The sequence below is a fragment of the Centroberyx affinis genome, unplaced genomic scaffold (genome assembly GCF_046629955.1).
Source record: "Centroberyx affinis isolate AG114_WGS23_722 - 3 ecotype Tasmania unplaced genomic scaffold, CSIRO-AGI_Caff_v1 ptg003816l_1, whole genome shotgun sequence".
NCBI classification, from domain to species: domain Eukaryota; kingdom Metazoa; phylum Chordata; class Actinopteri; order Beryciformes; family Berycidae; genus Centroberyx; species Centroberyx affinis.
Window position 1 is genome coordinate 1 of NW_027281678.1, and position 52,623 is coordinate 52,623.

The 52,623-nt window shown below is 39.2% G+C and overlaps 2 protein-coding genes across 3 annotated transcripts; both read left to right on the plus strand.

Moving 5' to 3' along the window:
- The first annotated feature begins 250 nt into the window (after nt 1-250).
- On the plus strand, nt 251-4,637 carry LOC139662494 (LIM/homeobox protein Lhx2-like). The gene is made up of 5 exons (XM_071541183.1): nt 251-370; nt 1,080-1,276; nt 2,156-2,523; nt 3,925-4,127; nt 4,365-4,637. The coding sequence occupies exons 1-5, from the start codon at nt 251-253 to the stop codon at nt 4,635-4,637; spliced, it is 1,161 nt and encodes a 386-aa protein (XP_071397284.1).
- Nucleotides 4,638-10,974: 6,337 nt separating this feature from the next.
- nek6 (NIMA-related kinase 6) lies at nt 10,975-45,804 on the plus strand. Of its 2 annotated transcripts, none has more exons than XM_071541187.1 (11): nt 10,975-11,106; nt 29,959-30,009; nt 31,320-31,415; nt 33,835-33,975; nt 34,305-34,367; nt 35,176-35,286; nt 36,695-36,803; nt 38,573-38,680; nt 39,497-39,591; nt 42,497-42,610; nt 44,160-45,804. In XM_071541187.1, the coding sequence occupies exons 3-11, from the start codon at nt 31,338-31,340 to the stop codon at nt 44,268-44,270; spliced, it is 930 nt and encodes a 309-aa protein (XP_071397288.1). In that variant the 5' UTR covers nt 10,975-11,106; nt 29,959-30,009; nt 31,320-31,337; the 3' UTR covers nt 44,271-45,804. The 2 variants fall into 2 exon arrangements, with proteins under 2 accessions (XP_071397288.1, XP_071397289.1); XM_071541188.1 differs by lacking the exon at nt 10,975-11,106 and adding an exon at nt 13,804-13,872.
- The last annotated feature ends 6,819 nt before the right edge of the window (nt 45,805-52,623 follow it).

Here is a 52,623-nt window from a genome sequence, read left to right on the forward strand (position 1 = left end):
TATATGTATTTATTTTTATTTTATTTTTTTAATGATTTGTACAAATCTACCTCATTGAGATGTTAGTTTTAAAAGGTGGTAAATTCTATCCCACAAATATGAAGGTGTATACATTTAGCGTTTGCATGGGTTTACCCTCCACTACTACATCCATATCTTATTAGTAATATGATGGATTATTGAATTTAACAGGCCAGGTTTTGGCTATATGGATGTGAATGTTTTGGTTTGCAGATTTACACTCTTAAAAATGCTTTTCCATGGCGTCCCTGGAGGAGAGCTGCAAAAGCTTATTAAAGAGGTGTATCAGAGTACCAGAGGCAACTCCACCACCGTCAGCTCTGCAGTAGATATGGATGATGCACAGATGGTCAGATATGTTTCTTGTAAAAATAAATATGTTGGCCTTTGAAGCAGCATTCTTTGATAAATCTGTTGGATTGATATGTCTTATTTAGTAGGCTAAAGGAACACTTAACTGGGTATTTTAACTAAACTTGACATCTCCTTTTCTGAGGCTATAAGTAATTTAGCACAGTGGTTCTAAACGTGGGGTCCGGGGACCACCAAGGGTCCTTGAGGCAGTTCCAGGGGGTCCCCAGCAAATTGATGAAGTGTTAAACTTCACCATTACTTCACTTAGACACACAGTTATTTTTGTCATCGTTTCACTGTTATCTCTCTACCTACAACACACATAGTCATGGAATTCTAAAATCATATCTAAAAAAGTATTATCAGCTTTGGGTCTGAGAGACAAAATCTCATCAAATTGGGGTCCATGCGGCCCTAGTGTGGACTAAATAAGTCAGTAGAATTTGTAGAATCAGTATTTGTAGATTTTTTTTTTTTTTTTTTTTTTTAGAGTAGAAGGGGAAGAAGATTGTTATGTGTGAGATAATATCATGTTAGTTTAGTACGGGCCAGAGAGTGAGTTTTGAAAGCCAGAAATATATGAACCTGGCCAAGTCATTGAGTTGAGTCTCTATCAACCCCCACAGATAAACTGTATTTATGGCCATTTTGTGCTATGTGACAGTGAAAATCTTAGTAATGCACCTTTAAACCTTCATCATCAGAGTATGGAATCCATAGGCAGCGACAATGTGTGTGCAGGCTGCAAGGAGAAGATAGCAGATCGCTACTACCTGCTGGCGGTGGACAAGCATTGGCATATGGACTGTCTCAAGTGCTGCGAGTGCAAACTCAATCTTGAATCTGAGGTGACCTGCTTCTGTAAAGATGGGAGAATCTATTGCAAAGAAGATTACTACAGGTTGGCCTAATACTACTTAAAGAGTAACTAATCCCCACCTAAATCTGTGGTGAAGCCTGACACTTAATGGTGAAGAGTAGGGTACTGAACTGGTCATCTGCTAGTGGCTGGTCTTTGGTGCCAGGTGATGTCACCACCTGTTGTACTCTATAGAAGGTGACATCATCTGGCACAAAGATTAGCCAATAGCAGATGACCAGTTCAGCATCCTACTTTTCACCATTAGGTGTCAGGCTACACCACAGATTTGGGTGGGACAAGGCCTAGCTATAAACTATGTAATTCTAACTAGAAAGAGTCACATATCCCATGGGCCTGCATTAGCTATTTATTATATTATATATTTATTCATACTATAATGTCACACTGATATTATTGCAAAGGGGAGGTTAAGGTTGTTGACAGTGTTTGCATTCTTTTTTCATGTAATATCTGGAGGCAATAACTCATCTACAGCAGTGGTCATGGTCCATGGAGGCCCAAGAGCAGGTTTTCATTCCAACCAAACACTACAGCAGATGATTTCACTGATGACTCTAGTTGAAGGTGCTAATCAGTGAAAAAAGCTGCCATACTGTTTGGTTGGAATTAAAGCCTGTATAGTCCCCATGGCGCATAATTAAGAAACACTAATCTATAGCACTAGAATTTAGATATTTGTTTAGCTGATAGGAACCAAACTGTTTTTTGAAATGCAGAACAGACTGTTGGCATTTGGGTGGTAAAGACTCTGAGGGGCCGATAACTTAATTGGTTCATTTTATCGGCCAAGTCAGCCTTTATGTTATTGAACGCAGAAATGTCTGATACCAAACTCACAATGATCCCATGATGAAGCAAAATTTTCTGTATTTGTGTCATATGTTGTCTCTCAAGTAGGAGGTTTTCGCTTCAGAGATGTGCCATGTGCAATCTGGGAATCTCAGCATCAGAGATGGTCATGCGGGTGAGGGACTTCGTCTACCACTTGAACTGTTTCACCTGCACCTCCTGCAACAAAAGGCTCGCAACTGGAGATCACTTTGCCGTGAGGGACAGCCTTGTGTACTGCCAGCTCCATTTGGAGACTGTTATGCAAGGGCGTTACGCATATCATGGAGATCTACCCTTGGGCAAAGGACTTAGTATGGCAGCAGGGAAGTTGCTTCGACTGTCCTGCTCTAACAGCATAGGGATGGTGCAGAAAGGGAGACCAAAGAATAGAAAAAGCCCCAGTCCTGGAGCAGGTCTTGTGGCTTATAATGCTGGTAAGATGAGTTTTGTGTCTGCCATAGCCTAATCCACACAAGAAATAGGAGACTCACATGCTAGTAGAATATTGTAATTGCTGGTTAAATACAATGCTTACTATAAAAAAGGATTCACGTAAAGCTGCACTGTGTAGTTTTGTTTAAAAATGACTCAATCATTTGTACAATCCAGCAAGGTAACTAAACAATAACTTCCTTTGGTGAACCAACAGTAAACCTAGAAGATACTTCTTTATATTGTACGTGTAACCTGTCCTTGATGTAAAATGCTACCACTAAAGGCCTCAAGGGGTCACCAAAGTCATCAAAGTTTCAAATTCTACTGGTTGTCCACAGTCCACTCAGCAGTTCAATACTCTTAATTGTGGAATGCAGGTTTAACAGGAATTGAGAACAGTGTATGACTCCCTCTCATGCCATCATAGGATACATAAACTCCCATCTTAGTCCCAAGGTAGATTTCCATCCTTTGGTATGGTTACAAATCACAAAAGAATGGGCACCAGTTGGTGCCAAAGGCATGAAACTCTATTTTATGCCTAAGATAGGAGTCCTAATATGTTGCATTGTTTATCAGAAGTGAGTAGCCATTCAACATCTACAGCTTCTTGTATAATTGTTTGTACATACGTTTATTGTTTATTGGTTTTTTTCAAGCCAGTAGTGTCAGCTGGGTTAGGGTTATGGTTAGGGTTAGGTGCATTATTTTGGTTTATAAATTGCTGATTGGGCCGTTTCAAGCCAGCGGAGTCAGCTGTCCCATTAGCGTTTTACTGTTAAGATTTATGGACAGGTTGGAAATTACAGGGTGAGATGTTATGTGCTAAGTGTCAGGCTAAGAGTGTCAGTGTAATTTGGGTATGGAGGGGCGTTGCTCTGAGGTGCTGGAATACTGTTTAGCCTTCTGGAGATGTCGTTGGCCTAGTTCAGTGGACCATCTGTTATGGGAGGTGCCCACTTGAGGACACCTGATCAATGACATGCCTATTCTCACCCACCCACCTTTCATTTAACATCTCTGCCAAGTTTCTACACAGGTGTTTGCCCTGTATAGCACAAGGAATGGTTAAATCAGATTATTTATATTGGTAAATATAGCAGGTGAAGTAACTAAATAAAATTAGCTGACCATATCTGATGGCGAGGCTGACCAAACATTGTCAAGTCAACTACATGCATTTATTTAAGTGAGCCCCATCAGCTGGTGCTATGGCTGTCAGTCTTATTGCAGTTCATTACATTAAGTCACAAAGCAACATAGAGAATGATGTAAGACATTAAAAATGACAAAAGTAAGAGAAAAAAAATAGTGGTACTTCTTTTTTATGAGTGCGCTTGCTGCTGTTCAGTGTTGAGCAGAATGTATTTTTGACGGATAATGCATTGTGTCTCCTCTAGCAGTGAGCTGTAACGAGAATGGGGACTACATGGACGGGGACTCGCGCTACTCGTCCAAACAGAAGTCCAAGCGAATGCGTACCTCCTTCAAGCACCACCAGCTGAGGACCATGAAGTCATACTTTGCCATCAACCACAACCCTGGTGTCAAGGACCTCAAGCAGCTGGCGCAGAAGACTGGCCTCACCAAGAGGGTACTGCAGGTGACAATTTCAAATAACTCATCTAAGCACAACATATTAGCCTATTTTACTCTCTTACCTTTGCATTTGATGAAATCACATGACACAATACCATTTATTTTCCCAAGGTTTTCACAAGAGACAGAACAACGGGCCAGAATGCCATGACCAACAATATCAAAGGCAGTCAAGAACAATGAGGACTGATACAGAGTTATTACTTTTGACTGAATGGTCATTTAATCTGCTTTTTCCCAGGTGTGGTTTCAGAATGCCCGCGCCAAGTTTCGGCGAAACCTCCTGCATCAGGAAAGCACAGGGTTGGACCAAGGGCTAGACTTCGCCAACGTCGCTTTACCAGGAGCTTCACCTTCCAGACCCCCATCTGAACTCTCCAATGCTTCCCTGAGCCCGTCAAGCACCACCCTAACAGACCTGATCAGTCCTTCCATACCCACAGTTAACTCCATATTGATGATTGTTCCAGGGAACTTGGACCGGCTGTATGAGCCTGCAAACTGGGAGACTTAGCAACACTCTGGACACTAGGGGGCACAATCTACATCCAGGTTGGTTGACAGTAGATTAGTGAAATTTGGCAGGGCCTCGGGGCTAAAACAATACGTCAATTCTGGGTCCTCAAATTTTCTATGACACTTTATCTCTAACGAAGTCAAATGTCAGCATGGCAGCAAATAGTGCATGTACAGTACACACACCCACAAGCATGGCATGGATACACCCACACACGGGGAGATGGATGACAAACATAACAGCTCGTTGAGACTCTTTTGCCCCATTCCATCAAAACACCCTCCCCTCTGGGCATGCGGATGGTGGTGTATTATTCCACCGCACGATGAAGAGTGTGTGCGCACTTGCAGAGAGAAGTATCACAGCACATTTTGCTCAACAGCGCTGTCATTTCCATTATTCCCTGCTGCCGTTCGAGGTGGATCGGTGTCTGGCACCCGCGGGCGATGGAGCAGTCTGCGGATGTAATTATCACTATGACAACTCCCTTTACCCTATATAACCCAGCGCTACATGCGCCACACAATGCCAGTGGATTATGAAAAAATATCTGTCAAATGGGATATGAGGTGTGTCCGCTCTCCCCCCTCAGGCCTTTCAGGGAACATCAGGGCTCCGGCGCATTGATGTGACGTTTGGACTGAGCTTAATGGGTCGCCAAGAGCAAGCCACTGTGGGTAACTACTCCAGGAGGGTACAGGGGGTGGAGAGAGACATGGGGAGGTGGGTATTATTGTGGTAGGATACTTGCCCTACGACTCTCTCATGCTTTACTCCTAACTTTTTTGCTACGCGATTGTAGGAGGCGGAATGGGATGGTCCGAGCCCCTCAACTCATCAGGTCCAATATGAAATATGAAAATAAATATAATCCAGGAGAGAAACAAAGTCAAAAAGAAGGATGACAGCATTTAAATGAACTATTCACCTAGTTTAAAGCTGCTTTAGGCAATGTGTATGCTTTAGAACAGTGGTTCTCAACGTGGGGTCCGGGGACCACCAGGGGTCCTTGAGGGCATTCCAGGGGGTCCCCAGCAAATTGATGAATTGTTAAACTTAATTATTTTGTCATTTTAGCATGACTGTTTTGATCATAGTTTCACTGTTGATCATAGTTTCTGTTGTTATCTCTCTATTGTCTTACATCTCAAAAATCATATCTGGCAATAAAAATATTCTCAGATTTGGGACCGAGAGACAAAATCTCATCAAATGGGGGTCTGTGGCCCTAATGTGGACTAAATTAGGGGTCCTTATATGAAAAAGGTTGACAACCACTGCTTTAGAAAATGCTGCTAGGTCCCACAAAATGTGCGGTCATAGCTGATTGAATGAATATCTGATTGCCTGCAACTTGACTCTATGACATCATTTGACTTGTTTATGCATAGTAATTCAAGGCACAGTGACAATTAATAGAATAGAAATAAAAAATGTGTTTGACTGTGAGCTTCATTTCTTGAGATATGAATAACTGCATAAATTGCTGGTGTAAAAAAAAGTCTAAACATGAAATAGTTTAGTGGAGATTGGTCAGCAAATGATAAATTGTGTATTGTTTAAAAATGAAAATGAGAATTACCAAAATTTACACAGAAGGCCAATTGCATTCCTTGAGGCAATGTAGAGCACACTTATATTTGTTATTTTACTTGACTTCTATGCAGGGTGTAGTGACAGCAGTTGGTCAAAAGGTGGAGTAGGAGTTCTGCCTTGCCCAAATTGGGACACGTGACCGTTTATCATAGCACCTTCAAATGGAATAGCAATATTTCAGTGGATGTTGTTTTACATGGGACTGGACTTGTCAGGCAATATTTTTGATATGGCCTGATATATATAGATATATATACATATGCGCTAATATGCTGTCTCTATAACATTCTTTGCTCAATACAGAACAGGATGAGCAGGACTTAGTATATTCACTTAGTATAGGTCTGGCAAGGCAAAAATATTGAGATGAATCATTCTGTAAGTGAGATATTAAATCTCTCTATATATAAAGATATATAACAGTGGACAGGAGTGGATACAACCTGGATATAAACCGAATAGAAACTTCAAGGTCTTGCTAAAAGGTTTGAACTGTTTGAGTAATATTGAAAATCATAGACAGCTTGTAGTCTCATGCACAGAGCATTTGTTCAGGGAATGTATTCTGTTTGGCTTCAAAGACATTCACAAAGCTAACTTGTGGTATATGATGTACTAACTTAACCTCTCCAGTACTGCTGTATTGGCATCACAATTTTTTGCGCCATCATGGACCATGAACTCAGTGTACTTAAGGATACAGAGAGTAGAGAGACACAAAATACATTGTGTGCAAATTTCAATCAGACAAAAGCATTCAAACAAATGCTAGACAAAACCATGCAGTGTAAAAAAAAAAAAAAAAAAAAGTAAAAGGCAGCATAACACAATAGAAAAGACATGGTGGCAAAAATTGCATAAAATAGGAAGGACATTATGCAGTAAGAAGAAAAAAGAGGAATGTGCAAAAGCATCTCACAAAAACAGATCATAAACACAATCAACAAGACTTGAGATAAGAAATGGGTGTGAGATAAAAATAAATGCAATGGGATAGATTCAATTCAATTCAATTCAATTCAAACTTTATTGTCTTGAAAGGGAAATTTGGTTTGCAAACAGGAATGATAAGAACATTATTGGTAACAGTAAAGGAACCTCAAATCTTTAATAATATTTATAATATTATCATCACTTATCCAAACAAATATCATTTCATTGAGGACATACAATCAAGGGTTGATCCTGAATGAGGTTTCTTTCATATCTGTGGTGTGTACAACATGATTGTAGCTTGTCTGGCGATGACCTCTGCTGGTCTGCAGGGTGAACAACACCACAAGCCAAAAACAAGTAAATTTGAGGGTAAGACATCATTATTACAATTACATCAATAAAGACTACTACATAAAAATAGGATATATATTCTAGTGTTAGTATTAGTATTTAGTATGTATTTAAAACCCCTATTACAATGGTTAAGATGCTGAAAATGTCAAAATTACAAGGATAAAGACATATGAGAAAAGAATATGTGTAAAGAAATAATAATTACTTAAATGTAAATTTGTTGTACATATATATTTTTACTGTAAAGATATTGTAATCCCCACAAGCGTACACTAGCTTACACAACTAAAACTACTGTATTTAATTTGTACTACTAATTGAATGTTGGCACTTTCTTGTTGGCGTTCCTTTGGAGTGGAACAAGTGCAAAGAAAGGATATTATCAACCTCCCATTAGATTTATTTGTATGTGGCCCAGCAAACAGATTAGCAGGGCATTCATTTTTCTTGTAGAATCGCATAGTAGCAGTACTGATGTTTATTAGGTACGAGATCAAATTAGTTGGTGACAAATGAATTTCCATTTGTAAGATTTACAAGCCATGAAGTGTTTTCCTCATTCTCTTTCTGCATCATAGTGTCATCATAGGACCAGCAGTCCACTCTGTTTGTGAACTTATGGGCCACAAAGAGAGGGCTTACAGTATATAGTATACCAGTCATACTCCAGGGTAGACCTCTTTCTCCTGTACAAAAAATAGCTCCCTCCTGAAATTTGGTGGGTGTGAGTAAAAGTTACAGGGATGTATTTCCTCCTACACAGGGGAACAAGACAAGGTGGGTCTTTCAGGAATAGGTAGAGGTGGCCAGATTCACAAGCGCTTCCTGTATGCAGATGACCTTATACTGTATCTATCTGACCCTGACACCTCTATTCCTAGGACGTTAAGTATTATTTATGACTCCAGGGATATATCAGGATATAAAATTATCCTAAGAGTATGCTATTTCCAGTGAACTACCAGGCCTGGCTGCTTCACATATGAAACATATCCATCCAAAGAGACTTGAGACATCTTTACTTATCTAGAGGTTACGGTTACTCATAAGTATGGGGATCTGTTTAGACACAACTGTAAGCCTGTACTAGAGAGGGCCAAGCTGGATCATAACCATTGGTCAACATCCCCCCATCACTGGCAGGGAGGATAAATTCTATCAAGATGACAATTATGCAAGACAGTCCCTGTCTTTATCCCAAGATCATTCTTCAAGGAATTAGATAAATGCAATAGTACAGTACCATCATTTGGAATAACAGTGTACCACAGATAAGGAACGCATTTTCAGAATGTTGCAGAGGATGGAGGCTTAGCACTTCCAAATTTAATCTCTTACACTACGCTGCCAACATTCTTAAATTATCTTATTGGCCCTCTATATATCATGAAAGAAATGGACCAACATAGGGCATATGGGCATACATAGAGCAACACTAGTGCCGGGCCAAAAAGAACAAACAAATCTTTTTGAACAAATTATTCTCAAGCTTGAAACATACCAAGTCTGTAGTGGTATGTACTGGTTCCTCCCACTTCGAGTTTCCATCAAAGCTCATTGAAGTCCGGCTAGTTACCTTTCTCCCCACCCGCTCTATTTCAAGCCTATGCACTGAGACAAATGGCTTCTGTAAATTATCGAAGTACATGCTACAGTGAGCCACAGTACCACTGTCAACATCGCCACGTACCTTTACAAACAAAGACATCGCACTATCAAACCCGCTTTTTGAGGAAGTAGTACATTGTTGAGCGAACCGTTCATTTGGGTTTTCGAGTTTCACTTTCAAATCACTATCTGCAAGCTGTCCGAGATGAGCAGCATCTCGAGTGTTCGATACTACTGCCGTGTCAAGTCGAGTTTGAGTATTCAGTATACTTTGTTCCAAAGTCTAGGCTGAAAACTGAGGGTGATCCGGCCTTTTCCATTAGGACTCCCAGGCTTAGCGTACCCGAGGGTCTCAGGTTAGCACCTTTACGTACGTACTGAAACTCGAGAACCCGAATGAATGGCTCACTCAACAATGTACTACTCTCTCTTTAAGGAATTAGTACATTGTTAAGCCGTTCATTCAGGTTTCAGTACGTACATAAAGGTGCTTACCTGAGACCCTCGGGTAAGCTAAGCCTAATGGCAAAGGCTGGATCACCCTCAGGTTTCAGCCTAGACTTTTGAACAACGAGGAGGGCCTGGTCCGAGCATCTCAGACACTCTCAGGGCACTGGCTCATAGGGAGTTAAAAGATCAGAAATGTATGCAGGGGCCAGACCCATAAGTGCCTTAAAAGTAGTCAGCATAATTATAAAGCTACTCAGCTACTTTTTTTTTCGTATGTTTTGTACATACAAAAAAATAACTACTCTCACTGCAATTGCAATTTCTGGGGTGAAGCTCTATTTTGCTCAATCTGACGCTTTAGCATTTTATCACTTTAAGCCAGATGGCTCATCCCTCTCAAATGGAGGTCCAATACACATAATCCGTTGGAGAAGTTATGGCTCAGTGGCAACTGGAAAAGCAACATGTGCAATTGACTTGTTTATCGTCATAGTTTATCACCTCTGACAATTAAGTCCAGATTTATCAACATGATTAAGTCTCTCCAAAGCTAGAAATTTCTCTTGAGACAAATCCTGGAAGAGCCTTGGACATAATTCTGACTTCGACAGTTTTATATTAAATCTTTTCGAGAACTGCAAACAATTCTACAAAAGAGATGGACTACATCCTAACCTCAGACCAGATGCTGGCATCTAACATTGAATATCTAGCCAGTGGCATGGACTGTCAAACTCAGTATCAAACTGTTTTTGGCCTATTTTTGTAATTCCTGTTAATGTCACTTCAAGGTGTGTTAAACGTTTTGACTGTGAAAATCAGGCCACATGTTAATAACCTTGCCTGTGTCTCAAACTCTTGTCTAAAACAGGTCAATTCAGTTTGACATATTTAATGCATTGGTCTGTATTAAATGAATGAATGTTTACTTGTCAAGATCTCATTAGTTCTGATAACAGAACTTTTCATGATTACCCTGGCTTTGAATGCAGCATAATTTGATTAAATTCCTCATTAGTTTTCCTCACCTTCAGGATCGAGATATTAATTCTCTCACTGTCTATCATTAATATAATATAATATAATATAATATAATATAATATAATATAATATAATGGCTCTGTCCTATTTTTCAGCTGAAGTGGGTTGACTTCAGGCACGTGACGTTTGACCTAATTTTCAACAAGGAAAAACTTCTCCCAACCTCACCTCTACTATACAATGTAGGTCTTCAACTTGAGCAGTTTCCCTCCTCTCCTCTCATTCAGTAATTGTCAGAAACCCAGTTAAATCAGTAGAGAGCAGCCTGCGTGGCATAGAGCAGCGCGAGAAACCAGAGCGAGCGCGAGCGAGAGAGACAGAGAGAGCGCGAGCGAGAGAGAGAGAGAGAGAGAGAGAGAGAAAGAGAGAGACGGGGAGGGGGTCTGTCGATGTGGGGAGTTGCACAACAACACGGACTAATGTAACTTGTCGAAACTTTGCATAGCTCCAAAGTTAGCAGGACATTACTCTTCTAAAGCAGGTAAGCTAAAACTCGCAGATGATAACCGCCCGGGCCTCTACGCATTCCCGTCGCCGGCGCTTTGAAAAAACACCGCTCGCAAGCCAAATTTATGCAAAAACAACTCTGTTGACATGCTAGAGAGGTTGTGTCGCACGAAATCGCCTCACGGACTGACTTACTGTCTGTTTACTCATTTTGGGAAAGCTGCGAAACTCACTTAGCGTACATCTAGCCTACTATTCTATGACCGAGCGTATGGAGATTATGTTGATGTGCAGCTTCGGACGGGAACAACGTTGCATTGATTCTACGCTGGTTTAACATGTTTACTCGCTGTTTTCAACAAAGAGCCAAATAGATGTAGCCTGGGCTAAGTTAGGCCCAGACAACTGCTGCCAAATTCAGAAAACTAATATAGAAGCTTAACAAAAAAAATATATATATATATAAAAAATAGACTTGGCCAGTCTTTGCTTTATTTTAAATATTAGATATGGTGTAGCCACTGCCAAGTTAATGTAGTGGTGGGCTGCCTGTCATGTCAGTCTTTGCAGTAATGTGCCTAAACTGCTGTTTATCTAAACTAAGTCAAGCCATTGAGATATTTATTTCCTCTCACTGATGACTTCTTTCATAACAGGAAACCATTGCAGTGCTAACTTTTGCAGTGTCTGGGTTATTGGGTCACTTTTTGATTCAGTGGAAATGGAGTAATAGGGTGCTGAATAGGCTACATTGTGAAATAAAAAAACAACAACACTTTTTTTTTTTAAACTCGGATTACTCTTTTATTGCTTTGCTTAACACACTTGAGCGTGTTTTATCACATGCAATGTGGAACAATATTCAGAGTAAAAGTCTAAGTAGCTAATGTGGCTTTATTGTACCACTGTTAGCAATGTTACAGGACCCCCCCCCCCCACCATCCCCCTTCAAGCAGCATGTTAACATGATAAGTTTTGTTGTGCGAGACACGCAGGGTGAAATATGAGCCCGATGTGTGTCATTGTGGTCTTCGGTTGATCTGTCACAGATGTGTGTGTGTGTGTGTGTGTGTGTGTGTGTGTATAAATGAACATTGCCTGCATATCGAGGTCAAATGGGAGCAGGGGGTGAATACTGACTGTTGGGAGAGGGAGGAGGAGGAGGAGGAGGAGGAGGGGGGGTGCAGGGTGGTTTGCTGGAGGTTGCGAGGATGCCTGGGCGTACAAGGTCGAATAACTCGCTAAAATTAGTCACGTGTCAGCTGTGACGGGGAGCCAGTGTCCCGTATTGACGGGGCGAGCTGACGAGCATCCGCCCAGAACGCTGCCATATCTTCACAAGCCCCCACTGAATGTCTCTGCTGCTCCGCTTTGTTCTGTGCCATTCCAGCTATTTGAGGTTTTGGCATGGCAGGCTGCAGGGCACACTTGGAAAAGTTGCGTGCAATTCAGTTATATTTGGCCTGATTCTAGACCGCAGAGAGCTTGGATGCAGGTTTTAAACTGTGACTCTAAGTATGGATACTATTCTGACACGTAGGTCTCATAAGCTGTTGTTACAAATGTCGGTCATGCTAGCTAATAGGGCCGAACAATTCATCGAAATTTTATGGAAATCGCAATACGGCCTAATTTTCAAATCGCAGGAGGCGCAATATTTGTTAAAGGTGAAATGTGTCAAAATACAATTTTAAATGAAATATTGTGGTGCTGCAGAGATGTCCTGGCCTACACATCATATTCTACAGACTTAAGAAAACATCTTTGTTTGGTACAGATCCCTGCAAAAATCACACCGTAATCATTTTAACACGTTTTTCAATGAAAATGAGAATAATGATGTAAAAATGATCATTCCCTCTAATATCGCAAATCATATCGCAATTGCAGTATCAGTCAAAATAATTGTGTCATTTACATATGTATGTATATATACTTTTTTATATATATATATATGCATATTTGTACATAGTAGATAAATGTTTAGGTTTACCTGTGTTCATCTTGTTGTCCTTGTTTTTAGCTTTATTCTGTGTAAGTACATTGAGAGCAACGAAAAACCGGAGTCAAATTCCTTGTATGTGTACATACTTGGCCAATAAAGCTGATTCCAAATCTTTTATGCAAAACACAGAGAGCTCGTCTGATTGGTTGAGGCCTACCGGGAGCGGTGAGATGTTGGAGAGCTGACCACAGAGGCAGAGGCGATCACAGAGGCTTGATCCTCTCTCAGACCATATGAATTACCGATAGATGAAAAAGGTGTTATGAAATTTTCACCCAAATGATACAAAAATGAAGTTGCCTAGCGCAGCTTTAAGTTCCAGACACAATGTACATATCCTTTACATATAGGCCTCTCGGTGTCGTTGGAACAAAACCGATCTGAAAGCATATGAAAGGAAGTTGAAGGACCAAAAGATGACTAAACTTAACTAGAGGTCTGTTTAGTGGCTAGGACAAGGAACTGAGTTATGCTTGAATAGATTTGATGCAAAGGCTCTACAATCCAATGAGACGAATGTTGCCCTGATAGAGGCCGCATGGGTTTGTAAAGCAAACTGATTGCATGAATGGTCTGCCTGGGTACGTGCAGTGCGTGGTGTATGTGCAAAAAGCAGGCACAGGATGTAGGCATGCAACCTTATTTGTTCCTCTGAGCTCAATGGAGGAAGGAGGAAGACTGCAAGTCACCAGCAAAGTCATAAAATAGGCTGGTCACAGGGTAGAAGCTATTTGTAATCGGACTGTAGTCTTCATAGAATCGAAGCTTTCACAGCTGGCCAAGAGACAGTTCAAGGTAGACTAAGTTGATTTATTTTGTTAATAGATATAGCTGAGAATTTTGGCAAGCTATGGTGCCTTTATAATGAGGATAAAATGTGCTGCAATTTGGATAGCTGCAGGAAACCAAAGAGAGGACACCAGTTATAAATTATTACAGTGGGAAACCAATTTGTAGCAAGTTGTTCAAGTTGAAATATTATTGTGTTCATTCTAATACAATCTAGGGACCCATAGTCTTGGGTAGGCTACAGATTATTGGATTGACAGATGGAAGAAGGGCTGGGCAATAATTCAATATAACCCTTTATCGGCTTTCAATAGAATCATACGGAGCTATCGGGATTCACAATTCTGTTGTCCAAATTAATGATATAAAGCAAATACTTCTACTACTCATAAAATGAGGTCTGAAACAAATTCTGGCATATTATTTGAATTTTATAGAGTTTTATCACACTTTATATTACCATGCATTTCAATGCGATGTACGTCAATTTGATTATTTAGCATGTGATTTTACATGTGTGAGCAGCTATTGGCATATATCTATATCAAAATATGTTTTTATGATTATTGCGATGTTAGTTTTGTCCATATCGCCCAGCTCTACATGAAAGCTATTGGTAGACTAGTAGGGATAGTCTAGTCTAGGGATAGCTGATATCATGGCCATTGCAGATGGTTTGTGGGCTGTAATGGCTCAGCATGGGTAGGTTAAGTAAGAGGATGCAGGAGAATTACTGCAATGCAATGCAAAAAAAAAAAGCATCATATCTGATGTGTATAGTTTCTGTCCATAAAATAAATGTGTTTGGTTTTTTTTTGAATGATCACACATGACTATGTACACATCTGCTATGTGTGCAAAGACAAGTCTGTTATTCTAAGACACAGAAATGAGGGAGAGAGACAGACAGAGAGTCAGTGATGAATGCATGTCTTTGTGCTGTTGGGTTTCTTACACATCCAGTTAAAATTATTACACATATGATAGCATCTGAAAACTAAGGGTCTGCAAGTACTGCATGTGTCAACTTGCAGGAAAGACATAGAAAGAGGGAAGAAGAGAAGCCACAGACCTAGAGGTGAGAGCGCAGCGAGTATAGTACCAAGAAGTTCTCAATATTGGTACCAAGAAATGTAATCTCTACCAAGAATTGGAGATTATTATACCAGCAGGAAGCACATGTGGAAAAAATGCAAATCTTTTCTATCAGTGTGTGACGCCATTAATTTAGTTGAAAAAGGGTTTAAAGTGAGGTGGTGCTGGTATTTGAACTGGCTGTAGCGTCTCCATTTCTTATACCAACTTTTCTAATGTGTCCTTCAGAAACCTTCTAACTCCAGTGTGCTTTCCAGGTTTTATTCTGACATTGATGGAGATAATCATCAGGCCATCAAAGGGAGGGGAAAGGTAGCAGGGAAGGATTGGCCTCTCGCACATCAAGGTGATATATGGACGATATGGCAACCAACAGAAACCTGTACAAAAAGGCTGTTTGTCGAGATGAATGATAAACTAAAATGGGCTAAAAAGTAAAACCATGCAAATAGAGAAGCATCTTTATAGTACAGGCAAAAGATTCAACATTGATGAAGAGGCAATTCTAACAATATCACAGAAGCCGGTCTAAACTTTAAGAAGATGGTTTATAACACAAACCTTACAGAGAACCAGGTTCAGGGGTTAACACAGCATGTGATGAGAAGTTTAGACTCTTCAGAGAGGTCAATGCTACCACGCAAGCTAAAGTTGTCTACAGTACCATAACAGACCATGACCATACCAGAAAAATTAGTAATAATCATAGCTGCTGCAATGCCAGCTCTTTTGACGGTTGCTGTAGCACCACCATCAGGACTATTGACCCCCAAAGCCAGTTGAGTAAGTTTGGCATGGGACTTGACCTATGTGCAAAGTTTTGTTTATTTTCATGCATGGGAAGGCAGATTTCCTCGGAAGACGAAGAAGAAGAAGAAGAAATTGGGAAAAACAACAGAGCTGCCCGGCCCCTAATGATTAGCACATATTGTGGATTTGTTAGGAAATGGCAAGGATTCACTGTATAGGAAGGTTACCTCTGTCTAGTCTAACAGGAATTCCAGTGCACAAAAGAAATGCTGGAGTCAATGCTATCAGAGGCATGAGAGAAAAACTTAAAATTATAATGCCTGCTGTACCAAGGGGGCGGAAATGAATGAAAGATAAAGTTCAGCAAGCATAATTGGCTCTTAGACATAGGGACATTGTAGGGCAAATGCAACAGGGTTGTGGAGGCCTTGGTCTTGGCACAAGCAAAACTTCTTGGAACAAAGCAACACCCTTAGAAAATAGGAAATGGGTAATGGAGCAACTGCATCACCAGGAAGAAACGGCAAGATGTGCCAAAGCAGGGACAATGGTTGAACTGGGAAAGGGTAGAAAAGAGGAAGCATAGTTGGAAAGACCTTTAAAATGTGGATCAATGCGAGCAACCTATAACGTGCTGCCATCATCCCAAAATGAAGACCAAACAGGTCCTCATAAACAGCTTGTGATGGCTTTGTACATGAAGGTGAATAAGTCGGTTACGGTAGCTAGGGGAAGCGAGGGATTGGGAAGTGTGAGCAGACATAAACCACCAACTGCCAGCAATAGTCAGTATCAATCTAGTACCTAACCTGGTTTTGTGGTCCAATACTCAATTTACTTCATAGAACTCCCTGTACCATGGGAAGATGTGTTAGAAAGGAAAGGAAGAGGCTTAGTTACACTGAGCTAGCAGCCAAGGACAGGGCTCCAGACTGTGACCATTTGGTCGCATTTTGCGATCATTTTTCTTGGCAGTGTCACCAAAAAATATAACTGGTTGCACCAGTGCAAGTAGTATAATGTGCCAGATAACTAGTAACCATTGTAAACTTGCCTTTAGGAAAATCCTATGGTGCATTCAAATTCACTTTTGTTTGTGAATGTTTGCAAAAGTTTGCAAAATCGTTTCTGTTTGGAATGTGCTCATCGCAAACACAACAGTCAGGCTAGTTAAGATATGACCTGTACATGCTCTCTTCTCCCGTTACTATAGTAACCCAGACACGTTCAGACCAAGTGACAAGCACAATTTTTCAACAGTGTTGTGGCGAAGTAGCTAGCTAACTGCAACCAATGTTGCTAGTTTCCTTAAGACAGTCATCAATCCTATATATCATGAATACATGCACTGCTCTATTCTGACATAGCCAAATGGAGCCAGTAGGATCAACCTCAGATGAGGGGAGACGGGCCACAGAGTTCAGGTGACTAGATGATGAAAAAAAGTTAACAAAGCTAAAATAATTGTATTCCTGGTTTTCCTTAAGACAAAGGCAAAGCCGTTGTTGGTGACATTATATAAAAACTATAGTCATCTCCTAATAATCAGTAATATTCAAAAGAAAGTCTCAATGTGGTGCATTAATTTATAGCAGTAATAAGGACCACCCCTCCAGCCAATCAGAATCAAGTACTCATCCAGGCCATTGTATATTAATGAGTAACTAAACCCCAAACCCAAATCTGTGGTGAAGCCTTACACCTTATGGTGAAAAGTAGGGTACTGAACTGGCCATATGCTATTGGCTGATCTTTGTGCCAGGTGATGTCACCACCTGTAGAGGGCGAGTAGTTACTCTTTAAATATTAATGGCCTGGATGAATACAAAGAAAAAAAGGGGCGTCCTAGTGGCTCAGCGGTTTAAGGCGTGTACCATGTAATTGCGACGTCCTGGGTTCGAAACTGACCCAGGACCTTTGTCGCATGTCATCCCCCCAGCCCAACCGTGTTTATTTGAACCTGAATATACGGACGAGGAACGCAGACCGATGGACAGAGCAGCGTCAACAGCAGCTGGGAATCTGGTGGTGTAATTGCGGGATATGTCAGGCAATGCCAACAGAAGAAGAGAGCCTTTACTGCACGAAATGGGATTTTGCTCACTCCACTGCTCAAGGAGTTGGATAAATTGTGTATTTCCAAGCTTCACAGACGCAGGCGGGTCCGGTAGATGTAGACCAGAAGCAGAAAAAAAGAACAGACCAGCAGAAAATGCTGCGTGTGGCTCCCGTTTGGCTCCAAAGCCGAACCTGCACCTGCTTCCGTTGGACGCATCAGCACCGAATAAAATGGCGAGTAGATAATGACAAAATGTTCATTTTTGGGTGAACTACTTCTTTAAGTGTTAAGTTACTACTAGAGGTGCCACGAGTCATGCCAAATAATGTAAAAAAAAAAATGCATGAAATTGGATATAGTGAGCAAAAAAACTTTGAGACAAATCAAAAGAATTTGAACTGAATCACATTTATTTGGATTGGTATCACTATGAGCCAGGTGTTCTATCTTTGGCACAGTGGTTTCCATAACTGTGACAAGATCTACCAATCTTGAAAGGAATGACTCTTTACTACCAGAATTAATCAAGCATGGAAAACCTCAGAAATGTCATATTAATCATCACCTTTAACCTTGAACTGTGAAGTATAAATTCTGTCTCTTTGTTCCATCATTATGCAAATTGGCATGTATACCTAAAATGATAAAAAATGTAAGTAATGGATTCCTTACCAGCTCACTTGCTGGGTGCATACAGTTCAAAATATTCCAAAAATCACATGGTGATTATTCAATATCTTGGAACCACAAGAATTTCTTATTGATCGGCACATTTTGTGACAAACACAAATGTGTGCTAGCCAGACAGGAGGGAATGGAAACATTCTCAAAGCGCTGAGAGTTCAGCAAAAGAAACCTTGATTGATTTAAGATGCTGATTGATGGTATCACATGTTTACAGTTTCAGTGATGCAAAACTACCATAAAATCTTTTGTAAATCATCGCTAGGATTGGAAGTCTTACTAGTAAAATGCAGACACCAATAACCATAAATTAGCGGAGTTGTGGGAGGTGTTGCGTCACATTTTGTGAAACCTGAATATATCTTCTCTTTCAACTCCCTAAACCTTCTTGTAGCTCTCTTAGCTGACATTCTCCAGGTTCTCTTTCATAGAGCCCAGGCCTTGGATAAATACTTTATACTGCACATGTTGTTTCAGTTCTTTAATCTGCTGAAATGCAGCTGTCACCTGGGACACTATATAATGCAAAATGAGTGACCCAAAAGCCTGATATAGCCATGCTGCCTGTATTTTTAGGTTATCTGGTCCATACTTAAGCTGATGTCTGTCCTGCACCTCTTTGGTAACTGGATACCCAGCAACTCACCCCCCCCCCCCCCCCCCCCCCCCCCAACCTCCCTGCTGCCTTCACTTAACTTTAGTTTCTCCTCCCTTTGCATGGCTCGTCCTACTCAGGTCCTGAGGGGTAGTGAATCCAGTGCTCTTTAAATGGAACATACCATTTCTGGAAGCTGCTGCCATTCAAATTCGGTGTGAAGGAATCCCATCGTCACTCACAACACTTATGTAAACTCTAGGTAGGACACTGGCCTTATGTATGATTGATGTAATTAGGGCCTAGTCAGAGCCCTGATGCCAGCGAGATACAATTTTGGCCAATGAACTCAGACGGATGAAACAAATGTGGTCTTTGACAAATGGATCAACAAGGTCTTGAATGTCTGGAGGAAGAGTTGGCCAGTTAAAATGTGCAAATTTGAGCCAGTGCTGTTTGTATTTTGGTGCTTTTGAAACCTATGCGTGTACATCTATAATTAGGGTTGGAAAGTTTGCTGATATATAAGGCCAATATTGTCCTTTTACTAAAAATCAGATCTGGTCCAGTCAGTGTGGTCCACCTCTGATATGATGGATATGATGCAGTTTGATTGATTACATATTTGATATAGAATTGATCAATACTACACTGGTTGTCTATAGGAAGACCTTAACATATATTGAGTCGAATGACACATTTTAATCTACACAAGTTCCTTGTCTTGGATTTTGATTCCACACAAGTATGCATGAATGCTTATTTTTATTAGAATTATTAATGGTGGTAGTAGTAGTAATAGTAAAAATGTTATTATCCTGGGTTTCAATGGAGCAAGGCTTTTTTTCGGACAAAAATAAAACTTAAGGTTGTTTTGCCATGATAACGGTCAAATTTATAGATATTGAATATTGGCACAAAATACGAAAACCCCTATCAGTTGAGCCCTAGCCAGAGTACCAGCTGATTTACCCCTTTATTGCTGATTTAACAAAGGGCAAAGATTTGATTAATATCATCATAAACACTACTGTGTGTTTGCTAGTTAGTTAGACTTGCTTTTACCAATGCATCAGGTGCATAAAAATGTTGACATGTGAATCCTCAGAAGAAAAAAATAACCGTCTATGATCTCTACACACCTGGTCCGTTCTGAGCTGGAGTGACATTGTAAGGTGGATCCTACACTGATAGCAATCACTGATTGATACGAGTGAAAGATTGCACAAAGAGACCAAAAGATGCGTGTCTTTTGTGAGACATTTAACATGCTTGTGGTTGTGAAGAACTGATACGTTTAAATCCTTGCCCAGGTAAATTAGGCCTCCAAATTTAAATGCAAGGCCAGTCAAGGCAGGTCTTTGAAAGGAAAAAAAAAAAAAGAAAAGTGCAGCAGAAGCATTTTCTCTGGTGGGGCCTTGGTAATTTGGAGAATCTCCCTCGTATATGCGCTCTTCCCTCAGAAATTTCCCGGGCATTCTTGAGAGGCTCAGCATTGTTTTTCATTGTGAACAAGGGAAGGGGAAACAGCTGCATGGGTCGGAGCTGACATGTCCCATAGTAATGTCACTAGCTCTTCATTGCTTTCAAACACTACTTTCTTTTAGCTGGAGATGAAATGGCACAAGTAACATCCCTGGAAAGCATCTCAGTGGGGCCTGGTTGTTGTCATTAGTGTTTCTTGGTCTGTTTCTGAATTTACTATTAACGCGCCAGATGGTTTGTTACACAGAACCGTCTGGGAAGTCGTCCTTGGAAACTGTTTGGAAAAGGGCAGGCACTTTCAAAAAATACTTGACAGGTGATTGGATGAACCATCTGTCTATCACCCTCTATCACGGGCTAAGTTCAACCAATCAGATCAACGAACCATATGACGTAGTAGGACAGCGCCAAAGAGGAAAGACAACGACAAACTATGTAGTTAGCATGTCGGTAGACGATTCTTGCCGTCTTTGTAAGGAAAATTTGTGCATAAAGGGCACTCTTACTCTGCAGTTCAGAAATAACTGATGTTATAGCAGCATCTACGCTAGCCTCTTTAGGAGCCGCCATTGTTGTGAACGAATAGTCGCTTCTCGCTGTCGTCACACCTAAACCACGCCCCTAGCTGCCCTCATAGGACGCTGATTGGTCCGCACCACTGTGGTTCGGCCACAAACGCATAACTTGAAGCCCAATCTCGGAACCCATCGTCTATCCGTCTGACGACAATTAGACTCTGGGGGCGCTGGCCAATATTTCAGGGTTTCCGGTGTAGCCGGCAGACATCCGGGCCAAGACTTCCTCTTCTGTGCGGCGGTCATTGTTTACAGTCCGATTAGCAACTGGAGACGCGAGAATGGAGTCGGAGTTGAGAGACGACGTCTACGACCGGATTGTTTCCCAAGTTTTTTAGGTCCAGACGACATTTCGGCTAATCTCTATGAACAGATATCTGCATATGAGACGTCGTCTCTCAACTCCAACTCCATTCTCGCTTGAAGCCTGGCAAGACGGATTCTCGCGTGATCGTGATCTCACGAATCCAGCTGCCTCGCAAGGTAATGAATTTATAGGCTGAAAAAAAATGGAGAAAGTTACAATTGTTACATACAAGCCTGCTAGACTGGAGAATATTTTGCATTTTAAGTGTCATACATGGAGTCTGGAGTCTTTTACCAAAGAGTCCAGGAAAGTACTTTGTCATAGGCTGTAGGGTTAAACAATCACAGGGCATGTTTCTTGATATGTTTACATATATATATATATGTTTCATTGATATAGTTCAAGCTCAAGCTGTGAGTGTAGTACAGTTGTGCACAATGATGGAAATCTCTTTGCTATACCCTCCTGTAAAGGCAGGTCTAGCTTGATAGATTTCTTAATACAAACGGGTGCAATACCACCATTCTAACTTGTACAACTCTTGTCTCTCCACATGTGCAGACTGGGTCATGGCACCAGGCCGAGTTGGCACTGCTAACTTTTTAACAGTTATTAGTACAGTTGGGTAAGGCAGAGGAGGTTAAGGTGGATGCAAGTTAGCACAGGTTGTACACGCTTGCTAAGCACTTAAGGCTGACTCATCAGAGATTTGGGGGGTGGGGGGTGGGGGGGGGAGAAGACAAGTTGAACGAAGAATAATGCTTTTCATGTTTGGTAAGGACAGGGAGCAAGTTTCAGCAAGCCCCTGCCTAGACTGCTTTAGATGCCATGTGTGGTCAAAACAAGTAATTAATACTTCAATACTGCGCAACGGTGACTCGAAGCTGAGTTGTTTCTTCAGCAAATTTGAATGTTGTGAATAATATGGCATTCCAAACAATGTTTTGACTTGTCTCTCTCCTTTAGTTCCTGTTTATTTGAATACAACTCTGCCATGCAACTGAGGGAGGAAGCAAACAAAGGCAGTACACGAGATGCTCATATTAGTATGGTAGTCACAATAAATATGGGTTATAGTTATTAACAGTGGTGGAAAGTAACTAAGTACATTTACTCAAGTACTGTACTTAAGTACAATTTTGAGGTATTTGTACTTTACTTGAGTATTTCCATTTTATGCTACTTTGTACTTATACTACATATTAGAGGGAAATATTGTACTTTTTACTCCATTACATTTATTTCACAGCTATGGTTACTAGTTACTTTTCAGATCAATATTTTATATTTAAAGCATTTGATCATTTTGATCATCAAAATAACTATGAAATAGCATTGTTATAGATTAGACTACCCAAAAGTATAGCTAAATTGTTAAGATTAGCTTCACATTGACAACTTTAAAATGCTGCTTACATGTACATGTATGTCAATAAATCAGTATTAATATTCCAATAATTTATGAAAAACATAACTCTCTAAATGGGGACAGTTTGCATAATGAGTACATTTACTTTGATACTCTAAGTACATTTTGCTGCCAATACTTATGTACTTTTACTTAAGTAAGATTTTGAATGCAGGACTTTTACTTGTAATGGAGTATCTTTACATTGTTGTATTGCTACTTTTACTGAAGTAAAAGATCTCAGTACTTCTTCCACCACTGGTTATTAATTAGGCCCTTTATTTAACAGTGTTTTACTGTGTGTGTATAACTAGTATACTATGCTGCACTAATAGTCTGTGTACAATATATTCAAAGTATTGTAATTGTGTGTACGTGTATTTGTGTGTCACCTGTCTGAACAGCATTTGCGGTGTCCTTTTCTGTGGTCTGTGTGTGTGTGTGTGTGTGTGTGCATGGGTTCTCAGTATGGCCTCAGTTTTAACCCCACCATGTCACGTAGTAAGCTGACCAAGAACAGGGACTGATTCTCCTTTCCAGTGAAAAACCAGAACAAGGTCTCTCACTAGCACCACGCCATGAGTCATCAAGAGCGCCAAGCAACGTTACACACTTCACCGGGCTACGCTGCCAGAAAAGAGGATGACAGTTCAGGGAAAATTCAGCTGTAACTGAGGCGGATACAATGGCACAACTGCTGGCATTTGATCTCTCTTTGTGTCTCTGCCTCCTGTGACTGTACAGTGCTGGCCCATATCCATCTTCTTTTCAGAGATATAGTTCAATGGGGCACTGAACAATACACCTGTTGTTTTCATGACAAAAGCCATCTTGTCCGAACCGACCACAGCCCTCTTTGCCTCCTTCATTGCAAAAATCAGCTTGTTTGTTTGCTTATATCCTTTTTTTCCTAAATGTGTTTGTAGTCCTTATTACTACTTTGTGCACGTTTGCTATCGTAGCGGCATAAACCGAGTTTTTTGGGAGATTGTCCCATTGGTCAACTAAGTGTCCCAAGTAGATCATTGGCTCCAGTGCTTCATGCTGCTATACAATAGTCAGCTCTCAAAAGTGAAAATGAGCACTTTTAGCAGAAAAAGTAGGCCCAGGAGAAAGTTCACAACGAAAAATAGTTTCTCTCTAGTCTAATGGTAGCTTAGTCAAACTGCACATTTTGACTGATATCTAGTAGTTAGCTCAGAGACAGTATTGTATAGAGGAGATAGGGCACTCTTAACAGTTTTGAATGGTAGTATTAGTATTGGGTATTCTTTCTAACACCACTACCCTAATTTAGCCTGGCATTGCCTTGATATGCCACTACTTTAAGGCTTCCTGTTCCCCCAATATTCCACCCTGGACCTACAGTATATGGGAGCGTATCTATGTTCCCATGGTCCTAAGTTCCCAGGGTCCTAAGTTCCCAAGGTCCTATGTTCCCAGGGTCCTATGTTCCCAGGGTCCTATGTTCCCAGGGTCCTAAGTTCCCAAGGTCCTATGTTCCCAGGGTCCTAAGTTCACAAGGTCCTATGTTCCCAGGGTCCTATGTTCCCCAGTTCAATATTCTGTTAACACACATTAACCCTCCTATTGTGTTCGGGTCAAATTTGACCCGTTTCAAGTTCAAATATTTCATAAATATTATCCAGTTGTTGTTTTTTTATTGGAACAAGGCTTCAAAACTGCTATATAAACACAACAAAACCAATGGTTATCATTTTATTTGATTTTGAAGGTCTCTAACCCTAACCCAAACCCTAGAACTGGGGAACATAGGATCCTGGGAACATAGGATCCTTTGTCATGTTCCCATTATGTGCCATATAAATCTGGGGAACATAGGACCCTGGGAACATAGGACCCTGGGAACATAGGAATGACTCCACCTATATTCGGGCTCTAGTTTTGGACCTGTACCTTAGTGTGTCAGATCATAAATGCACCTACATCTTAAAGTGGTTTAAAACGTTCAAATTTATTCAGGTGTGTTCTTTATATATATTTTTGATATATCCACTCATCTAAGTCACAAGCAGTGAAATGAGTGGAGACACAGAAGAGAAGCTCTTTTACATAGTTGCCTAGCCTGCTGCACAACTGCCTGCCCGCTGTCCCAGTTGCTGTTGCCGTTTCACAATTATCAATGGCCGGACTTCAAGTGGCTATATTGCGAGCAGTGAGGTCCGACATGCCAACTGTTTTTCGCTGTTGTCAAATGTTTGAAGTGAAACAGGCCATTGCATTCTCATATAAGGATCATGTGTTAGTCAGCCCCAAAACATGAGTCAGAGAGGGAGAGAGAAATAAGAGGTTTTGTCTTTCCGCCTCAGGGCTTTTTGGCACTCGTTCAGCAGAGGCAGACTAACAAGATCCATGTGGAAATGTTTCCTGGTAAATGGTGGCTGTGTGACTCTCTCTCTCTCTCCCTCTCTCTCTCTCTCTCTCTCCCTCTCTCTCTCTCTGTTTTGCTCTCATCTGGTCTGTAGAGATTGCCTGTGTTTACAGTGTGTTGGCAAAAATAGTATTTACATTCAGTGTGCTTGCACATGCTTCCCTGCACATACTCTTTGGCTCCGTTCACACTACTGCTGCGCATACCGGTATGTGATGTTTTTTTTTTTTGGGATGACTGTTGGTATCTATTCTAGGATGTGACCCATATCCCATATCAATATAAACTGACAGCGATGTAGAAAAGACACACATGTGCACAGTGACAATAACAAAAGACTTCACATCTGTTTTTGTACCTGCACTACAGGCTGGTTTTCTAGCAAACAGGTTAGTCTTCTAGCTAACAGACTGACTAGCCAGTGGTGGAATGTAACTAAGTACATTTACTCAAGTACTGTACCTAAGTACAATTTAGAGGTACTTGTACTTTACTTGAGTATTTTCATTTCATGCTACTTTAAACTTCTACTCCACTACATTTCAGAGGGAAATATTGTACTTTTTACTCCACTACATTTATTTGACAGCTTTAGTTACTAGTTACTTTGCAGATTTAGATTATTAACACAAATTATAAATCAACTAATAAATCATTTTATATTTTTATAGGTTATAGTATAAAGTAATTAAAATTAGCTCCACCTTTACCAGCTGCAACATTAAAGTATTGAACACATTAATACATCAATAATTATAGTCCAATAACATGATATATATGATTCTGAAATGGGCCATTCTGCATAATGACTACTTTTACTTTTGCTACTTTAAGTATATTTTGATGCTAATACTTTTGTACTTTGACTTAAGTAAGATTTTGAATGCAGGACTTTTACTTGTAACAAAGTATTTTTACACTGTGGTATTGCTACTTTTACTTAAGTCAAAGATCTGAATACTTCTTCCACCACTGCTTCTAGCTAACAGGCTGGTCTTCTAGCTAACAGACTTGTCTTCTAGCTAACAGGCTGGTCTTCTAGCTAACATGGAAGGGACTCCAATATTCATTTCACTCAACACACTCAAAACACATGTCATTAGTATGAACCTTGGAGTTTTAACTGAATTGAGGCTCCCTAAACAGCTGTTTTTCTTTTGATTGTCGTGTCTCGTTGTCCTCCATGCTAATGACGCTCAGCCAAGCTGCTGTGGCACCACAATGAAGTCAATTGTCTCAGGTGAATGATGTGAGATTTACTTTTTGTCATGGCAGTTCTTAGAAATTCCAATTTGAGTTTTCAAACCCAAGTTGCATTAAAGTTAGCCTAGATGCCTCGGGATCCAACTTTGTACCACATATCTATGTCATCCAGATCAGAATTGAAAAAATGTGACTCCATGCAGAAAACATCAGATTTGTGTTGGATGTGAGGGAAAAAATTATTGTAATTGGGACACTCAGCTGCAGCAGTGTAAATGTAGCCTTAGAGCAAGCAAATTTTTATACACGTTTGGGTGTGTCAGGGAAGGGGTGAGCCTGCTCTTGGCAAAGACTTAACATCACAAAAGAAAAAAACTCTGTAGGATTAAAGGTAGAATGACATTGAAGTGAAAAAGTAGGTTAGGGGGCCAGCTTGCTGCTCTTTAGTTTCCTGAGTTCTGTTGAAATTCATGTCCGCCAACGCCAAAACCACAGTTATAGCCACCACATAAAAATGCCAATGTCCTCAAAGCACATTCCACATTGTCTCTAAGTCTGGTGCCTTTCAGAAATGGAGAGAATGATGTATGGACCTTTCACAGTAAAACCTGACAAACTGCACTGTTTTTTGCAGAAGGACGGTTAAATGGGTGTGTGTGTGTAACAACAGGACAATCCCACTGCCCCATCACCCAAATGTCTGTAAAAACATCAACAGCATTTTGCGGCATTTTAGCTGTTTTGTATGCAAAATTTTCCAAAACAGCTTAAATGGGGAAGAGTTGAACAAAACATCAACAGCATTTTGTGGCATTTTAGCTGTTTTGTAAGCAAAATTTCCCAAAACAGCTTAAATGGGGACGAGTTGAACAAAACAACAACAGCATTTTGTGGCATTTTAGCTGTTTTGTACGCAAAATTTCCCAAAACAGCTTAAATGGGGAAGAGTTGAACAAAACATCAACAGCATTTTGTGGCATTTTAGCTGTTTTGTAAGCAAAATTTCCCAAAACAGCTTAAATGGGGACGAGTTGAACAAAACAACAACAGCATTTTGTGGCATTTTAGCTGTTTTGTACGCAAAATTTCCCAAAACAGCTTAAATGGGGAAGAGTTGAACAAAACATCAACAGCATTTTGTGGCATTTTAGCTGTTTTGTAAGCAAAATTTCCCAAAACAGCTTAAATGGGGAAGAGTTGAAAACAGATACCATTAGCCTACTCTTCAAGACCAACACTTGCTGTTTGTTATCACCGGGGACTGCTTCTATTCTGTTGGCCCTTAATTATCTGGAATCTGTGTGTGTGATGCTGTTGTATCATAGCAGACACAAGGTCTAAAATCCTGAGCATTATTTGTTCATTTTTGCTTTTTGCTCACTATATGTTTACTCGCAATATCTATTGCTCACTAATATGTAGCCTATATATGAAAAAAAATACACAAAAAATACAGTAATCCGTCAGAATTGTTATTGCTCAGACCCAAATTTGGGAACGAATAAGATGCAGAATCACTGTGTTCGCCAAGTACAATAATTGTAGAAGAATTTGCCTTGGTGACATCGGTGCAGACTCATGAAAAAATACAAGTAGATCCGGTCTCCCAAACAGGAACTATCTCTCCTAAATGGTGTCCCTCCTCTACGTTCTCTTCTATCAATAAAAATGCTATTTGCCGAAATTATGTTCTAAAACGTTGAACCCACAGTCAGTTGAAAATCACAGCAGCAGGATCTGTTCTTGAATCTGTTCACCAACGTGTTAAATGTCAGTTTTCAGTCTATTTTCTGGCCTCATTCAAATGAATGGGGAGTAAAAATCTATAAACTCGTCCAGCTGCATCTGATCTTGGTGATTAGTTTATATTCTGGTTTTCATGGTGGTCAAGCCAAATAACCCCCATGTTAAAACTAAGTGGAATATTGCTTTAAGTACTAGTGGCACATTTTTAGTGACTGGTACATTTTAGGGAATAAATTACTAAATGGGCTGCCATACACCTGACAGCGAAAATGATATAGCTGTACTGAGTAGGATGGAAATGCACAAAATAAGGCAGGCAAATACAATTGTGCACAAGTCCATTTTCTTGTGGTCGACTGTTCAGTGAGTGGTCTTTATGAATATTTAAATATACAGTGTGTGCTGAAATTTCCAAAAGCTATAGCAGATTATGGACAAAAAGCTCCACTTCCATCACTGTCTACGGTTTTGATTGGTTCATATCTTTACCCATCATGTTTATCCATCATGTGTTTTAATAAAAACATAACACTGCCAGTGAAAGCAGTTAGTGGAGGATGAGAACAAAACAACACCAGAGAGAGATGGAGGGGTTTTAAATGACACCAGACGCCCTCTAGTGGCTGCTGCACGCCATAGCTCTACATAGTTCACTACTGAAATTATTTTAATGACATACCTCAATATTTAAGAAATATGTTAACGGCCAAATTACAAATTTTAACGCTAATTCCTGCAAACAACCATTTAAAAAAAAAAATAGTCGCCTTGATCTGAAAGATTGGCGGCAATCCTTGCTGCCCTCTTCTTCAGCGTCCTCATCATCATCTTCATTTCTTCATTGCATTCCTTCAAGACAGCCAGTCATCCACTCAGCCATGTGGACGCTATGCTGCAGCGTGGGCTTGCAGAGCCAGACTGTGATGGATGATATTGGGAAAAGTTCAATAATTGAACAGTAGATTTAGATTTGATTGCAGCAAAATATTGAGATCGCTCAAAAAAACATTTTTACTGGGCCTTATTGATTAAGCAGAAGATTCTGTTCTAATCTCATTTATTGGTGTTGGTGATCCCTAGGAATTTGACTCAGCTGACATTTTGTACTAAAAGACTATTCAAGAATTTAGCCTTTATTTATTTTTTTTTTACTTTTATCGATCCATGGAAAGTTGACTAAGCAGTGTGCTCTTTTCCCTGCAACACCCTGCTTCACATTCATACAGATACCCACAGGAAGCGATGACTCACCCACAGGAAGTGATGACTCACCCACGGGAAGTGATGAATCAAAACTTAAGGGTGAAATGCAAGCTATCTCCTATACAGCAGTGAACGAGCGCTGGGTCCACATGAAGCTGGACTCACCGACGTTCTTCATCATCCCTCGTCTCTTTGGTATCATTTTGGTCTAAAGCATCAAATCAACAAATCTCTAAAGTACGAAATGAAGTACTGCTTGCGTAGTCCCGCGGTTCTAAAAAGGAACTAGTAAACTGAGAGTAATGTGTGTGTGTGTGTGTGTGTGTGTGTGTGTAAGGCTTATGTGAATGAAGATGGTTTGGTTCTTAAGTGAGAGCTTCACCACTTCTCCGGTCTGAAGCGGCTTCCTGGGGTTTAGGTTAACCAGAGATACTCTTGTGAGGCCAGCATTCGCTCAGACTTTGATACTCACTATTCAACTTCTAACACGAGGACCACTTTGAAGGTTTCCCTGTGACTATCACTCTCATTTCCTGGGTTATACGGTTGGTGTCGACACGAAACTGAATTTCATACTGTCTTTTTTCCAGAAGGAAGAGCAGAAGACCCGGGGCCCATAGGACAAAGCTGAGAGTTCTTCGGTGAGTCACGCACTTCTCACATCCTTCTTTGTGGTTTGGTGCCGCCTTGTTGTGTCTTGGTCTTTTAGTCATATGCGCAGGAAGTTTTCTTAAGAGTGCCTGAATTAAACGGCTCAATTCCTCTTCTTTCAAATTACACACCACGAGCCACATGCACACCGAAGCTTTTACAGTATTCTCTCTCAGAAATAGTCTGCATTACAGGGCCAACAAAGGGGGGCTGGTTTCATTTACAGTTGAAATGGTTTTGACCAGATTTAAAGGTCCCATTTGGTGTACAACAGGATTTCCCTTGCCTCTGTGATTATAAAGGAGTTGGATGGTCTATCTAAACATGGTGAAAGTATCAAAACTAAATCCAAACAATCCATATTAGAAAAGCGAGCCTCTAAACGAGCCGTTTGGACTTCCATAACTTTGTGGTGTCAGAAAGGTTCGCTCATTATCATTTTTGTAAGAAATAATAGACTAACAAAGTGTTTTTTTCAAAGCGGTTGAGCGGTTGTCATTGTTTGTTACCGGAGAGTTTTCCCTACCTGTAGCTGCCCGGCCACAGTGTCTCACGTTTCACTCTTGAAACGGTTAGCCAATCAGAACGGAGGGGTCGTTAATATTAATGAGCCTTAAAGACACAGCGACAGAAACAGCCTGTTCTTGGTAAGGCTCAAAGAGATGCTGGAAAATGAACGTGTAAAAATGTATTGAGAGTGTTTTTGGTTCATGACACCACACACACAGCTTTGAATGGACCTAAAGACATAAAATAAAAAACTGGAAAGTGGAGAATATGGACACCTTTAAGAGAAACATGTCGTGGAATATATCAGTCTGATATTCAGACTGAATGGCCATTTTGTTCCCACTCCATTATTCAGTCTGAGATTGTCTCCTTGTTAGCAGTTTTCTGTGTTGGGGGGGGGGGGGGTTGATTTTCACCAAACCAATCATTAGTGACTGATGTATTTGGCTGCTCTGACGTTATTTTCAGTTACACTGATGCTGGGCATATTTACGAACTTTACCAAGAATGTTGGCCGTTTTTGACAAAAATATCCTCTGTTAAAAATTGTTGCCCCACTACTGGCTTTGCTGTTTTGATTTGTTTGGAATTCATTGGATTCATTTGTGGTTTTTGGTACAAGGCCTGACAGTATGTGACAGTGATATGACTCTTACCTTGCTTTTTTTATCACTTTCGCTCTTGATTTGGGGTTTTTTTTCTATGCTTTGTAAAGTTCTTAGTAACTTTGTTTTCAAAAGTGCTATACAAATGAAGATTATTACTGTTATTATTATGGTCTATGTTACAGTGGTGAGCGGTGCGTGATATGGAGGCACAGGACAACCACCAGCCCACCCTAGACAACCACAACAAACTCTACAAGACACCTGGCCAAGAGGATCAGGTGGGGCATCTAACCTGCAGTGTGTGTGTGTTGTGTGTGTTCATGCATGTGAGTGTTCATATTCTTTATAGAGGGTTTAAGTAGCACATTTTTAAAAGGTGCCATATATGTCATAAGGTGCCATTTCCTGATGCATTCATGAGTGAATAGTAAACATTCATTTCTTCTTTAAAAACATGAATAATAGTTTACTTTATTTGCATTGCATGTTTTGAGACAGGGCTTCAAAATGCTTTACAGAAAAAGCAAAAAAGATAAAATGTGGGATGAAAATGAAATGGAAAATATCAGACATGCTCTAAACCGTTTACAGCCTACTATATCCTAATTTTTAACATTTATGTTGTATGATCCCATACTAAATAAAAATGCCTCAGGTAAATGTAATTTTCTATTTTGGCGGGGATCAGTATGAGGCTTTGAAAACAGAGAGCGCACTGTTTTGGAGCAATAATAAGCAAATATACCACCAGACAATTGCTGCCATGCTCTATTTTGCCTGCCCACAGTCTTCTGCACTTCTGCTATTCAATTTGAGGGAATAAAAAAAAATGCTTCCAACCCTCCTGTGAAAAATATCAGTTTAAAGAGTGAATGTCCTCTATGCTGGGTTCATTCAGTTTTTCCCAATATTATATTTAGCTGCAAGGTGCTTAATGGTTGAGGGGCCATGGACAGTACAGTACAGTAGCTGAAGTCCAGGGTTTGCACACAACTGAAATAGCTGGAGGAATGAGCTTACAAATTGGCATACACTATGATGAATGAAAGTAGTTAGCATGATCTCAAACGTGATAAAATGAGAGGCTATAGCAGCTCTAAAGCTGAATGGTAAGTAATCTTAAAGAATACGGCTGGTGTTTTTTAATGCATTTCTTATCGTCAACAAATCCTATGAAAATAACAAAATCAACAATGCGTTTGCTCGACTCCCGTTACTTTCCGACTTCCCACGTTCCCTTTGTAGCCTTCAAACCGGAAGTCATTGGTTCCATTTGTAAGCTAAAAACCTTTAAATGCAGCTCACAAAGACATAGTTTACATTTTCAAAATCGCTAACTGTTACCATGAAAAGTCAGTCTGTTGTAGTTATTACCAAATCAAATTCAAATGGGAACAAATTCTTCATTACACCGGGGACTATTTTTGGTGCTACGGAACTACTTTCCTGAGATCACAAAGTTTTTATAGCGGGCTTATTAAGTTGTTTGAGGAAAAAGTCGGCCGGCCCGGTGCATCGCGATGATGAAATATGCTGCAGAGCAGCAGCATGGCTCTTTGTCGTGTTTTTAATAGTTTTTTAAATACAATGGAGTTCTATGGCTGCTGGGACATGGCTTCATTGGGCATCGGCTACATGGACGAGACTTGTTGGCAAAACAAAATCATTGCTGATTTTGTTATTTTCATAGGATTTGTTGACGGCAAGAAATTCATTAAAAAACACCAGCCTTATCCTTTAAATCATATGCAGCTCAGTCTTACAGTTCTGTGTAGATTGGTAAATATGATAGAAAAATTAGGTTCCTTTTGAACTATCAGAAGAACTTCTTTCTCTATTTCCATAGGAAGTGAAGATGGTGGGTGATGGGAGACTTAGACAGCTAAAAATCACTGCGCAGAAGATGAATATATGGTTACTCACCTGAAATAGCTACATCAGCTATATTGAGTTAATGATATTTCATTTTTAAAATGTATGAATCTGCAGGCCATGTAACATACAGACTACTTTTTATTACTAAAAGGTCACTTTTCTACGGTGGCCGAGACATGTCGAACGAACTGCATATCCAAAACGCTTTGCAAATTTGAAAAACACATGCGCATTAACGGAAAACACAAATGCAAAAGCCACAACATAACAACGGAAGCGTTGTTTGCAAAGCGGGTTAGGCTAACCCTAACGGAAATTTGCAAAGTGTTTTGGATACGCAGTTCGTTTGACACGTCTCGGCCACCGTATTTTTCTCAACGCTAGTTGCCTACTATCACTCAACATAGTGTATGCTAAAATGTTAGCACGGAGCACATGAGCCAATCATCTAGCAGGGACACATGGATGATTTTACTTTCTATGTTCTCAGCACATACAGGAATAGTTCACCCAAAAATGCAAAATTTTGTCATTATCTACTCATCATCTACTCCCCATGTCGATTGAAGTTCGTACAAACTTAGCAAACATAGAGCCGGTTAGTTCCACCTCTGCCGCTGAGTTTGCTGATTAGCACACCTGCAACCAGAAAAGACGAATGAATCGTTGCTGTAGTGTTTGGCTGGAACGTAAACCTGCAGTCTCTCTCATGACCGAAAACCACGGTTCTCGAGGCGTAGCATGCCGCAATCGTTTGCTAGATAGTGAGATTCATTAGATAACGCTCTGCTAAAGCTTTTAATGCTCTGTTGTCTTGCACAGAGAAACATGCCAAGCTATCAGTACTGCTGCACGTTGGCAAACTTCCGGATTGAGAAGAAGATCGGCCGGGGCCAGTTCAGCGAGGTCTACAAAGCCACATACCTGCTGGAGGGACAGCTGGTTGCACTCAAGAAAGTCCAGGTACGCACCAGCATGTCTCACACCATTTGAGGTTGCATGTCAATGGAAATGTATCTAATATTTAATATTCTTACCTTCAAACAAGTTAAATCCCATAGTTGTGGAATGAGATGCAGTGAAGCCTGTCCAGATTTTTTGCCATATTCATGTTCCTTGTAAACTGGCACAGAAATTAATTGGAATTTGTCACTGTATCATTCAATATGTTATTAAATTGATTTTCTCTTTGCATGTGGTTTCAGGACCACGTGAAACCCCGTAATGACCATAAGCAGGACTTATGTTCTTTTTTTTTTTTTCACGTTTTCACTGCTTTGTTGTCATTGTAGATCTTTGAGATGATGGACGCCAAGGCTCGTCAGGACTGTATCAAAGAGATAGATCTCCTTAAGGTAAGGTTTTTCAACAACAGCCATATTTTTCATTGAATCATTCGAGTCGTCGGAGTTGGCGAGACAAACTTTCATTGTGTTCCGATATATACAGAAGTCAATATGACTCATAAGGAATTAGAAGGAAGTAAACCTAAAACTACTTCCCCTTTTTCCCTGAAATATTCTTGAGGATGCAATACAAGAATTTACTTTTAACAAGAAGTCAGGTTTCCTTTTCTCTCAAATTAGACTGGGACTCGCAAGATGATCCATTCATGTATGGGGAAGTCAAGCATAAAGAGCCACAGAACGACTTGTTAGAACTTGTTATGGCTTTGAGTAATGTAGTAGAGCCGGTTGAATTTTAAAGCGATGCGTGTTCACTTTCCGTTTCAGTCACCACAGATGAAAATGGTGATTTTCGTAAATTTTTAGAAATAGTTTATGTATATGTTGTACCAGCTGCATCAAGTGTAACCAGTACAAAATTAGCTAAAAAATATATATGCATTGCCATTTTCTGAAAATGATACATTCCCTGTATGCAAAATGCTTTTGAAACAATGACATAGTGGGTGTGCCCAGTGACATACATGGCAAGAATAGATGAAGGAATTTTGCACAAGTTAATTCAGACCCCCCTTTAATTCTGACAGGGTGCCTTGCCTCAAATACAATAATACTCCGAGGATTAGTATTAGTATTTGACCTGCACCATTACTTGTTTTCAGCTGCAATACTTTTTGATTGCCATGTTAAAATGAACAAATGACAGATTCAGACCAGGAGACGATCTGAATCTTTTCTCATGTGTTCCCCCCTGCAGCAGCTGAATCACCCCAACGTGATCAAGTATCTAGACTCCTTCATCGAGGACAACGAGCTCAACATTGTCCTGGAGCTGGCAGACGCTGGAGATCTGTCCCAGATGATAAAGGTCAGGAGTTATTACAATTGAAGGTGCACCATGTAGCATTTTAACATCAGTTAATCATCACCAATAATTATTAATTTTGTATAATTACCATCAATCGACGATTGGACGAATACATCTGGGATCTGTGATGGACTGAATACATCCCGGGTAGAAATTCCCTTGCCGATATTTCATAATTTAAAATGTAGCCTAGTGCAAGACATACAGTGTTTCCCGCAGTGCTTTACTAGCATAGATAGCTGCCTTAACAAAAGAACAGCCTGCCTTGACTGTACATAATCTCCATTATTTGTATGACCATTTTGATTGAGAGCAAAGCCATGATCAACACAGAGTCTAACCGTGACATCTGCTGGCCAAAAGCAACATTGCGAACAGTGAAGAGCAGATTATTTTTGGAGCATTACATTGGCGTCTTAAAGTTAACTTATTGGTACAACTTAAAGTGGGGGGGGTATCCTAGGATGTGGCAATTCTTAGTATTTATGGTGATTTTGGTTCTTGGAGGTGTGAAGTAATCACAGTAAAAAAACAGAATCATGTTACTATGCCATTTCCCCAGAGTCACCAACTATAAAACACGCCCCCTTGTACAAGCCAGTCAGATTTTGCTCCAGTGTCTATGTAGACACTGAACTGTCTGAAATCGACCAATCAGCGCTAAGAGGAGGGCGGGCCTTCCAGAATGGCCAGCCAATCAGAGCAGTAGCTCATTAGCATAAGAAGCTGCTTATGTAAAACAACCTATTTTCTTGTAGGTGGGAAACAAACACTGGGAAGTGAATAGCTAAAGCTATAACTAAACGATTTTTACTGAAAAAAACATAACAGATGTATTTTATAGACACCAGGTAATTATATAAAATTGCTGAAAAAGCAAAAGATACCCCTCCTTTAAGCTAACGTTAAAGACATAATATGAGTTTACCCTGTGTAAAATATAGTCCCTTCGCAAGTAAGAACATTGGCAGCTGCTACAACCCATTTTACATTGTGTGCCACTGGCTTGGATTTGGCAGGAGATCTGCTGGATTGCTTGGTGGCACAAAGACAGATTGCTTTACAGCACAAAAGAGGAAGTGTTTTACTTGCATGAATCCACAGCTTAATTCCAGTTCCTCTCTATTCTAACTGCATAGTTTCAACTTGACATTTGCTTACCCGGTCAGCATGCATATCGGCTGTTATTGAGGATTGTTATTGACTCTTATCCTTCTTCTGGCTCTTTAAAAGAAATGGAGTGACGCTGGGGGTAGGGGGGACAAGTAACGTAGAGAAACACTAGCACTAGCACACAGAGGCCAACTGTTATCTCGTCCATAGTCTCATTTGTTTACGGTAATTTTATCAAGGTATATCAAGGAGTTGTACCTTTAACCATTCCCTTTCCCTCATTTCTCTACTTCAGTACTTCAAGAAGAAGAGGCGGCTCATCCCAGAGAGGACAATATGGAAATATTTTGTCCAGCTGTGCAGTGCCCTGGAGCACATGCATTCACGCAGAGTAATGCACCGTGGTAAACAACCACTCAGTTTACTCATACACACCCGATTTACATATTTTACTTATTTTATCGTCCTGCCCATCTCTTTCCACTGTCCCATCCAACAATTTATCCTCCCCTCATCACTTTTTTCTGACTTTTTTTTGTCCTTCTTTCCCTTAATCCCTTTTATACATTCATGATTATTATGGGAAGTGTCAAGAGTCAAACATAAGAAGGCAAATAAAATGGGGGCATCCTTTTAGCCGTGATTTTAGCAGTTAATATAGTCATATTCAGGAACACATGCATGCATATAGTAGGGGAGACAGGGTACAGTGGTAACACGGGATAGCTGTAACACTTTCAGTTCCTCCAATTATGAGCAAGTGATCGTGTGTAGATGATTCATTTAGTCCCAGACCCACATGTGGAAAGAAAAGAAGCTCTGAAGAAAACAATTTTATAGACACGTTTCTGATTTTGACAGATTTTACAAAAGGTGTTACATTTTACCCTAAGTGTTGTTGCAACTAACCCAGGATGTGGGGTAGAATGTAACATTTCTCTCTCTGTCTTTGAGACAGAATGACTCTTTTTCTGTGTACCATGGAGATGTTGAAAATGCTTGTAATGCTTGTAAAAAATGTTTGGTAACAGACAAATTGAAAAAATCTTATCTCAAATGAGCAAGGAAATAGTGACAGAAATGCGAAAAGTGTTATAATCATCCCCAGTCTCCTCTACATTGGCAGGACATACATGACATAGTCGGGACTGCAGTCAAAGGTGGCAGTATAATCAGTGGTGGAAAGTAACTAAGTACATTTACTCAAGTACTGTACTTAAATACAATTTTGAGATACTTGTACTTTACTTGAGTATTTCCATTTGATGCTACTTTATACTTCCACTCCACTACATTTCAGAGGGAAATATTGTACTTTCTACTCCACTACATTTATTTGACAGCTTTAGTTACTTTTCAGATGGAGATTTGACACAATGGATAATATAACAAGCTTTTAAAATACAACACATTGTTAAAGATGAAACCAGTGGTTTCCAACCTTTTTGGCTTTTGACGTCTTACAAAAAGCAGTGTGTAGTCGGGTCACATTTCAGATGTCTATGAGTTGTTAACAGCTCCACCAAATAGTGATTTTTCCCTCTAAACCTCACATGGTTTCATTTCAATAAATGTTCAAATGATCCAATATTTCAGCAAAAATCAAAGATTAGAGAAAAAGTCCAAAAACTGAGAACAGATTTGTGTATCAGAACTTTGTTTTTTCTTCTTTCCTCTCCCATTAATCATCTCCCGACCCCTCAGATTTATCTGGTGACCCTTTGGAGGGGCCCGACCCCTAGGTTGGGAACCACTGGTCTAAACTAGCTAACTGTATATAAAGTAGTTCAAACTAGCTCCACCTCCAGCAGCTACAACAGTAACATGCTGCTTACACACTGATGCTTCAGTATTAATAATCTAATGATGTCATATATAATAAAATATCAGTCAGAGGGACCAAACCACTACTTTTACTTTAATACTTTAACTACATTTTGCTGCTAATACTTATGTACTTTTACTTAAGTAGGATTTTTCATGCAGGACTTTTACTTGTAATGGAGTATTTTTACATCGCTGTATTGGTACTTTTACTTAAGTAAAGGATCAGAGTACTTCTTCCACCACTGAGTATAATCGATGTCCAAGGCCCATGTGATGATGATGAATTATCGCATTTAAGTGTGTGTGTGTGTGTGTGTGTGTGTGTGTGTGTGTGTGTGAGAAACAGATATCAAACCAGCCAACGTGTTCATAACAGCCACAGGGGAAGTGAAGCTGGGTGACCTGGGATTGGGACGCTTCTTCAGCTCCAAAACCACTGCAGCACACTCCTTAGGTAAAACACATGCACACACATAATGCTGGGCAGGTAGAGAAGGCTGGTTGCCTTTTCCTTCTGTCTTTCTTTTCTTTTTCTTTTTTTTTTTTAAATACATATTGCACTTGTTTCTTTGGTAACAATTCTTAGTGAAGACGCGTTGTCAGGCGTAGCTGGAAAATTGGCAAAGAAACTCTAAAATGTTTATGGTTAACCATACATGCAATGGTATATTGGTATATTATGTAGCGGGAACACATACACATCATTATTTTATGCATTGACAGTCAAATTGTTTTAGACAGTTCTTTGTTCCATCACTCAGTACCATGCTAATTTTTTACAGTTAGTTATAATAGAATAGTTAGAATATACAGTAAATGATGTTTGATTATTTAGTTATCACCCGGGTTCAAATAATGGATTATGCAACATAATGGATAAAATTGCATTATTTTCATTATTTTGTGATGATCAAGTCAATACATTATCATTTTTTAAAACACAAGATATTGCAGCAGTAGGATGATCATTTTTGTTTTCACAAGGTCGAAAAAATATTATTATTGTACATGCACTTTGGTGCTAAGAATCGCCACAACAAATTGGAAATAAAAAAGTCTTGCTATTAAAAACCTTATGGAGCTCAGTGTAAGTCAGTTTTTATTCAGGTTCTCACAAGTAAAGAACTACATTTTGCATTTTACATTAAATCCCAACCCAATTGGAGATGAGGAGAAAAATGAATGATGCCGGAACAATCTTTTAAGTTCCAAAGATATGTTGACCAAAATGTGACTTTTATTCATTTATGTGTCTGCCTTTCTGTCCCAGTGGGGACACCGTACTACATGTCACCGGAGAGGATCCACGAGAATGGATACAACTTTAAATCTGACATCTGGTCCCTGGGATGTCTCCTGTATGAGGTAAGCTCACCAGCAAAAGAGCTATTCAATAAATATGAAAAATAAATGAAAATAAATAAAATAAAAACTATCTTAGTGCTAGTTTAAATATTTGGCCGCTATGAGTGTCTTGGTGTGTTTTATATGACAATCATGAATATAGACAGTGCCTCCAATCTTTACCAGTACCTGGAATAAAAAATAACTCCTTTTTATTTTATTTATCATGAAATCATGCAAATAAGACAGCAACTTTTATTATCAAAAGACATTGTACAATCCATCCAATTTTACATCTTAAAGCCACGATGGGTAAGTTTGAAGGAAACGAGGAAGATGAACGCACTTCGCCCCCCCTCTCCCTTCCCTCCATTACCCACCCAGGAAAATCTACTTTGAAAGTGAATAGCAGAGCAATGACACTATCAATATCACCATCATCTTACTCATTTACTGTATGTTCACCCAACATGGGGATTTCTTTTACTGAATGCAAACAAAATCTCTAACTGCTAAAACCTACCTAGATTTGGCGGGAAATCTGCTGGATTGCTTTACGGCACAAAACGCTAAACATAGCACCGTTAAATACACAGCAAAAAAACATCCATCTTAACAAGTCATTTAGTCTCATATTCAGCCTTCAAATCTTATTTTTCTTAAAACAAGAGAACAATGCTGCCAATGAGGTGAGATAACTCCACTTGTTTCCAATGCAGTTTCACTTCCACTTCCAGGAATTTTCGAGAAATGAGTGTCAGTATCTTGAAACAAGTCAGAATAAGGCAGATCACTGCCTGCTATCAAGAAAATGTCCATTGGTTCTACAAAACTCTTGAAACAAGTTGATTTGTATTGGAAACAAGTGAAATTATCTAACCCCTTTGGCAGATTTTTTCACTTATTTTATGAAAATTAGGATTTTAGGGCTCAATAATAGACTGAACATCTTGTTAATATGTAGATTTTTTGCAGTGTAAATCAAACAGCGCCACTAAAGCTTACTACTACTACTTAATACTCAAAAAATCGAAAAATATCTAATTGCGATTATTTTGACTGATATTGCAATTGCGATATGATTCATGATATTAGAGGGGATGACAATTTTTACATCATTATTCTCATTTTCATTGAAAAACGTATTCAAATGATTATGGTGTGATTTTTGCGGGGATCTGTACCAAACAAAGATGTTTTCTTAAGTCTGTAGAATATGATGTGTAGGCCAGGACATCTCTGCAGCACCACAATATTTACTTTAAAATGGTATTTTGACACATTTCACCTTTAACAAATATTGCGCCTCCTGCGATTTGAAAATTGCAGTAGGCCGTATTGCGATTTCGATAAAATTCCGATAAATTGTTCAGCCCTACTTACTACCAGTTAATTTAGATGCGCAGTTTAACACTGACTTCAACAAAAACCCTATAATCACTTACCCAACAACCCTACATGTAGATGCTTGCCACTGCTGCAAGCATAAAAAGCCTTATTCATAGTCTCTTTTTTTCTCCTTTTCATTGGAAGGCTGAGTCATTGTTGGGGCGTTTATCTGCAGAGACAATGCTCCTTCAGTCAGATATGATCTGGATATTGTCTCTTGATATGAGAGGTTTGGACAGGCCAACGGAGACTGAATCGGCAGCATTATGTCTCAGGCTCATTTATTCCCCGGCCGCATCACCAGATCCCCCCCCACGTGGAATGCCAGCCGCTTCCTCCGTCTACCTACCTTCTTCTCGTCTTCCCTGCTCTCTTTGCCTTTTTTTTTTTCTTCACTTTTCGCTCTTTGTTGTCCCCAAGCACATTTTCTCGTAACGTGAAGTATGTTGGTGTCACAGTTGCAGCTGTTTCATAAAGTGTAATGGTTGTTGGATTAATGTGCAGGATTTGTAGTCGGTGTTGTTATGCCTTTCGGGTTGTCCGTCCGTCTCATTCTCGTGAACGCGATATCTCAGGAACGCCTCGAGGGAATTTCTTCAAATTTGGCACAAACGTCCACTTGGACTCAAGGATGAACTGAGTATATTCTGGTGGTCAAAGGTCAAAGGTCACCGTTACCTCACAAAAGACGTTTTTGGCCATAACTCAAGAATTAATACGCTAATTATGACAAAATTTCACACAAATGTCTAATAGGATAAAATGATGAAGTGATGACATTTTATATCCAAAAGTTCAAAGGTCAACTTCACTGTGACATCATAATGTTTTGCTTACCACCGTAGCTGAGAAAACGATCTTGGGTCATTCTACAAAAACGGCGGAAGTGCTGTCACTTACTTTTGCAGACACCAAAATCCTTTAAGTTGACCTAATAATCGCATTAATTATATATGTTCAATAAATAAAGACTGTCCTTGCAATGATAAAACAAAGTTTATTGGCGGAGGCATACAACCGCGAGGCGGTTATTTCTAGTTTTGCTGTTTAAATTAGCTTTTCACATGTAAAGACTCTCACTGGTGGTAGGTAGAGGTTTCTTTCTTGCAGGAAAAACTTCAGACTGTGGTGTCATTTGAGGTTTCACATGTGTTGAGCAGATGATCCAGGTTTATAACCAAGGCCAAATGATGAAAAGACCAACATTTGCTAATGCTCTCTATATTGTTTTGAAAAGTGCAGATTTAAATAAATATAAAAACATCCTGCTCCAGAATAGTTTGATTTGACTAAAATGCTAACATACTGCTGATGGTGGTCCTGTGTGTGTGTGTGTGTGTGTGTGTGTGTGAGTCACAACCTTACTGATCAGCTGTCTGGATAGCTGATGAGCACCATCTATTTACAATACCTGTTTTTTGTTTTGTTTTGTTTTTTTGCAAATGGTCAAAATCTTCACCAACACTTATGCTCGTCTGTTCATCTCCTCTCAATTACTTTTTTCATCCGCTGGTTCTCTCTCCATCTCCATCTGCAGATGGCGGCGCTGCAGAGTCCATTTTATGGGGACAAGATGAACCTCCTCTCTCTATGCCACAAGATTGAGCAGTGTGACTACCCTCCCCTCCCACCTGACCATTACTCTGAGAAGGTACATCAACAGAAGAACCTAGTTTGTTTTTTTGGTTTTTTTCACACAGTGGCCATATTTGATTTATGTCATACTCGGGGTGAGAAACCAAGTGAAGCAGACTGGAGTCACTGGATGTTAACATGAAGTAGCTGACAGTGGTGGAAAGTAACTAAGTACATTTACTCAATAGTTTGAGTAAATGTACGTCTTAAAATATCAGTCAGAGGGACCAAACCACTACTTTTACTTTAATACTTTAACTACATTTTGCTGCTAATACTTATGTACTTTTACTTAAGTAGTTTACTTGTAATGGAGTATTTTTACATTGCTGTATTGGTACTTTTACTTAAGTAAAGGATCAGAGTACTTCTTTCACCACTGGTAGCTGACTACTAACATTAGCTAACATTATGAATCAACATCAATCCGGTTGCTGTATCCTTTGATTTGAACCTTCTCCAGTCCTGCTCATTTCCCCCTCCATATCCAAAGATAATTTTGATGTAGATTTATATTACCAGTTTCTATCTGCTTTTTCCCATTCTGAGTATGACGTACATCTAAGTATGGCTGCCATGTGAATAAGGCTAATAGGCTCTTTGATCACTTGTCACTATGGAATGAGAAGAGTGGTAGCAGTTTTACATCTCTGTATCGAGTATTGGGTTCATTACAGTGCATGGCAACACTTCAGCAGCACACTGTAGGCCCAGTTGACAGTACAGTCTAACTCAGTGTTATGTTGGAAGTATTAACTATGCACTGTAGTACACTAAACACAGGACACACAACAGTAGGTGGATCAGAGCTCATCTGAATATGTGGGACCTCATCATGTATGACACTTTGTGTAGATTCATAACTCCATATTCGTATGCACCACCTGCATGCATGTTTCTTGTTATAATTCACAAACAACATAATGTAAGTCCTCACTCACTCTTTGTCACTAGTGCTCAGTTGACCCATTCTCTGTGAGTGAAATGTCTTACATTGTATGACATAAACAGACCAAGTAGTAACAGAGGTGGGGACTCGAGACACATGACTTGGATTTGAGTCAAGACTCGAGTCACAGTTTTAATCGCTTGAGGCTTGACTTGATGCATGAAGAGAAGACTTGAGACTTGACTTGGGTTCTGGTGACTTGGGACTTGACTCTGACTTGTACTTTGATGACTTGAAAAGGTTTCTAAAATCTTGACTTGAGATCTTGTGTTTGTGTAAATGACTTGAAAGTGATGAGATTTGTTCCAGCAGATGACTGAATTTAAATTCTGTTTTCTGAATTTGTATGGAATGATTGACCAAGTTTTTATCCTATTAAAACCATATTGCATTGAAAAGTCCTAGATATTTAGTTTTCTTTAAGATATTAAATTGATACTGGACTCTTGATTTGTTCTGACTTGAATTGCTGTTCTACATTTAGACTTGAGACTTGTGCCTCAAGACTTGAGACTGACTTGGGACTCGAGCAAAGCGATTTTAGTGATAAAGCAAAAAAAAAAGCAAACTTTTCAATGCTGATGCCTAATCGAAACGTCTCTCTATCCCATCGTAGCTACGGGACCTGGTTAGCATGTGCATCAACCCAGACCCAGACCAGCGCCCGGACATCGTCTTCGTGCTGCAGATCGCCAAACAGATGCAAATGTGGACTGCCAGCACCTGAGCTCCGATTCCAGTCAACAAAAAAAACCCATTCTGCTGAGTCTGAGGACTTCAAACCACAAGGCCACTGCTCTGCCAGGTCTCGCAGTAAAGCGTTTGATTAGTTCTCATCTTGAGATTGTATTACACAGAGGTCAGGAGGAGACTGTGGAAAGACTTTGGTGCAAGTGGACTGCGGTGTTTCAACTTCAAACGACCACTTGTTGTTTTGCGTGGAGGATCTGAAGAGTTGCATCGCGGGAAGTGGAGCTGATTAAACCGCAGTGATTCAGGTGACTGCATTTATGGCGTCTTCACTGGCTGGAGGTAGTGAACTGTGTCTCACTATGGCGGTGTCGCAGACTTTTCTACGTTTCTTTTGTGTCATTTCACAGGGATTGCATTCCAAATTGATAGCCTGTGTTTCAGGTAAAGTGTGTGCAGACTAACTCGGTGTCCTTGCTCCTGGATAATACTCACACACTATGCTGATGACTTCATGCTGTTTTCTTTTAGCTCATTAGTTAACTCATATTTAGAACTAGTGTTTACCTTTATGTTGCCTAAAATATCTTTCTTATATTTTGCATATCATTGTTTTCAATGTTGTTTGTGGCCTTAAGAAGGAAAGAGAGTCTCATAAACCATCTCGGGCGTCATTTGCTCTCAGTTGTAAAAGTAACTTCAAGTGCTGAATCAAGGAGAATGAGTCAGTACTAAAAGCACAGACAATCCTGTTAAAGAGGAACTTATAACTTGATTCATCATCAATATTCCTGGAAAACCCAAGAAATGCCACGATATTTTGTGCCAACAATATCTTTTGTTGAGTCTGTGTGTTATATATAAATCTACACACACACACACAAAGTGGAAATGAACCAGCAAGCTAGATTTAGCCAAAATGTGAGTGTGTATGTTACGCTCTATTGATAAAAGTAGTTATGTGGTGGTGGGTGTTGCTTAGTGTTTGTTCTGAAGCTGTTGCATATGATTGCAATTTTCTGTGATGTAAAAAAAAAACAAATGTCCATTTATGATTTTGTTCAAAGTGTTGAGTTTATATTTGCAAATGTAGACAAGTTTTTACTGTGAAATTGTAAACGGCGTAGAAATAAGAAGGTGGCGTACTAAACATGAAAAAAATGTTTTAATAAAGGAAAAACTTGTCATGTACACAGCATATCTGATGGCACAGTGCCTTACCACACAGCATATTTGAACATTATCTTATTTCAGTGTTTTTATGGCAACTTATATTCCATCCTGTTGACAAAATCAAAGTTTAAGGTGAACGGATTATATACACAGGAAGTTTAGACAAATCTGCAAAAGATATCAGGACTAATTAACTGTCTTGTATAAATATCTAGAGCTTCCATCTACTGTAGTTATTGCATTGTGACTCCAAAGTATTGTGCAATTATATTTTTACCAAATGTACTTTACTGTGCTGAATAAAATGGACTTTGGTGATTTGTGTGGAATCACGTTCAAGTGTTTCCTCATTTGCATTTGTAGTAGGCAAAAAAAAAACTGTTTATAAAATTAAAGTTGAAAAAATCGTGGATGCAGATGAAGCTCTCTTCTTTTATCAAATGAGTCTTGTTCCCTTGTTTTTCAAATTATGATGTAGCACACTGTATTAAATAATTTATACTCTCATCACAAAACACCAGCCCCAAAATCACTAAAAGTAAAAAATAAATAAATAAATAAAAAGGTAACACTTTACAATAAGCTTACATTAATTAAGGGGTAGTTAATGCTTAATAAGCATTAACTAACTATTTAACAGTTAACTAATGTGTCTGGTAATAATTTGCTAATGGTGTTCATGTTAACTAAGGTATTAATTTATACATTATTTAATAGTCATCTTTATAAACTATTAAATAATGTATAAATTAATAAACCACTTGGAAACGCTGGGGGGGGGGGGCAATGGGGGGGAAAGTTGAAAAGTTGTCTGTATCCACTTTAACTAAGGTATTAATTTATACATTATTTAATAGAAATATTAGAAAAGAATTCCAGCCTTCTATTTTTAAAATTTTTTTTTTATCCAAAACCATCACTTCATATCAATGACAAAACTTCCAAGATAAAGCGGTCTTGCTTGTTCGATTACAATGCATCTAATTGGAATAGCCAGCCAGTGCAATTAGCATTAATAGTCATATTACAACCATGCAGGATAATTCCAGGATACATCAGGTACGCCCATCTATTCCATCACAAAACTTAACAAAAATCAGCAGTTGTAAAACACTTTTCTTGTGCTATAAAATTGGTTCAAAATATATATATTTGTTTAATCTAAAATCTATTAGAAATACTCTTTTCTATCAAAGTAGTGTGGAAATGCCCAGTTCATGTAGTGTCAATGAAGAAAAAAAAAGTATGATCCTTCCATAATTATATCTACAAGTAGGGTATCAGTGCACTTTACAATGGAAATTAATGAAGAGACTAGATAGAAAATTGCAGCCTATGTGTGTATATAGTGATGGAGGGAGTTTTTTTTCCTTTAAGACCACAGGAACTGGAATCAAACGTCATCTATTTCACACTTTGCTCCATCATTATGAAGCAGAAAACATAATACAATCTAAAATCCAATTTATGTAAATGTATTGAAAGGACCTGGTATAAGACGTCTAGGCAAGACAGGTCAAATTAAGGCAATTATGATGACAAAATATATTTGATGACATGTCTATAATCTAAAGATAGCCACAGTACTTCATGTCAAATGTCATAATAAGAATGGCTATTTATGTTTTGTTGTATCTGATGTTTTTGTTGTGGGAATCTCCAGCAAACAGATTTCTATAAACTGGAATAGAGGTATTGGAATATTCTCAATATCCTTTAATGTAATAAAAAGTCTTACTGCTTTGATGTGGCAGGTTAAACAACAACAGGTTCAGATTGTTTCCAGTCCGATGGTACATCTGTAGCACTGATTTACAGCTCTTTAGGAATAAGACAAGATAACCCTAACCCTAACCCTAACCCTAAACCCTAACCCTAACCCTAACCCTGTGAATATTCATACTGCAGATTAAATTTCACAATATTTATCTTTTACCTCCGTTTGTTAAGTAGCGGCTGCTCGATAAAGACATGATTTGTAAAAACTGATTTTCCTGTGCTGTAAACTGTGTTGTAGTTTGATAGTGTGCAGGTGTGGAGGAGTTTAGTGTCTCATTGCTGACCTGGATTTAACCATGGGGAAAAAGTGCAGGTTTCTTGGCATGTACTGGTTTGGGAAAATTCACGACAGCAGAGCTTCTGGGTTCTTCATCTGTTTTGTTGATAGGAAGCGCTGCAATGATGAATGGCTGATGGCAATAAACAAGCAATATACAGTAGGGGAGACCGGGGATGATTGACACGGCAGCATCGTCGGGGGGCACCTCACACCCTTGGCCACAGACTGTCTGCCCTCCTCCCCTCTGGGAGGCGCTACAGGAATCTCCCTTCCAGGACCAGCAGGCTCAGGAACAGCTTCTTCCCCTCAGCCGTCACCTTACTGAACTCTGCACCACGGTGATAGCCCCCATCCCCATATACTATACACCATACTGTTTATACTATATATATACTGCATTTCATATCCACTGTTCATACTGTTATTTATCTTACTCATACTACCCCTTAGTTTATTCTATTTATATACTTAGCGTATTCACACCACTCTGTTCATACTGTTCATTCTGTTCATACTATACACCATACTGCATATACTATATATATTACTATATACATCTTGCATATTCATATATCTTGTATACTCATATCCACTGTTCATACTGTTATTTATGTTATTTATACTGTTATTTATCTTAGCACACTCATACTACCCTACACTCAAAAAAATATTTAGGCCTAATATTTAAGATTTATGTATTTTAATTGCATATAAAATTTCCATCCATTTGGATTACACAGTTTTGACATAAACAAACTAATAAACTTAATGTGATGCATATTTGTCAGTCAAACATAAATGAAACAAGTAAGAATGAGATTTATGTAATAGTACTAATAAACCCAATGTGTTTTAAATACACAATAACCAGGTTTATATATTTATCATCAATAAATCCAATTTGTTTCAAATTCATAAGAACCAGGTTTATGCATTCAATATTAATAAAGCCTATTTGTCTGAAATGCTTAATAACCAGGTTTATGCAATAAACCCAATTTACTCAAAATGCATCAAATTTATGTACTTTTTATTAATACACCCAATGTATTTTAAATTTATAACTAGATATATCCAATTTTTAAATCTTTTTTCCATTCACCCCACACCTACAACAATATGTAACTACAATACATAAAAAAAGAACAGTCAGACCATCTTGTTCCACATTTAACAATGTATTAACGCTCCTCAAGGCATGTGGCACGTTTGGGCATTGCAAAATCTCAAAGGCAGCAACACGCAACACCACTTCCATTCAACAGCATGGTACACTGACCTAACAGCACACACCCACAAAAAGAGCAGCTAGCAAGACATACTTGTACACAGAACCAGTGCTCATACAAACATGTTGTATTGTGTGCAAAAAACAAACAAATCATAAAAAAGAAAATGCCCTCTGGGAAAATCCCAATAAAAATATTTAAAAAAAAGAAAAGAAAAAAAAGAAAGAAAATGCCCTCTTAAGGTTAAGTGCTCTATTTTCAAACATTTACTCATTGCAAACATTTACATTTTAAAAGCTAATTTAAGGGAACTCTAGGCTTCTGAACACTGTTCTTCTATGATTTCAGAAGGCTAACAATTCCTGGGATTCAATTTTGAAATTAGGATCCAAAACATTATCACAAGGCTCAGGTGAGCAGCTGTACCCCATTGGCCTTAACACTTTGCTGCTTGTTACATGAGACAAAGAATATATATTGTAAACAGACCTTTCTGCAACAATACGATAAACTCCCTCAAGAACTGTGCAAACAATTGTGTGAAACTTGAGGTAGACAGGTAAATCAGGTAAATCAACCATTATAACTGTAATGCTTACAGTATACTCACATTTCAAGGAATCCCTGAGATCAATTTTTTTTTCGATATTTTCTGACCACCACCCTAACAATCCAAAACACTGCCATAAGGGCTCAATGGTTGAGTGGCGGCACCACCACACTTTTCATGCATGTTTAATTACGAATGCAGGAATATAAAAGGAATATTCTGCAGCAAAAATATAACAATCAAGAACTGTGAAAAACACAAGTTGAAAATTTTAGTACTGAAATTTGCAGCAAGTCAACCACTTTGATATACATTTTCCAGAGGGAAATATCAGTGTATCAGGCCAATTACTCAGTCACTGGAGTGTCTTAATTGTCAGTGCTTAGACTTTTGATGAAAGCTTGGTTGTGTCCAGTTCCACCAGGATGTTCTGAAACACTTCAAATGTGCACTTGAGGTCCTTAGGGTAGCTTAAGTTAAGCGCATAAATCAGTCAAAAAAGCATCATACATCCAAGGATGACACTTCATAGGTTGTGCAGAACTTCCACGCCTTCAAGTACAACTCCAACATCTGCAAAAGGCTCGTCTCCAGGACCGGCCTCCTCCACCCGAGTGACGTAGATGCCCATCGTTGTCTGTACAATCCCCGACTCAGCCTCTCTAGATTTGCTGTCCTGGAGGATAAACAGAGAACAATGAGATGTGTCCCAATGCCGGTCACATTGTGATATTCAGAATTTTTTAAGGCACACTGTTTTTCAAACTCTGACATTACAGATATGTAGAATCATTCAAATGCAAAATAATGGAACATTTTTCAAAACCTCACACAAAAAACCCAGAAAGACCCGAAAACTGACCGTCCATTTCTGTCTAACCAGAAGTTTGCAAAATCACTCATCAGTTTAGAAAAATGGCCAGCTGGACAGTTTTCATAAAATTACCTCAACTCACCATCGATGCCTACAAAGTTTGCCACTTAAGTAGTAGGCTACTTTTGTAAATCTGCAAGCCAACAAACCAATCTACATGCATTGTGATCCTTCAAAAGTTACAAATACTCCCCCGCAGTCAGCTGTTATTTACATTGGTAAATTATGAAACAGGAAGACTATAATACGTATTAAAAATAAGGCCAGTGCTAAGGAGAAGAAGAAAATCCTGATGGAACTGGACATAACCAAGCTTAAAAGTGCAAGCACTGAAAATTAGGATGTTCACGTGATTGTGAACAACTTGCCTGATACCCTGATATCTCCCGCTGGAAAACATATCAAAGTGGTTGAATTGCTACAAATTTCAATATTTGAGTGAAATTTGTATATGGTACATCAAGTTTAAAGTGTTTCTGACAGTTCTTAATTTTTATTTTATTTTTGCTGCATTATTTTTCTCTCATATCGCTGCAGTCATGTGTTACTGTTTTAATTTGTCAGGAATAACGTATTACTTCCCTATCTACACCAAATCTGAGATCAGCATAATGGTTTGAGTGTTTCATGATTCTGATCCATAATTTCCATACTTTGTACTGCCAACTGTTTTATACTTTACCAGGGTCATTTACAGCTGACAAGTTTCTCATTTGGCTAAGATCAATCATGCTCCACACTGATAGCTGCATAGTTTAATCTTTCAGTGCACACTACACACACGGGCAAAGCTAGACTGTGATGCCTATGAGACAATTAATATTACTATCAATGTAAGTATATCCATAACACATTTATAATATAAAGAGAGTAGGTTGACGTACACTTACCACGTATTCTTTGACGAGTGTCTCTATGTCCTCATTGAGGACACTTAGGCTCCTCAGGTCACCGTCGCGCTTGATGTTTATGTCTTCATTCTGAAACAAGCATACCAACAAGATCCCAAAGAATATAACATTAGTCAATGCATTGATCTACAGTTTAAGTAATGCTGAATTTTAAGTTTAATATATGAAGTAATATTTTAAGACTAGAGCAGCCAGAGCTGTACTTGCTGAGCGCCCTCCCTAGACATGTTTAGTTGTCACCACAATATCCTGATGACTTTGATATAGTCACTCATATAATTTCAAATATAATGTACAATATAATGTACATTTTCTGATTGTACGATAAATACTTTGCATGAGAGAAATTGTTTGTCGTTTGTGTGTATTAAGCTGCTTTAATACAAAGATCACTAAAGGTCTCCAAGAATCAGAAGGTGGTGAATGTTTGGTAATATGAATTTACAAATGTATATTTGCTACATGAAATCACTGTTGGCCTGCAAATCTGTTTAACTTTTAGAAAAGAAAGGAGAGGAGAAGGAATGAGGAGGAGGACAAAGAGAAAAATCCTAAGAATTCCAGCAGCTTGTTGCTTGACACCTTAAAAAAAATAATAGATAAAAACACACTTACATTAGCTGTCGGTGCCATTATGGTGCAGATTTTCTTTCCTGCAGATCCTCCTTTGGCATGGAAAACCTTCATCAGGTCATCAGTGTATCTGTCCAGTTGTCCAATGAATTTTGATATCAGAGGAACAGTTATTATACGCATGAACTCCAAGTTGACCTGAAAGAGAGGAGAAAAGACAGGATATACTTGACTTTAAACAAGATGTATAACACTGAATGAAATTTGCATCTACATTTCAAACAAATGGGTTACTACACTTACTTCACCAACTTCAAACAGTGCTGGCCATCGGTTTTGGACCTCTGTAATCAATGGCTCCTGAAGAAATTATTGTCGTCTCCACAAGAAGGTTTATGCTTGTTATGTTGATTCATCTGAACTTCAAAATGAGTTTCATTGTTCGTCATCTGATGTATTGAATTTTGTGTGTATTATAAATCAATGTCTTTGTAGCCTACATACTTACAAGATCTAAGAGGTTGCCCCAGCATACAGTTTGGTGTGAGAAAAGATGCTTCAAAGAATTAGGTATCTGTAAAACACAAACAGTTCTAGTTAGAAACAAAATGCATTTAACATCTAATTCTATAATTGTGTGAAATTCTTTTGCTTATGAAATCACAAAGCCAGTATCATTTTTTACAGATTTTTTTGAATAGTACTCAGTCATTCTTTAGACCAAAATTATGTCCATTATATACTGACTGCAGTAGCTTATGCTTTTGATCAAGTAAAATATTTATAGTTGACAGAAATACAGCCACTCCAATCAAACTTGGAATAGAAAAAGTCTGCACCACTCTTTTAGTTAACATTTGCAAACTTGACATTTTGTTTTTCCAACTACAGTTGCCCATATATATATATATTTTTTTTGCATAATTCAAACCGTATCATGCCTAATTACACTGTAGGCCCGCTCTAAATTGTGAGCCAGTGATCTCCACGCAATATATTTCACAATCAATGAGAAACTTCC

Bases quoted from the DNA above. Each gene is read 5' to 3' on its own strand.
- LOC139662494 (XM_071541183.1), top strand. From the start codon at position 251: ATGCTTTTCCATGGCGTCCCTGGAGGAGAGCTGCAAAAGCTTATTAAA. The intron at 2,524-3,924 runs GTAAGATGAGTT...TGTCTCCTCTAG, and splicing joins TCTTGTGGCTTATAATGCTG to CAGTGAGCTGTAACGAGAAT. The intron at 4,128-4,364 runs GTGACAATTTCA...GCTTTTTCCCAG, and splicing joins TCACCAAGAGGGTACTGCAG to GTGTGGTTTCAGAATGCCCG.
- nek6 (XM_071541187.1), top strand. From the start codon at position 31,338: ATGGAGGCACAGGACAACCACCAGCCCACCCTAGACAACCACAACAAA. The intron at 33,976-34,304 runs GTACGCACCAGC...TTGTCATTGTAG, and splicing joins TTGCACTCAAGAAAGTCCAG to ATCTTTGAGATGATGGACGC. The intron at 39,592-42,496 runs GTAAGCTCACCA...CTCCATCTGCAG, and splicing joins TGGGATGTCTCCTGTATGAG to ATGGCGGCGCTGCAGAGTCC.